The following is a 67,030-nucleotide window of genomic DNA, read 5'->3' as shown; positions in this document are numbered from 1 at the left end:
TCTCTCTTTTTTTCCTCTCTCTCTCTTTCTCTCCCTCTCTCTTTTTTTCTCTCTCTTTTTGCTCTCTCTTTTTCCTCTCTCTCTCTTTTTCTCTCTTTTTCTCTTTTTCTCTTTCTTACTCTTTCTTCCTCTTTCGTTCTCTTTCTCTCTCTCTCTTTCTCTCTCTTTCTCTCTCTTTTTTCTCTCTCTTTCTCTTGCTCTTTTTCTCTCTTTCTCTTACTCTTTCTCCCTTCTCTCTTTCTCTCTCTCTTTATCTCTTTCTCTCTCTTTTTCTCACTTTCTCTATCTTTCTTTCTCTCTCTTTTTCTCTATCTCTCTTTTTCTCTCTCTCTCTTTTCTCTCTCTCTTTTTCTCTATCTCTCTTTCTCTCTCTCTCTTTCTTTCCTCTTTCTCTCTTTTTCTCTCTCTCTTTTTTTCTCTCTCTCTTTTTTTCTCTCTCTCTTTTTGCTCTCTCTCTCTTCTCTTTCTCTTTCTCTTTCTCTCTCTCTCTCTCTCTCTCTCTTTTTCTCTTTCTTACTCTTTTTCTCTCTCTCTCTCTTTCTCTCTCTTTCTCTCTCGTTTCTCTCTCTCTCTCTCTTTCTCTCTCTCTCTTTTTTTCTCTCTCTCTCTTTCTCTCTCTCTCTTTCTCTCTCTCTCTTTCTCTCTTTCTCTCTCTCTCTCTCTCTCTTTCTCTTTCTCTCTCGTTCCGGCTTTTCTCTACACTCCCATCCTTCCCCTCCGCTTCCTTTGTTTCGGAACTCTTTCTTTTCTCCTGGTCTTACTCATCCTGCACTTTCCCTGGTGGTGACCCAGCGCCTGACTACTGAAGTTGACTTTGCTGTTAATAAAAAAACTGATGACTCTGGAGACTTTTGCGTCTTGGTATCACCACCTGAACTGCTGAATCTCTTAAAGTGAACCTGTCATCAACAAAAACTTTTTATATAATGTAGATAATACCATTATATGTATATTTGTTATATACATTGGTTAAAAAATGTGTATATTTCCACTGCAACTATTGCCTGTGCGGGGCTCTATACACCGAGGACAAGCGGGGCTGTGTACACTGAGGACAAGCGGGGCTCTATACACTGAGGACAAGCAGGGGTCTGTACACTGAGGACAAGCAGGGCTCGGTACACTGAGGACAAGCGGGGCTCTGTACACCGAGGACAAGCGGGGCTCTATACAGTGAATACAAGCGGGCTCTATACACTGAGGACAAGCGGGGCTCTGTACACTGAGGACAAGCGGGGCTCTGTACACTGAGGACAAGCGGGGCTCTGTACACTGAGGACAAGTGGGGCTCTGTACACTGAGGACAAGCGGGGCTCTGTACACTGAGGACAAGCGGGGCTCTGTACACTGAGGACAAGTGGGGCTCTGTACACTGAGGACAAGCGGGGCTCTGTACACTGAGGACAAGCGGGGCTCTGTACACTGAGGAAAAGTGGGGCTCTGTACACTGAGGAAAAGCGGGGCTCTGTACAGTGAGGACAAGCGGGGCTCTGTGAAGTCAGGCTCTGTACAGTGAGGACAAGCGGGGCTCTGTACACCGAGGACAAGCAGGGTTCTGTACACTGAGGACAAGCAGGGCTCTGTACACTGAGGACAAGCGGGGCTCTGTACACCGAGGACAAGCAGGGCTCTGTACACTGAGGACAAGCAGGGCTCTGTACACTGAGGACAAGCAGGGCTCTGTACAATGAGGACAAGCGGGGCTCTGTACACCGAGGACAAGTGGGGCTCTGTACAGTGAGGGCAAGCAGGGCTCTGAACAGTGAGGGCAAGCAGGGCTCTTTACACTGAGGACAAGCAGGGCTCTGTACACTGAGGACAAGCTGGGCTCTGTACACTGAGGACAAGTGGGGATCTGTACGCTGAGGACAAGCGGGGCTCTGTACACTGAGGACAAGCAGGGCTCTGTACACTGAGGACAAGCAGGGCTCTGTACAATGAGGACAAGCGGGGCTCTGTACACCGAGAACAAGTGGGGCTCTGTACAGTGAGGGCAAGCAGGGCTCTGTACAGTGAGGGCAAGCAGGGCTCTTTACACTGAGGACAAGCAGGGCTCTGTACACTGAGGACAAGCTGGGCTCTGTACACTGAGGACAAGCGGGGATCTGTACACTGAGGACAAGCGGGGCTCTTTACACTGAGGACAAGCGGGGCTCTGTACAGTGAGGACAAGCGGGGCTCTGTACAATGAGGACAAGCGGGGCTCTGTACAGTGAGGACAAGCGGGGCTCTGTACAGTGAGAACAAGCGGGGCTCTGTACTGTGAGGACAAGCGGGGCTCTGTACAGTGAGGACAAGCGGGGCTCTGTACACTGAGGACAAGCGGAGCTCTGTACACTGAGGACAAGCGGGGCTCTGTACACTGAGGACAAGGGGGGCTCTGTACACTGAGGACAAGTGGGGCTCTGTACACTGAGGACAAGCGGGGCTCTGTTCACTGAGGACAAGCGGGGCTCTGTACACTGAGGAAAAGCGGGGCTCTGTACACTGAGGAAAAGCGGGGCTCTGTACAGTGAGGACAAGCGGGGCTCTGTGAAGTCAGGCTCTGTACACTGAGGACAAGCGGGGCTCTACACTGAGGACAAGCAGGGCTCTGTACACTGAGGACAAGCGGGGCTCTGTACACTGAGGACAAGCGGGGCTCTGTACACTGAGGACAAGCGGGGCTCTGTACACTGAGGACAAGCGGGGCTCTGTACAATGAGGACAAGCGGGGCTCTGTACACTGAGGAAAAGTGGGGCTCTGTACACTGAGGAAAAGCGGGGCTCTGTACAGTGAGGACAAGCGGGGCTCTGTGAAGTCAGGCTCTGTACAGTGAGGACAAGCGGGGCTCTGTACACCGAGGACAAGCAGGGCTCTGTACACTGAGGACAAGCAGGGCTCTGTACACTGAGGACAAGCGGGGCTCTGTACACCGAGGACAAGCAGGGCTCTGTACACTGAGGACAAGCAGGGCTCTGTACACTGAGGACAAGCAGGGCTCTGTACAATGAGGACAAGCGGGGCTCTTTACACCGAGGACAAGTGGGGCTCTGTACACAGAGGACAAGCAGGGCTCTGTACACTGAGGACAAGCAGGGCTCTGTACACTGAGGACAAGTGGGGCTCTGTACACTGAGGACAAGCAGGGCTCTGTACACTGAGGACAAGTGGGGCTCTGTACACCGAGGACAAGCGGGGCTCTGTACACCGAGGACAAGCAGGGCTCTGTACACTGAGGACAAGCAGGGCTCTGTACACTGAGGACAAGTGGGGCTCTGTACACCGAGGACAAGCGGGGCTCTGTACACTGAGGACAAGCGGGGCTCTGTACACCGAGGACAAGCGGGGCTCTGTACACTGAGGACAAGCGGGGCTCTGTGAAGTCAGGTTCTGTACACGCCCCCGGCTAATACATCAGGATGATTGACAAGCCAGGAGTCTGCACAGAGCCCCGCTTGTCCTGTCCTCACTATAAATATACACATTTTTTAACCAATGTATATTACAAATATACATATAATATTATCTACATTATATAGAAAGTTTTTGTTGATGACAGGTTCACTTTAAAGGGGTACTCCGCCCCTAGACATCTTATCCCCTATCCTAAGAATAAAGGATAAGATGTCTGATCGTGAGGATCCCGCCGCTGGAACCCCCTGCGATCTCCGTGCTGCATCAGGTGCAGTGTCAGAGGCTCGTGATGTCACGGCCACGCCCTCTCAAAGCAAGTCTATGGGAGGGGGCGTGGCCGGGACGTTACAAGCCTCCGACGCTGCGCCTGACGCTGTGTGCAGCAGTGAGATTGTGGGGTTCCCAGCGGCGGGATCCTCATAATTAGACATCTTGTTCCCTATTCTTTGGTTAGCGGATAAATTGTCTAGGAGTGGAGTACCCCTTTAAGGGAATTAACATCTTTTTCCTGCACCTTTTACACCAGCTTTATATATATATATATATATATATATATATATATATATTTATATATATACATATATATTTATATTTATATAGAGGGCTCTGCAGTATATCAAGATGTGATGATCTTATATAGAGGTTCTGCAGTATATCAGGATGTGATAATCTTATATAGAGGGTTCTGCAGTATATCAGGATGTGATGATCTTATATAGAGGCTCTGCAGTATATCAGGATGTGATGATCTTATATAGAGGGCTCTGCAGTATATCAGGATGTGATGATCTTATGTAGAGGTTCTGCAGTATATCAGGATGTGATGATCTTATATAGAGGTTCTGCAGTATATAGGATGTGATGATCTTATATAGAGGCTCTGCACTATATCAGGATGTGATGATCTTATATAGAGGGCTCTGCAGTATATCAGGATGTGATGATCTTATATAGAGGTTCTGCAGTATATCAGGATGTGATGATCTTATATAGAGGGCTCTGTAGTATATCAGGATGTGATGATCTTATATAGAGGGCTCTGCAGTATATAGGATGTGATGATCTTATATAGAGGGCTCTGCAGTATATCAGGATGTGATGATCTTATATAGAGGTTCTGCAGTATATCAGGATGTGATGATCTTATATAGAGGTTCTGCAGTATATCAGGATGTGATGATCTTATATAGAGGGCTCTGTAGTATATCAGGATGTGATGATCTTATATAGAGGTTCTGCAGTATATTAGGATGTGATGATCTTATATAGAGGGCTCTGCAGTATATCAGGATGTGATGATCTTATATAGAGGTTCTGCAGTATATTAGGATGTGATGATCTTATATAGAGGGCTCTGTAGTATATCAGGATGTGATGATCTTATATAGAGGTTCTGCAGTATATTAGGATGTGATGATCTTATATAGAGGGCTCTGCAGTATATCAGGATGTGATGATCTTATATAGAGGTTCTGCAGTATATTAGGATGTGATGATCTTATATAGAGGCTCTGCAGTATATCAGGATGTGATGATCTTATATAGAGGTTCTGCAGTATATCAGGATGTGATGATCTTATATAGAGGTTCTGCAGTATATCAGGATGTGATGATCTTATATAGAGGCTCTGCAGTATATCAGGATGTGATGATCTTATATAGAGGGCTCTGCAGTATATCAGGATGTGATGATCTTATATAGAGGTTCTGCAGTATATCAGGATGTGAGGATCTTATATAGAGGTTCTGCAGTATATCAGGATGTGATGATCTTATATAGAGGTTCTGCAGTATATCAGGATGTGATGATCTTATATAGAGGGCTCTGCAGTATATCAGGATGTGATGATCTTATATAGAGGTTCTGCAGTATATATGGTGTGAGGATCTTATATAGAGGGCTCTGCAGTATATCAGGATGTGATGATCTTATATAGAGGTTCTGCAGTATATCAGGATATGATGATCTTATATAGAGGTTCTGCAGTATATCAGGATGTGATGATCTTATATAGAGGTTCTGCAGTATATCAGGATGTGATGATCTTATATAGAGGGCTCTGCAGTATATCAGGATGTGATGATCTTATATAGAGGTTCTGCAGTATATCAGGATGTGATGATCTTATATAGAGGGCTCTGCAGTATATCAGGATGTGATGATCTTATATAGAGGACTCTGCAGTATATCAGGATGTGATGATCTTATATAGAGGGCTCTGCAGTATATCAGGATGTGATGATCTTATATAGAGGTTCTGCAGTATATCAGGATGTGATGATCTTATATAGAGGTTCTGCAGTATATCAGGATGTGATGATCTTATATAGAGGTTCTGCAGTATATCAGGATGTGAGGATCTTATATAGAGGTTCTGCAGTATATCAGGATGTGATGATCTTATATAGAGGCTCTGCAGTATATCAGGATGTGATGATCTTATATAGAGGTTCTGCAGTATATCAGGATGTGATGATCTTATATAGAGGTTCTGCAGTATATCAGGATGTGATGATCTTATATAGAGGTTCTGCAGTATATCAGGATGTGATGATCTTATATAGAGGTTCTGCAGTATATCAGGATGTGATGATCTTATATAGAGGTTCTGCAGTATATCAGGATGTGATGATCTTATATAGAGGTTCTGCAGTATATCAGGATGTGATGATCTTATATAGGGGGCTCTGCAGTATATCAGGATGTGATGATCTTATATAGAGGTTCTGCAGTATATCAGGATGTGATGATCTTATATAGAGGGCTCTGCAGTATATCAGGATGTGATGATCTTATATAGAGGCTCTGCAGTATATCAGGATGTGATCTTATATAGAGGTTCTGCAGTATATCAGGATGTGATGATCTTATATAGAGGTTCTGCAGTATATCAGGATGTGATGATCTTATATAGAGGTTCTGCAGTACATCAGGATGTGATGATCTTATATAGAGGGCTCTGCAATATATCAGGATGTGATGATCTTATATAGAGGTTCTGCAGTATATCACGATGTGATGATATTATATAGAGGGCTCTGCAGTATATCAGGATGTGATGATCTTATATAGAGGTTCTGTAGTATATCAGGATGTGATGATCTTATATAGAGGGTTCTGCAGTATATCAGGATGTGATGATCTTATATAGAGGCTCTGCAGTATATCAGGATGTGATGATCTTATATAGAGGACTCTGCAGTATATCAGGATGTGATGATCTTATATAGAGGACTCTGCAGTATATCAGGATGTGATGATCTTATATAGAGGCTCTGCAGTATATCGGGATGTGATGATCTTATATAGAAGTTCTGCAGTATATCAGGATGTGAGGATCTTATATAGAGGTTCTGCAGTATATCAGGATGTGATGATCTTATATAGAGGGCTCTGCAGTATATCAGGATGTGATGATCTTATATAGAGGCTCTGCAGTATATCAGGATGTGATGATCTTATATAGAGGCTCTGCAGTATATCAGGATGTGATGATCTTATATAGAGGTTCTGCAGTATATCAGGATGTGATGATCTTATATAGAGGTTCTGCAGTATATCAGGATGTGATGATCTTATATAGAGGTTCTGCAGTATATCAGGATGTGATGATCTTATATAGAGGTTCTGCAGTATATCAGGATGTGATGATCTTATATAGAGGCTCTGCAGTATATCAGGATGTGATGATCTTATATAGAGGCTCTGCAGTATATCAGGATGTGATGATCTTATATAGAGGTTCTGCAGTATATCAGGATGTGATGATCTTATATAGAGGTTCTGCAGTATATCAGGATGTGATGATCTTATATAGAGGTTCTGCAGTATATCAGGATGTGAGGATCTTATATAGAGGCTCTGCAGTATATCAGGATGTGATGATCTTATATAGAGGCTCTGCAGTATATCAGGATGTGATGATCTTATATAGAGGTTCTGCAGTATATCAGGATGTGATGATCTTATATAGAGGGCTCTGCAGTATATCAGGATGTGATGATCTTATATAGAGGTTCTGCAGTATATAGGGTGTGAGGATCTTATATAGAGGGCTCTGCAGTATATCAGGATGTGATGATCTTATATAGAGGCTCTGCAGTATATCAGGATGTGATGATCTTATATAGAGGTTCTGCAGTATATCAGGATGTGATCTTATATAGAGGTTCTGCAGTATATCAGGATGTGATGATCTTATATAGAGGTTCTGCAGTATATCAGGATGTGATCTTATATAGAGGTTCTGCAGTATATCAGGATGTGATGATCTTATATAGAGGTTCTGCAGTATATCAGGATGTGATGATCTTATATAGAGGCTCTGCAGTATATCAGGATGTGATGATCTTATATAGAGGGCTCTGCAGTATATCAGGATGTGATGATCTTATATAGAGGTTCTGCAGTATATCAGGATGTGATGATCTTATATAGAGGCTCTGCAGTATATCAGGATGTGAGGATCTTATATAGAGGTTCTGCAGTATATCAGGATGTGATCTTATATAGAGGTTCTGCAGTATATCAGGATGTGATGATCTTATATAGAGGTTCTGCAGTATATCAGGATGTGATGATCTTATATAGAGGTTCTGCAGTATATCAGGATGTGAGGATCTTATATAGAGGCTCTGCAGTATATCAGGATGTGATGATCTTATATAGAGGCTCTGCAGTATATCAGGATGTGATGATCTTATATAGAGGTTCTGCAGTATATCAGGATGTGATGATCTTATATAGAGGTTCTGCAGTATATCAGGATGTGATCTTATATATTGGTTCTGCAGTATATCAGGATGTGATGATCTTATATAGAGGTTCTGCAGTATATCAGGATGTGATGATCTTATATAGAGGCTCTGCAGTATATCAGGATGTGATGATCTTATATAGAGGGCTCTGCAGTATATCAGGATGTGATGATCTTATATAGAGGTTCTGCAGTATATAGGGTGTGAGGATCTTATATAGAGGGCTCTGCAGTATATCAGGATGTGATGATCTTATATAGAGGCTCTGCAGTATATCAGGATGTGATGATCTTATATAGAGGCTCTGCAGTATATCAGGATGTGATGATCTTATATAGAGGTTCTGCAGTATATCAGGATGTGATCTTATATAGAGGTTCTGCAGTATATCAGGATGTGATGATCTTATATAGAGGTTCTGCAGTATATCAGGATGTGATCTTATATAGAGGTTCTGCAGTATATCAGGATGTGATGATCTTATATAGAGGTTCTGCAGTATATCAGGATGTGATGATCTTATATAGAGGCTCTGCAGTATATCAGGATGTGATGATCTTATATAGAGGGCTCTGCAGTATATCAGGATGTGATGATCTTATATAGAGGTTCTGCAGTATATCAGGATGTGATGATCTTATATAGAGGCTCTGCAGTATATCAGGATGTGATGATCTTATATAGAGGTTCTGCAGTATATCAGGATGTGATGATCTTATATAGAGGGTTCTGCAGTATATCAGGATGTGATGATCTTATATAGAGGGCTCTGCAGTATATCAGGATGTGATGATCTTATATAGAGGCTCTGCAGTATATCAGGATGTGATGATCTTATATAGAGGCTCTGCAGTATATCAGGATGTGATGATCTTATATAGAGGCTCTGCAGTATATCAGGATGTGATGATCTTATATAGAGGGCTCTGCAGTATATCAGGATGTGATGATCTTATATAGAGGCTCTGCAGTATATCAGGATGTGATGATCTTATATAGAGGCTCTGCAGTATATCAGGATGTGATGATCTTATATAGAGGGCTCTGCAGTATATCAGGATGTGATGATCTTATATAGAGGGCTCTGCAGTATATCAGGATGTGATGATCTTATATAGAGGCTCTGCAGTATATCAGGATGTGATGATCTTATATAGAGGCTCTGCAGTATATCAGGATGTGATGATCTTATATAGAGGCTCTGCAGTATATCAGGATGTGATGATCTTATATAGAGGGCTCTGCAGTATATCAGGATGTGATGATCTTATATAGAGGTTCTGCAGTACATCAGGATGTGATGATCTTATATAGAGGCTCTGCAGTATATCAGGATGTGATGATCTTATATAGAGGCTCTGCAGTATATCAGGATGTGATGATCTTATACAGAGGTTCTGCAGTATATATGTCAGGATCCGGATAGGTATACAGCGAGGACACTGGTGGTGGATCCTCTGTGTCAGTGGGGTGATGACGTGGGCCGTACCAGGGGAACGGAATCTAAGGTGTTACTGGTTTTCACCAGAGCCCGCCGCAAAGCGGGATGGACTTGCAGCGGCAGGTAACCCCCAGGTCGTTCCACCCGATAGCGACTCAACCCCAACTGACAGCGGAGACAGGTGCGGTACACAGGGATTAGACAAAAGCAAGGTCGGACGTAGCAGAAGGTCAGGGCAGGCAGCAGGAGTCGTAGTCAGGGACAACAGCAGAAGGTCTGGGTACACAGGCTAGGAACACAGAAATGCTTTCACTGGGCACAAGGCAACAAGATCCGGCAAGGACAGGAAGGGGAAGTGGGTTTATATTCACATGGAGCTAATTAGGAAGATTGGGCAGGCACCAATTAGCGGTGCGCTGGCAATTTAAATCTGAGAGCCCCAGCGCACGCGCCCTAGAGAGCGGGGCCGCGCGCACCGGGACTCAACAGGAGATCGGGACAGGTCCTACTAGGCGGATCGCATCCCCGCCGGGCACAACAGAGCAGCGTCTCCGGTCAGTGCTGCCGACCGGAGCGCTGCAGGGCAGGAGACGCCGCGAGCGCTCCGTAGGGGGAGGAGGAGCCGGAGCGCTCTGCGTAACAGTACCCCCCCCCCCCCCTTAGGTCTCCCACTCTTTTTAGAGCCCAGGAACCTATGGATGAGCTCCTTGTCGAGGATATTGTCCTCGGGCTCCCAAGACCTCTGACCACCTTGGAGGCGAGAAATTCTTTACCGCAAAGAGATCAGAGGAGCCAGAGACAGGAGCAGGAGCGGTGACCTTGGGGGAGAAACGGTTAAGAACGAGAGGTTTGAGGAGGGAATCATGAAAGGAGTTAGGAATACGAAGAGGAGGAGGAAGATAGAGCTTGTAGGAGACAGAGTTGATTTGACTTTTGACTTTAACCTCTTAAGGACCAATGACGTCCCCGCACCCTGGGCCTTAAGGACCAATGACGTCCCCGTACGTCCTGGCATTTTCCGGTCTCTGCCGCTCGCCGGGCAGAGATCGGAACTGGATCCCTGCTGAAATCCTTCATCAGGCACCCAGGGCAAACGCCGAGGGGGGCCATGTAGGGAAATCGCCCTTGCGATCTGCGGTGATACCGGGCTGATTGGTCTCTGGGACCCGACCGCCCGGTAATTTCGCATGATCCCGGTTGTCGCAGCCAGGACCGTGCTGGAGTATAGGAGCGAGGTGACAAGCCGGCCACCTCCTCCTATACCCTGCGATCTGTCGGTTAGTTAACCGACCAATCGCAGGAGGGGGGGCGGTTACTTCCTCCCGTCCTGCCCGGCCCCTGAAAGTCCGGAGAGGACGGGAGGAAAACCGGAGGACGCGGCGGGGGACGGGGGAGTGCTGGGGACCGGCCCCGGTACTTACCTTGCCCCTGAAGACCCGGATCCCGGCGAGGAAGATGGCGGCGGCGACAGGTGAGTAGATCTTCAGCCGCGGTCGGGCCCTTTACAGCAATGCACATCGCCGTAAAGCGACATGCATTGCTGTAATAGGACCCTGTAAACTACAACTCCCAGCATGCCCAGACAGCCCTTGGCGTCTGGGCATGCTGGGAGTTGCAGTTTTGCAACATCTGGAGGTCCACAGTTTTTGGACCACTGTGCCCTTCCAGATGTTGCAAAACTACACATCCTCAGCATGCCCTTACTGTCCAGGCATGCTGGGAGTTGTAGTGCTGTAACATCTGGCCCTTCAGATGTTGCAGAACTACAACTCCCAGCATGCCTGGACAGTTTTGGCATACTGGGAGTTGTAGTTTTGCAACATCTGGAAGGGCACAGATTGGGAACCACTGTATTAGTGGTCTGCAAACTGTAGTCCTCCAGATGTTGCCGAACTACTACTCCCAGCATGCCTGAGAATGCTGGCAACAACTGGAGGCACACTGGTTGGGAAACATTGTTTCCTAACTCAGTGTTTCCCAACCCGTGTGCCTCCAGCTGTTGCAAAACCACAACTCCCACACATTCTCAGGCATGCTGGGAGTAGTAGTTTTGCAACAGTTGGAGGTCGTCGTCCCCCCCCCCCCCTGTGAATGTACAGGGGGCTTACAGTGAGTATCGGGCTGCAAGTTTGCAATGCAGCAAATTTTGCGCGGCAGCTCAAACTCGCTGTAACCCCCCCCCCCCCCCCCGCCCGTGTGACTGTACCCTAAAAACACTGTTTCCAAAATGGAGCCTCCAGCTGTTGCAAAACAACTACTCCCAGTATTGCCAGATAGCCGTTGACTGTCCAGGCATGCTGGGAGTTTTGCAACAGCTGGAGGCACCCTGTTTGGGAATCACTGGTGTAGAATACCCCTATGTCCACCCCTATGCAAATCCCTAATTCAGGCCTCAAATGCGCATGGCGCTCTCTCACTTTGGAGCCCTGTCGTATTTCAAGGCAACAGTTTAGGGCCACATATGGGGTATCGCCGTACTCGGGAGAAATTGACTAACAAATCTTGGGGGTATTTTTCTCCTTTCACCCCTTATGAAAAGGTGAAGTTGGGGTCTACACCAGCATGTTAGTGTAAAAAAATAAACTTTTTACACTAACATGCTGGTGTTGCCCTATACTTTTCATTTTGACAAGAGGTAAAAGGGAAAAAAGCCCCCCAAAATTTATAACGCAATTTCTCCCGACTACAGAGATACCCCATATGTGGGCGCAAAGTGCTCTGGGGGCGCACAACAAGGCCCAGAAGGGAGAGTGCGCCATGTACATTTGAGGTGATTTGCACAGGGGTGGCTGATTGTTACAACGGTTTTGACAAACGCAAAAAAAACAAAACCCCACATGTGACCCCATTTCGGAAACTACACCCCTCACGGAATGTAATGAGGGGTGCAGTGAGAATTTACCCCCCACAGGTGTCTGACGGATCTTTGGAAGAGTGGGCTGCGCAAATTAAAAATGTTGTACAGCCCACTGTTCCAAAGATATGACAGACACCAGTGGGGGGTAAATGCTCACTGTACCCCTTGTTACATTCCTCAAGGAGTCTAGTTTCCAAAATGGTATGCCATGTGGGGGTTATTTTGCTGTCCTGGCACCATAGGGGCTTCCTAAATGCAACATGCCCCCCGAGCAAAATTTGCTCTAAAAAAGCCAAATATGACTCCTTCTCTTCTGAGCATTGTAGTTCGCCCGTAGTGCACTTCAGGTCAATTTATGGGGTACCTCCATACTCAGAAGAGATGTGGTTACAAATTTTGGGGGGTATTTTCTGCTATTAACCCTTGCAAAAATGTGAAATTTGGGGGGGAAACACACCTTTTAGTGATTTTTTTAAATTTTTTTTTTACGTATGCAAAAGTCGTGAAACCCCTGTGGGGTATTAAGGCTCACTTTATTTCTTGTTAAGTTCCACAAGGGGTCTAGTTTCCAAAATGGTATGCCATGTGGTTTTTTTTTTGCTGTCCTGGCACCATAGGGGCTTCCTAAATGCGACATGCCCCCGAGCAAAATTTGCTCTCAAAAAGCCAAATATGACTCCTTCTCTTCTGAGCATTGTAGTTCACCCATAGTACACCTCAGGTCAACTTATGGGGTACCTTCATACTCAGAAGAGATGGGGTTACAATGTTTGGTGGGTATTTTCTGCTATTAACCCTTGCAAAAATGTGAAATTTGGGGGGAAACACACATTTTAGTGAAATTTTATTTTTATTTTTTTACATATGCAAAAGTCGTGAAACTCCTGTGGGGTATTAAGGCTCACTTTATTCCTTGTTACGTACCTCAAGGGGTCTAGTTTCCAAAATGGTATGCCATGTGGGGATTTTTTGCTGTTCTGGCACCATAGGGGCTTCCTAAATGCAACATGCCCCCCAAAAACCATTTAAAAAAAACGTATTCTCCAAAATCCCTGTCACGATGCCGGCTGGCAGGTAGTGGATCCTCTGTGCCAGAGAGGGATTGGCGTGGACCGTGCTAGTGGATCGGTTCTAAGTCACTACTGGTTTTCACCAGAGCCCGCCGCAAAGCGGGATGGACTTGCTGCGGCGGTAGTGACCAGGTCGTATCCACTAGCAACGGCTCAACCTCTCTGACTGCTGAAGATAGGCGCGGTACAAGGGAGTAGACAGAAGCAAGGTCGGACGTAGCAGAAGGTCGGGGCAGGCAGCAAGGATCGTAGTCAGGGGCAACGGCAGGAGGTCTGGAACACAGGCTAGGAACACACAAGGAAACGCTTTCACTGGCACGATGGCAACAAGATCCGGCAAGGGAGTGCAGGGGAAGTGAGGTGATATAGGGAAGTGCACAGGTGAACACACTAATTGGAATCACTGCGCCAATCAGCGGCGCAGTGGCCCTTTAAATCGCAAAGACCCGGCGCGCGCGCGCCCTAGGGAGCGGGGCCGCGCGCGCCGGGACAGGACCGAGGAAGAGCGAGTCAGGTACGGGAGCCGGGGTGCGCATCGCGAGCGGGCGCTACCCGCATCGCGGATCGCATCCCGGCTGGAAGCGGAATCGCAGCGCCCCGGGTCAGTGGATCTGACCGGAGCGCTGCAGTGGGGAGAGTGTAGCGAGCGCTCCGGGGAGGAGCGGGGACCCGGAGCGCTCGGCGTAACAGTACCCCCCCCCTTGGGTCTCCCCCTCTTCTTAGAGCCTGAGAACCTGAGGAGCAGACTTTTGTCTAGGATGTTGTCCTCAGGTTCCCAGGATCTCTCTTCTGGACCACAACCCTCCCAATCCACTAAAAAAAAGGTTTTCCCTCTGACCTTTTTAGATGCTAGAATCTCTTTGACGGAGAAGATGTCCGAGGAGCCGGAAACAGGAGTGGGAGGAACAGATTTGGGAGAGAAACGGTTGATGATGAGTGGTTTAAGAAGAGAAACGTGAAAGGCATTAGGAATACGAAGAGAAGGAGGAAGAAGAAGTTTGTAAGAGACAGGATTAATCTGACACAAAATTTTGAAAGGACCAAGATAGCGTGGTCCCAACTTGTAGCTAGGGACACGGAAGCGGACATATTTAGCGGAGAGCCATACCTTGTCTCCAGGGGAAAAAATGGGAGGAGCTCTTCTTTTCTTATCCGCGAACTTCTTCATGCGTGATGAAGCCTGTAAGAGAGAATTTTGGGTCTCTCTCCATATGATGGAAAGGTCACGAGAAATTTCATCCACAGCGGGCAGACCAGAGGGCAAGGGGGTAGGGAGGGGGGGAAGAGGGTGACGGCCGTACACCACGAAAAATGGGGATTTGGAGGAAGATTCAGAGACTCTGAAGTTGTACGAGAATTCGGCCCATGGAAGAAGATCTGCCCAGTCATCCTGGCGGGAGGAAACAAAATGTCGTAAATAATCACCCAAGACCTGGTTAATTCTTTCTACTTGTCCATTGGATTGGGGATGATATGCAGAAGAAAAATTTAATTTAATCTTGAGTTGTTTACAGAGAGCCCTCCAGAATTTAGACACGAATTGGACGCCTCTATCCGAGACTATCTGTGTGGGCAACCCGTGAAGACGAAAAATGTGTACAAAAAATTGTTTAGCCAACTGAGGCGCTGAAGGAAGACCAGGAAGAGGGATGAAATGTGCCATTTTGGAGAATCGATCAACGACCACCCAAATAACAGTGTTGCCACGGGAAGGGGGTAAATCAGTAATAAAATCCATACCAATCAGAGACCAAGGCTGTTCGGGGACAGGCAGGGGATGAAGAAAACCAGCGGGCTTCTGGCGAGGAGTCTTATCCCGGGCACAGATAGTGCAGGCTCGTACAAAGTCCACAACATCCGTCTCCAGAGTCGGCCACCAATAGAAGCGGGAGATGAGTTGCACAGATTTCTTGATGCCCACATGACCTGCGAGATGGGAGGAGTGACCCCATTTGAGGATTCCGAGGCGTTGGCGTGGAGAAACAAAGGTCTTTCCTGGAGGAGTCTGCCTGATGGAGGCAGGAGAAGTGGAAATCAGGCAGTCAGGTGGAATGATGTGTTGCGGAGAGAGTTCAACTTCCGAGGCATCCGAGGAACGAGAGAGAGCATCGGCTCTAATGTTCTTATCGGCAGGCCGAAAGTGAATTTCAAAATTAAATCGGGCAAAGAACAGAGACCACCGGGCCTGGCCAGGATTCAGCCGTTGGGCAGACTGGAGGTAGGAGAGGTTCTTGTGATCGGTGTAAATAATAACTGGAAATCTTGATCCCTCCAGCAGATGCCTCCATTCCTCAAGTGCTAATTTGATGGCTAGAAGCTCTCGATCCCCGATGGAGTAGTTCCTCTCCGCCGGAGAGAAGGTCCTAGAAAAAAAACCACAAGTGACAGCATGCCCGGAAGAATTTTTTTGTAGAAGAACAGCTCCAGCTCCCACTGAGGAGGCATCAACCTCCAATAGGAAGGGTTTGGAAGGGTCAGGTCTGGAGAGCACGGGAGCCGAAGAAAAGGCAGACTTGAGTCGTTTAAAGGCGTCTTCCGCTTGAGGAGGCCAAGACTTGGGATCGGCATTTTTTTTGGTTAAAGCCACGATAGGAGCCACAACGGTAGAAAAATGTGGAATAAATTGCCTGTAATAATTGGCGAACCCCAAAAAGCGTTGGATAGCACGGAGTCCGGAGGGGCGTGGCCAATCTAAGACGGCAGAGAGTTTGTCTGGATCCATTTGTAGTCCCTGGCCAGAGACCAAGTATCCTAGAAAAGGAAGAGATTGGCATTCAAACAGACATTTCTCAATTTTGGCATAGAGTTGATTGTCACGAAGTCTCTGAAGAACCATACGGACATGCTGGCGGTGTTCTTCTAGATTGGCAGAAAAAATTAGGATATCGTCCAGATATACAACAACACAGGAGTATAAAAGATCACGAAAAATTTCATTAACAAAGTCTTGGAAGACGGCAGGGGCGTTGCACAGGCCAAAGGGCATGACCAGATACTCAAAGTGTCCATCTCTGGTGTTAAATGCCGTTTTCCATTCATCCCCCTCTCTGATGCGGATGAGATTATAAGCACCTCTTAAGTCCAGTTTAGTAAAGATGTGGGCACCTTGGAGGCGATCAAAGAGTTCAGAGATGAGGGGTAGGGGGTAGCGGTTCTTAACCGTGATTTTATTAAGACCGCGGTAGTCAATGCAAGGACGTAGGGAGCCATCTTTTTTGGACACAAAGAAAAATCCGGCTCCGGCAGGAGAGGAGGATTTACGGATAAAGCCCTTTTTTAAATTTTCCTGGACGTATTCAGACATGGCAAGAGTCTCTGGGGCGGACAGAGGATAAATTCTGCCCCGGGGTGGAGTAGTGCCCGGGAGGAGGTCAATAGGACAATCATAAGGCCTGTGAGGAGGTAGAGTCTCAGCTTGTTTTTTGCAGAAAACATCCGCAAAGTCCATATAGGCCTTAGGGAGACCGGTTACTGGAGGAACCACAGAGTCACGCCAAGGGTTACTGGGAACCGGTTTTAGACAGTCCTTGGAACAAGAGGGCCCCCAACTCTTGATCTCCCCAGTGGACCAATCCAGGGTTGGGGAATGAAGTTGAAGCCAGGGAAGTCCAAGGAGAATTTCAGAAGTGCAATTGGGGAGGACCAAAAGTTCAATCCTCTCGTGATGAGATCCGATACACATTAGAAGGGGCTGCGTGCGGAAACGTATGGTACAGTCCAATCTTTCATTGTTTACACAATTGATGTAAAGGGGTCTGGCGAGACTGGTCACTGGGATGTTGAACCTGTTGACGAGAGAGGCCAAAATAAAATTTCCTGCAGATCCAGAGTCCAAGAAGGCCATAGTAGAGAAGGAGAAGGCAGAGGCAGACATCCGCACAGGCACAGTAAGACGTGGAGAAGCAGAGTAGACATCAAGGACTGTCTCACCTTTGTGCGGAGTCAGCGTACGTTTTTCCAGGCGGGGAGGACGGATAGGACAATCCCTCAGGAAGTGTTCGGTACTAGCACAGTACAGGCAGAGATTCTCCATGCGGCGTCGTGTCCTCTCTTGAGGTGTCAGGCGAGACCGGTCGACCTGCATAGCCTCCACGGCGGGAGGCACAGGAACGGATTGCAGGGGACCAGAGGAGAGAGGAGCCGAGGAGAAGAAACGCCTCGTGCGAACAGAGTCCATATCTTGGCGGAGCTCCTGACGCCTTTCGGAAAAACGCATGTCAATGCGAGTGGCTAGGTGAATGAGTTCATGTAGATTAGCAGGGATTTCTCGTGCGGCCAGAACATCTTTAATGTTGCTGGATAGGCCTTTTTTAAAGGTCGCGCAGAGGGCCTCATTATTCCAGGATAATTCTGAAGCAAGAGTACGGAATTGTACGGCATACTCGCCAACGGAAGAATTACCCTGGACCAGGTTCAACAGGGCAGTCTCAGCAGAAGAGGCTCGGGCAGGTTCCTCAAAGACACTTCGGATTTCCGAGAAGAAGGAGTGTACAGAGGCAGTGACGGGGTCATTGCGGTCCCAGAGCGGTGTGGCCCATGACAGAGCTTTTCCAGACAGAAGGCTGACTACGAAAGCCACCTTAGACCTTTCAGTGGGAAACTGGTCCGACATCATCTCCAGGTGCAGGGAACATTGGGAAAGAAAGCCACGGCAAAACTTAGAGTCCCCATCAAATTTATCCGGCAAGGATAGGCGTAGACCAGAGGCGGCCACTCGCTGCGGAGGAGGTGCAGGAGCTGGCGGAGGAGATGATTGCTGAAGCTGTGGTAGTAACTGCTGTAGCATAACGGTCAGTTGAGACAGCTGTTGGCCTTGTTGTGCTATCTGTTGTGACTGCTGGGCGACCACCGTGGTGAGGTCAGCGACAACTGGCAGAGGAACTTCAGCGGGATCCATGGCCGGATCTACTGTCACGATGCCGGCTGGCAGGTAGTGGATCCTCTGTGCCAGAGAGGGATTGGCGTGGACCGTGCTAGTGGATCGGTTCTAAGTCACTACTGGTTTTCACCAGAGCCCGCCGCAAAGCGGGATGGACTTGCTGCGGCGGTAGTGACCAGGTCGTATCCACTAGCAACGGCTCAACCTCTCTGACTGCTGAAGATAGGCGCGGTACAAGGGAGTAGACAGAAGCAAGGTCGGACGTAGCAGAAGGTCGGGGCAGGCAGCAAGGATCGTAGTCAGGGGCAACGGCAGGAGGTCTGGAACACAGGCTAGGAACACACAAGGAAACGCTTTCACTGGCACGATGGCAACAAGATCCGGCAAGGGAGTGCAGGGGAAGTGAGGTGATATAGGGAAGTGCACAGGTGAACACACTAATTGGAATCACTGCGCCAATCAGCGGCGCAGTGGCCCTTTAAATCGCAAAGACCCGGCGCGCGCGCGCCCTAGGGAGCGGGGCCGCGCGCGCCGGGACAGGACCGAGGGAGAGCGAGTCAGGTACGGGAGCCGGGGTGCGCATCGCGAGCGGGCGCTACCCGCATCGCGGATCGCATCCCGGCTGGAAGCGGAATCGCAGCGCCCCGGGTCAGTGGATCTGACCGGAGCGCTGCAGTGGGGAGAGTGTAGCGAGCGCTCCGGGGAGGAGCGGGGACCCGGAGCGCTCGGCGTAACAATCCCCTTGTCGCTCCTTCGCTTCTGAGCCCTCTACTGCGCCCGCCGAACACTTTACATAGACATATGAGGTATGTGCTTACTCGAGAGAAATTGGGCTACAAATATAAGTATACATTTTCTCCTTTTTCCCCTTGTAAAAATTCAAAAATTGGGTCTACAAGAACATGCGAGTGTAAAAAATGGAGATTGTGAATTTTCTCCTTCACTTTGCTGTTATTCCTGTGAAACACCTAAAGGGTTAAAACGCGGACTGAATGTCATTTTGAATACTTTGGGGGCTGCAGTTTTTATAATGGGGTCATTTGTGGGGTATTTCTAAAATGAAGACCCTTCAAATCCACTTCAAACCTGAACTGGTCCCTGAAAAATTGTGAGTTTGGAAATTTTGTGAAAAATTGGAAAATTGCTGCTGAACTTTGAAGCCCTCTGGTGTCTTCCAAAAGTAAAAACTTGTCAATTTTATGATGCAAACATAAAGTAGACATATTTTATATGTGAATAAAAAAAAATTATTTGGAATATCCATTTTCCTTACAAGCAGAGAGCTTCAAAGTTAGAAAATTGCAAAATTTTCAAATTTTTCATAACATTTTGGGATTTTTCACCAAGAAAGGATGCAAGATACCACAAAATTTTACCACTATGTTAAAGTAGAATATGTCACGAAAAAACAATCTCGAAATCAGAATGATAACTAAAAGCATTCCAGAGTTATTAATGTTTAAAGTGACAGTGGTCAGATGTGCAAAAAATGGCCGGGTCCTGAGGTGTAAAAGGGCTGGGTCCTTAAGGGGTTAAATGGTCCAAGGTAACGTGGACCCAGCTTGTAGCTAGGAACACGAAACCGGATTTATTTGACAGAGAGCCACACTTTGTCCCCAGGAGTGAAGACAGGAGGAGTTCTTCTCTTCTTATCTGCATGTCTCTTCATACGAGACGAGGCCAGTAGGAGCGATTTTTGAGTCTCCTTCCAGATGATGGAGAAGTCCCGGGTTACTTCATCCACAGCAGGAACTCCAGAAGAAGTGGGAATGGGGAGGGGGGGGCAGAGGGTGACGGCCGTACACCACAAAGAATGGGGATTTGGCGGAGGATTCAGAATTTTTGAAATTGTACGAGAATTCAGCCCAGGGCAGAAGGTCGACCCAATCATCTTGACGGGAGGAGACAAAATGTCGCAAGTAGTCACCAAGAATCTGGTTTACGCTCTCTACTTGTCCATTGGATTGGGGGTGATAGGAGGACGAGGAATTTAATTTGATCTTTCATTGATTACAGAGAGCTCTCCAAAATTTCGACACAAATTGAACGCCTCTATCCGAGACGATATGCGTGGGAAGCTTGTGAAGGCGAAAAATATGCAGAAAAAATTGCTTCGCCAACTGTGGCGCAGAAGGAAGGCCTGGAAGCGGAATGAAGTGAGCCATTTTGGAAAAACGATCAACGACCACCCAGATGACTGTGTTGCCATGGGATACGGGAAGATCAGTAATGAAATCCATGGCAATTTGGGACCATGGTTGCTCGGGGACGGGCAAAGGAAGGAGGAGTCCAGCAGGCTTCTGGCGAGGGGTTTTATCCCGGGCACAAATAGTACAGGCCCGAACAAAATCAGTAACGTCACTCTCTAGTGTAGGCCACCAATACAGACGGGAGACGAGCTGAATGGACTTTTTAATGCCAGCATGGCCAGCCAGGTGAGAGGAATGTCCCCATTTGAGGATCTTGAGGCGAAGGCGTGGGGGATTGAAAGTCTTTCCAGGGGGGGTTTGTCCCAGTGAGGCTGGAGCAGAGGAGACCAGGCACTCAGGCGGTACGATATACTGCGGAGGGGCTTCAGATTCGGAGGCAACAGAGGAACGAGAAAGGGCGTCAGCTCTGACATTCTTGTCAGCGGGACAGAAGTGTATCTCGAAGTTAAAGTGGGCAAAAAACAACGACCATCTAGCCTGGCGAGGATTCAGACGCTGAGCGGACTGGAGGTACGAGAGATTCTTGTGGTCAGTGTAAATGACAATGGGGTGTTTGGAACCCTCCAATAAATGCCTCCATTCGAGTGCTAACTTGATGGCTAGAAGTTCACGATCTCCAATGGAGTAATTCTTTTCTGTCTGAGAGAAAGTTTTTGAGAAAAAAACCACAAGTAATGTTACGTCCAGTAGCGTTTTTTTTGAAGAAGTACGGCTCCGGCTCCGACTGAGGAAGTGTCAACTTCCAGGAAGAAAGGTTTCAACGGATCAGGTCTGGACAGCACTGGTGCAGAGGAGAAGGCAGTTTTGAGACGATTGAAGGCCTCATCCGCTTGTGGAGGCCACAACTTAGGATTAGCATTCTTCCTGGTCAGAGCCACAATAGGGGCCACTATGGTGGAAAAGTGGGGAATAAACTGTCGGTAATAGTTGGCAAATCCTAGGAAGCGTTGGATAGCGCGGAGTCCAGAAGGGCGTGGCCAATCCAAAACCGCCGACAGTTTATCTGGATCCATTTGAAGCCCTTGGCCAAAGACTAGGTAACCTAGGAAAGGAAGACTGTTGCATTCAAAGAGACATTTTTCAAATTTAGCGTACAGGTGGTTTTCACAAAGTCTTTGGAGCACTTGACGGACATGACGACGGTGTTCCTCCAGGTTAGAGGAAAAAATCAAGATGTCGTCCAGGTAAACCACAACACAGGTATACAATAAGTCCCGAAAGATCTCATTAACAAAATCCTGGAAGACTGCAGGGGCGTTGCAGAGCCCAAAGGGCATAACTAGATATTCAAAATGTCCATCTCTGGTATTGAAAGCGGTTTTCCACTCATCACCTTTACGGATGCGAATAAGATTATACGTGCCCCTTAAGTCCAGTTTGGTGAAGATTCTTGCTCCGCGAAGACAGTCAAAGAGTTCAGAGATCAAAGGCAGGGGATAGCGGTTTTTGATGGTAATTTTATTTAAACCGCAGTAGTCAATACATGGGCATAAGGATCCATCCTTTTTAGAAACAAAGAAGAACCCCGCTCCAGCAGGGGATGAGGACTTCCGTATAAAACCTCTCTAAGTTCTCTTGGATATACTCAGACATGGCTTGAGTCACTGGGGCTGACAGAGGGTAAATCCTGCCACGGGGCGGAGTGGTACCAGGAAGGAGGTCAATGGGACAATCATAAGGCCTATGAGATGGTAAGATCTCTGCTTGCTTTTTGCAGAAAATATCAGAAAAGTCCTGGTAAGCCTTGGGAAGGCCCAGTAAAGGTGGAGCCTCAGGGGTTTGACAAGTGGGAGCAGATGTGAGGCATCATTTGTGACAAGAAGGACCCCAACTTTTGATCTCCCCGGTGGTCCAGTCGAGGGTAGGAGCATGACGTTGGAGCCACGGCAGGCCGAGAAGAACTTCAGAGGTGCAGTTAGGCAGAACGAAAAATTCTATTTTTTCATGGTGCAGTCCAATGCTCATAGACAGGGGTTCAGTGCGGTAGCATACAGTGCAGTCCAATTTTTCTCTGTTAACAGAAGAGCTAAAGAGCGGTTTGACGAGACTGGTCACTGGGATGCTGAACCTATTAACAAAAGAGGCCAAAATAAAGTTTCCTGCAGAACCGGAGTCCAAGAAGGCCACTGCTGAGAAGGAGGAGTTGGCGGAAGGAGAAATCCGCACAGGCACAGTCAGACGTGGAGAGGCAGAATTCACACCTAGAGTTGTCTCACCTTTGTGAGGTAACGGAGTGCGTCTCTTCTGACGCGGAGGGCGGATAGGACAGTCTTTTAGGAAATGTTCGGTACTAGCACAGTACAGGCACAGATTCTCGTTACGGCGGCGAGTCCTCTCTTGTAGGGTCAGGCGGGACCGATCTACTTGCATAGCCTCCTCGGCAGAAGGCACAGGAACAGATTGCAAAGGACTTTGGAAGAGAGGAGCCGGGGAGAGAAATTGCCTGGTGCGAACAAGGTCCTTTTCCTGGCGGAGCTCCTGGCGTCTTTCAGAGAAACGCATGTCGATGCGGGTGGCCAAATGGATAAGTTCAGACAGGTTAGCAGGAATTTCTCGTGCGGCCAGGACATCTTTGATGTTGCTGGATAAGCCTTTCTGGAAGGTCGCGCAGAGGGCCTCATCATTCCAGGATAGCTCCACAGAAGAATTCCCTTGGACGAGGTTCAGCAAAGCCGTCTCGGCTGAGGAGGCCCGGGCTGGCTCCTCAAAGACACTACGTACTTCTGAGAAGAAGGACTGGATAGTAGCGGTGGCGGGATCGTTGCGGTCCCAAAGCGGTGTGGCCCATGACAAGGCCTTTCCAGACAGGAGACTGACCACGAAAGCCACCTTAGACCGTTCAGTAGGGAATTGGTCCGACATCATCTCCAGGTGTAGGGAACACTGGGACAGGAATCCACGGCACTGTTTTGAGTCCCCATCAAACTTGTCCGGTAGAGACAGGCGGAAGCTGGGAGCAGACACTCGCTGCGGAGGAGATGATTGCTGTAATTGCGGCAGAAGCTGTTGCAGCATGACGGTCAGTTGAGGCAGCTGCAGTACTTGTTGCGTGATCTGCTGTGATTGCTGGGCGACCACCGTGGTAAGGTCAGTGACACTAGGCAGCGGGACCTCAGCGGGATCCATGGCCGGATCTACTGTCAGGATCCGGACTGGTATGCAGCGAGGACACTGGAGGTGGATCCTCTGTGTCAGTGAGGTGATGGCGTGGGCCGTATCAGGGGAACGGAATCTAAGGGGTTACTGGTTTTCACCAGAGCCCGCCACAAAGCGGGATGGACTTGCAGCGGCAGGTCACCCCCAGATCGTTCCACCCGATAGCGACTCAACCCCACTGACAGCTGAGACAGGCGCGGTACAAGGGATAAGGCAAGAGCAAGGTCGGACGTAGCAGAAGGTCAGGGCAGGCAGCAAGAGTCGTAGTCAGGGGCAACAGCAGAAGGTCTGGGTACACAGGCTTGGGAACACACTAAACGCTTTCTCAGGGCACTAAGGCAACAAGATCCGGCAAGGACAGGAAGGGGAAGTGGGTTTTTATTCACATGGAGCATGTGGGAGCTAATTAGGAAGATTGGGCAAGGCACCAATTAGCAGTGCGCTGGCCCTTTAAATCTGAGAGCCCCGGCGTGCGCCCTAGAGTGCGGGGCCGCGCGCACCGGGACCCAGCAGGAGATCGGGACAGGTGAGTGGGACGGGGTGCGATCCGCAAGCGGGCACATCCCGCTAGGCGGATCGCATCCCCGCCGGGCACAACAGAGCAGCGTCTCCAGTCAGCGCTGCCGACCGGAGCGCTACAGGGCAGGAGACACCGCGAGCTCTCTGGAGGAGGAGCCGGAGCGCTCGGCATAACAATATCACGTTAAGACTAATAGAAATATGGAGTAAATAGAAGATACAATAATAAAATGCACTAAAGATTTATTCATCACTAAATGATATAATACACAGGATTTGGCCCCGGTCGCACCTTATTACGACTGTTACATGAAGTAATTAATTCTACACAACATTATTCTGGTGCATGTTCTGCCACAATTCTGTCCAATCAGGTATAGTTATGGGGGCGGGGTTTCTTCTCTAATAAGTTTCAAAATCAGATTTCCATGTAAAACATTTTTCGCATGTAGAACATCAAATTGGCCTCTGTCTTGTGTGAATTCTCTCATGTGCAACAAGATTTCGTTTTCCTACAAAACATTTCTCACATTCTGAACATGAATATGGCTTCTCTCTTGTGTGAATGCTTTTATGTCGAACAAGATCTGATTTCTGTCTAAAACATTTCCCACATTCTGAACATGAATACGGCTTCTCTTCTGTGTGAATGCTCTTATGTCGAACAAGATGTGATTTATTTGTAAAGCATTTTCCACATGCTGAACATGAATATGGTTTCTCTCCTGTGTGAATTATCTGATGACCAACAAGATATGATTTACTTTTAAAATATTTCCCACATTCTGAACACGAATATGGATTTTCTCCTGTGTGACTTCTCTCATGTACATTAAGATTCGATTTCTGTCCAAAACATTTCCGACATACTGAACATGAATATGGCTTCTCTCCTGTGTGAATTCTCTCATGTACATTAAGATTTGATTTCTTTATAAAACATTTCCCACATTCTGAACATGAATACGGCTTTTGTTGTGTGTGAATTTTTTCATGTATAATAAGATGTGTTTTCAGTCTAAAACATTTCCCACACTCTGAACATGAATACGGCTTCTCTTCTGTGTGAATGCTCTGATGTCGAACAAGAACTGATTTCTTTGTAAAGCATTTTCCACATTCTGAACATGAATGCGGCTTCTTTCCTGTGTGGCTTTTCTTATGTTCAATAAGATATGTTTTCTTCAAAAAACATTTTCCACATTCTGAACATGAATATGGCTTCTCTCCTGTGTGAGTTCTCTCATGTTCAATAAGATTTGTTTTCTTTATAAAACATCTTCCACATTCTGAACATGAATATGGCTTCTCTCCTGTGTGAATTCTTCTGTGTGTAACAAGACCTGATCTTCTTGTAAACCGTTTACCACATTCATCACATTGAATCCTTTTCTCCCCTTTCTTCTCTGTCCTCGTGGTGACAATGTGGGGTTGATCAGGAGAAGGTTCCCTATGATCAGGGGGATTATTATAGGATAGATCTGGGTGGACATTAGGGGTAAGGAGATCTTCTCCTGAGGAGCGCTCCATGATCTCTCCATCTTCTCCTGAGGAGCGCTCCATGATCTCTCCATCTTCTCCTGAGGAGCGCTCCATGATCTCTCCATCTTCTCCTGAGGAGCGCTCCATGATCTCTCCATCTTGTCCTGCGGAGCGCTCCATGATCTCTCCATCTTCTCCTGAGGAGCGCTCCATGATCTCTCCATCTTGTCCTGAGGAGCGCTCCATGATCCCTCCATCTTCTCCTGAGGAGCGCTCCATGATCTCTCCATCTTGTCCTGCGGAGCGCTCCATGATCTCTCCATCTTCTCCTGAGTAGCGCTCCATGATCTCTCCATCTTCTTTTCCTGTTGGGGATAAAGATACATTTTATTATTTTTTTCCACACCACAAAGTAGAGACATTTATTATATTTTTGCAGTTTTTGATACATTTTGCTCCAGCAGTAAGTAGGGGTATGAATACTTCCTTCATATTTCCTATTGATTTTAAATCCATGTCTGTTATAGCTAAAGAAAAACTGCACTAAAAACTTGTCACAAAATCTGCAGAATGTAAATAAAGCTTTATAAACACTTAACAACGTCAGTGATGGCGTCCAGGACTTTGTCCTTCATTCTATCCTCACATGTGACTGAATGAAAACATTTTAAAGGGATATTCCGCTAATACACATAATACACATAACGTACTAATATATCTCTACTGAGACATTTATGGAGAACGAGGTGTGGTTACAGCGTGCTGCAGTGTGCTGAGCAATGGTACAGGCAGAGGAGCAGACAGGGAATGAATACAGCAGGTGCTGCAAAATGTTCTGCTTCGAGTTCTAGGCAGGAAACTTGCTGTGTGAGGACTGTGATGGAGAGTAGAGGGAAAGCAATGCATTCTGGGAATTGTACTAGGGCCCAACCCGGAAGTACTAAGAGGACCTGATAGGGGAGAGGACACAGATACATAAGACAAATAATTATATGTAGGGAAAAGTTGGGAAAAATAAAATGTATTTGCGCCATTTTGTGAGGCAATAATATTTTCAAACTTCACAATCTGGTGAAACTGACATAATAACTTTATTCTATGGGTCGGTAACGATTCAGATGAAACCAAACTTGAAAACTGAAAAGACAACCGGGTTTCTTGTCGTGTTCCGAGCCCTTTAGATTTTTTTTGCGCCATGAGCTGTAGTTTTCTACGGTACCACTTTTGTGCAGTTCTGTTCTTTTTGTTCAATTTTTATGACATTTTTTCTAGGATATTATGTGATGAAAAATCAGAAATTTTGTCATTTGGGATTTTATTTAGTTTACGCCACTGACCGTGCAGGATCAGGAATGTGTTAATAAAAGTGTTCGGACAATTACGCACGTGATGACACCAAATTATTATTTTTTTTTACAGTGTTTTATTTGGATTTTTTTTTTCCATAACAACCCATTGGCACCCCGCGATTACATCATGGAGGTGCCGATGGGTCCACTAGACTCCAGGGATTACCGGCTTTTAATGGTTAATGTCACGCTTGCTGCATTTAACCATTTAAATGATGGACATCATAGCGATCTCTGACTCCCGCGCCAGATTCCCCTCACATGTAGGTCATGGGTCGGGAAGGGGTTAATGCACAATGCAGAATCCCTCTCTTCTTATTACAATGTGTTACAAACATTTTCATAGTAGCTGCTGCTGTGAGTAAAGTCCTCATTGTAACGAGTCTGACTAGAGGGGCACAGAGCATAGCCCCTCCATATTATTGGGGACATCTTTGGGGTGGGGCCTCGCTTTATAGCATCCTCTGTACTACATTTAAAGAAGCTCTCTATGGGATCACAGGATATATAGTAGTTATATACCTCCCCTCCAGCTCTATCTGTATACTGCTGCTATCTCTATGGGATCACAGGATATATAGTAGTTATATACCTCCCCTCCAGCTCTATCTGTATACTGCTATCTCTATGGGATCAGGATATATAGCAGTTATATACCTCCCCTCCAGCTCTATCTGTATACTGCTATCTCTATGGGATCAGGATATATAGTATTTATACACCTCCCCTCCAGCTTTATCTGTATACTGCTGCTATCTCTATGGGATCAGGATATATAGTAGTTATACACCTCCCCCTCCAGCTCTATCTGTATACTGCTATCTCTATGGGATCAGGATATATAGTAGTTATACACCTCCCCTCCAGCTCTATCTGTACACTGCTGCTATCTCTATGGGATCAGGATATATAGTAGTTATATACCTCCCCTCCAGCTCTATCTGTATACTGCTGCTATCTCTATGGGATCAGGATATATAGTAGTTATACACCTCCCCTCCAGCTTTATCTGTATACTGCTATCTCTATGGGATCAGGATATATAGTAGTTATACACCTCCCCTCCAGCTTTATCTGTATACTGCTATCTCTATGGGATCAGGATGTATAGTAGTTATATACCTCCCCTCCAGCTCTATCTGTATACTGCTGCTATCTCTATGGGATCAGGATATATAGTAGTTATATACCTCCTCTCCAGCTCTATCTGTATACTGCTGCTATCTCTATGGGATCAGGATACATAGTAGTTATATACCTCCCCTCCAGCTGTATCTGTATACTGCTGCTATCTCTATGGGATCAGGATATATAGTAGTTATACACCTCCCCTCCAGCTCTATCTGTATACTGCTATCTCTATGGGATCAGGATATATAGTAGTTATACACCTCCCCTCCAGCTCTATCTGTATACTGCTATCTCTATGGGATCAGGATATATAGTAGTTATACACCTCCCCTCCAGCTCTATCTGTATACTGCTGCTATCTCTATGGGATCAGGATATATAGTAGTTATACACCTCCCCTCCAGCTCTATCTGTATACTGCTATCTCTATGGGATCAGGATATATAGTAGTTATACACCTCCCCTCCAGCTCTATCTGTACACTGCTGCTATCTCTATGGGATCAGGATATATAGTAGTTATACACCTCCCCTCCAGCTTTATCTGTATACTGCTATCTCTATGGGATCAGGATGTATAGTAGTTATATACCTCCCCTCCAGCTCTATCTGTATACTGCTGCTATCTCTATGGGATCAGGATATATAGTAGTTATATACCTCCTCTCCAGCTCTATCTGTATACTGCTGCTATCTCTATGGGATCAGGATACATAGTAGTTATATACCTCCCCTCCAGCTGTATCTGTATACTGCTGCTATCTCTATGGGATCAGGATATATAGTAGTTATACACCTCCCCTCCAGCTCTGCCAAGACCTGAAATTACTGATCGTACTTCCGTAGTAAATCCATTATTACATACCTGGGGTAACACCTCCTGGAATTATTACATACCTGGGGTAACACCTCCTGGCATTATTACATACCTGGGGTAACACCTCCTGGAATCATTACATACCTGGGGTAACACCTCCTGGCATCATTACATACCTGGGGTAACACCTCCTGGCATTATTACATACCTGGGGTAACACCTCCTGGCATTATTATTTACCTGGGGTAACACCTCCTGGAATTATTACATACCTGGGGTAACACCTCCTTGAATTATTACATACCTGGGATAACACCTGCTGGAATTATTACATACCTGGGGTAACACCTCCTGGAATTTCCTCCTTCACTTCCCTCATACACGGGTGATGGCCCCTCATCCTCTCTTCTTCATCCTCCACTTTAATATTAGTCAGATCTCTCCCCTAATGTGACATATGAGTTAATTTCTATCGATAATTTGTTTTCCCTTACGTCCTACAGCAGCACACGTGAGGTATTCTGTCCCTATGGAGCTGGTAGGACAGATGGAATTTTTTATTAATTAAAATAATGCAATTAATTAGGTATCAAATAAACCTCCCCTAATAAAGAGGGGACCTCCAAAACATAAGGGGTGTAGTAAAAAGACAATTTTTTTTTTTTTTAAATCAGAAATTTTTATTGAACTTTTTGCAGTATACAAACAAACGACCAAACAAAACCACAAATCGGCAATTTGTGTGCTGCTGTAGGACTCAGGGAAAACAAATTAACGCTTCCCTTACGTCCTACTGTCAAGGTGACCAAAATGATTCTGACTGCCAATCAATATATATATATATATGTATATATATATATATATATATATATATATATATATATATACTAATACTGAGATATTTATGTCATTTCTAATGCTGAAGGAAAAAGATATTTGTTGAACTATGCACCACTTTCCTGAGTTTGCAAACTGCTAGTGACTGAATAACCTTGGATCAACACCAGACGGCCCAAGATGGAAGTCAAAACATTTGAGGAAGATGCAGATTGTATATGAAGGGCAAAGAACTGGAATTTTCCGGTATTAGAGTGAGAAGGCTGCATAAATGAACTTTGGCCAAGAAAGAAATTAATGGACACTATATATGCTAATATATACGGACACAATGTATTTAAACAACCAATCAGAATGTAATATGCTAATTGAGATGTCATAATTCACCCTCCTTCTTTGTACAATGTAAAAACCAAATTTACTTCCTGTAATAAACAGGGGCAGCTCCTTTGAGTATGCTGAGAAAGGAGATATTATACCAACATCCTGTGTCTGGTGTGAGTGCCGGCCCTCAGCGATAAGCAGCAGCGGTCACTCACATATTAATGCCTCACCTCGGCCAATCCTTAACACTACCAGCTGCACAAGGGGAGATTTAGCAAGAAGTATCCCCTATTGGGAGGGGCTTTCACTGCAATATAAATCTGGCAAATAAAGCAGTGTAGGGTTTGTGGGCTGAGAAAGATGGCGGCTCTCCAATTCTCTTGTGAATTCAAGTAGAGAAAACAGACATGGTCGCACATCCACAATATGTATTTTGATCTAATTGCTTCTCAGCATAAATTCAAAAACTAACAGGTTGTTATTATACGTTTTGATCAAAAAGTACAAGCCCACTCGCCACGTCAAGGCCACCTATTTAGAGTGGGTCCCTAACGTCCCTAACATAAAATGGCGTAGCTTTGGGCAGCGACCACCACCGCCGCAACACCAGTGCCCACAGGGGGAGCGACCCTCTGGCAGAGCAGCCCCAATGCTACTCAAACCAGTCCCAGGGCCACACCTCCCCATAGGCATGGCAGCAATGGACAGCATTTTGGCAGAGTGCAGACCAAGTAAAAACAATTCTCTTGGCTGACATGGTTGAAAGCAGGAAGGACAACTTCAGAGACAGAAATCTGAAGACTACTTCTTCCAAAGGCTCAAAGGGGGATCAGTTAACCCCCTGGGCATGAAGAACAGATTCCCATTGTGGAATAGGAGCTGAGATTGTAGGCTTCGTTCTCGAGGCTCACTTCAGGAACCTAATCAGAGGGTCTTAAAAGGATCTTCCCAGGAAGGCTGTCATGGCTGCCACCTTTACCTTTAAAGTATAGAAACTTAGCCCTGTAGACTCTAAGGGGAGCTGATCAACCTCCAGGCTGTCATGTGTAATCTGTGCAAATCTGGGCATAGTTAAGTGTCCTGATACACTAGGTCCTGCTGAGTGCACCAAGACCTCTTTGGGCAGAATGGACTGATGGCGATCACGGAGGTCTGGTGTTTCCTGATTTTCATCAATACCCTCGGTATCAAGGAAATTGGAGGGAATATGCAGACCAGCCTGGACCTCCACGCTATGGACAGAACATCTACCGCCACAGGATTGCCATGAGATCCACCTCTACCGCCATGAGATCCACCTCTACCGCCATGAGATCCACCTCTACCGCCATGAGATCCACCTCTACCGCCAAGAGATCCACCTCTAGCGCCAAGAGATCCACCTCTAGCGCCAAGAGATCCACCTCTAGCGCCAAGAGATCCACCTCTAGCGCCAAGAGATCCACCTCTAGCGCCAAGAGATCCACCTCTAGCGCCAAGAGATCCACCTCTAGCGCCAAGAGATCCACCTCTAGCGCCAAGAGATCCACCTCTACCGCCAAGAGATCCACCTCTAGCGCCAAGAGATCCACCTCTAGCGCCAAGAGATCCACCTCTAGCGCCAAGAGATCCACCTCTAACGCCAAGAGATCCACCTCTAGCGCCAAGAGATCCACCTCTAGCGCCAAGAGATCCACCTCTAGCGCCAAGAGATCCACCTCTAGCGCCAAGAGATCCACCTCTGGCATTCCTCACCACTGGCAGTGGGACAACAGCCATGAGTTCTGATGGGACAACAGCCATGAGCTCTCAGATATAAAGAAAGGCTCCGCTCTTAAGAGGGCCACATCCCCTGTACTGGAAGATCTTCTAGATGAGCTCCTCAGCCTACTAGGGATGAATCTGTGGTCAACAAGACCCAACAAGGTTGAATCAAGGACCTTCCATCTCTCTGTCTCCTCTCTTGGTGATAGGGAGAACATTCTCTTCAGCCCGGAAGGGCTGTGATTCCATTTGCCTTAGACCTCTGCTTAAAGGGGAACTCCTCCCCTAGACATCTTATCCCCTATCCAAAGGATAAGGTATAAGATGTCTGATTGCGGGGGTCCTGCTGCTGGGGACACTCGTGATCTCTGCTCCGGCACCCCAGACATCCGGTGCACAGAGCAAATTTCGCACCATGCCGAATGACTGGCGATGCGAGGGGGAGACTCATGACGTCACGGCCAAGAGGCCTCAATGTAAGTCTATGGGAAGGGGCGGACGCTAGGAGCGGGAGACAGAGTGGAGCCCCACAGCACCAGCACCCAACAATAAAGTGACAACAACTAAAAGGGAGGTAATAAAATATTAAAATCTCCAGTCAGCGCAGCACACGGGAACTAGAAGAACTGCAGAACTTTATATAAAAAAAGAAAAGGAGAAAACAAGACTTAAAGAATGAGCCCCTAATATACAGAAAAGGGGCCGAGACCACCTGTGCAAGTGTCCTCCGGAGGACAGAAAAAAACATGTATAGTGAGGAGGTCCCCCCTTTATTGGGAAAGGTTTATTGGTTTATTAATTGATTACATTATTTTTATTGCAAACATTTCTATCTGTCCTACCAGCTCCACAAGGAAAGAATACTGCACGTGTGCTGCTGTAGGACGTAATGGAAATAACAATCCACTAAAATACAGCAGGAAACATCTAACACATCAACATAAGACCCCCAAAATATATTCCCACATCTATGACTGCAGGACCCCCCTATAGAGATATAGGATCAGCCTCATCTACCTGATGCTTCTCTGGGACATTTCCCTCTGGACAGTCCTGGGAATACAGAGGGCGGGGACACCTCTCGGGTGGATTTCTATCAATGACTCCATCTGTAGGGAACACACAGGAAATGAATACATCAGTGCTGGATAGATTTCTATGTTACTAGGTAGTGAGAGTGATATCTATATATATGTCTCTTCTTACCTTGTGATGTGAGGGGCCGGTGATCCTCCATCATGACTATGTCCTGGTACAGATCCTTGTGTCCTTCTACATACTCCCACTCCTCCATGGAGAAATAGACCGCCACATCCTGACACCTTATAGGAACCTGACACACAATGATACCATCATCACCAGACCCCTCCATTACTGTATAATGTCCCAGCAGTGTCACCTCTCCAGTCATCACCAGACCCCTCCTTTACTGTATAATGTCCCAGCAGTGTCACCTCTCTAATAATCACCAGCCTCTCCATTACTGTATAATGTCCCAGCAGTGTCACCTCTCTAATCATCACCAGACCCCTCCATTACTATATAATGTCCAAGCAGTGTCACCTCTCTAATCATCACCAGACCCCTCCATTACTGTATAATGTCCCAGCAGTGTCACCTCTCCAGTCATCACCAGACCCCTCCATTACTGTATAATGTCCCAGCAGGGTTACCTCTCCAGTCATCACCAGACCCCTCCATTACTGTATAATGTCCCAGCAGTGTCACCTCTCTAATCATCACCAGACCCCTCCATTACTGTATAATGTCCCAGCAGTGTCACCTCTCCAGTCATCACCAGACCCCTCCATTACTGTATAATGTCCCAGCAGTGTCACCTCTCTAATCATCACCAGACCCCTCCATTACTGTATAATGTCCCAGCAATGTCACCTCTCTAATCAACACCAGACCCCTCCATTACTGTATAATGTCCCAGCAGTGTCACCTCTCCAGTCATCACCAGACCCCTCCATTACTGTATAATGTCCCAGAAGTGTCACCTCTCCAGTCATCACCAGACCCCTCCATTACTGTATAATATCCCAGCAGAGTCACCTCTCTAATCATCACCAGACCCCTCCATTACTGTATAATGTCCCAGCAGTGTCACCTCTCTAATCATCACCAGACCCCTCCATTACTGTATAATGTCCCAGCAATGTCACCTCTCCAGTCATCACCAGACCCCTCCATTACTGTATAATGTCCAGCAGTGTCACCTCTCCAGTCATCACCAGACCCCCTCCATTACTGTATAATGTCCCAGCAGTGTCACCTCTCCAGTCATCACCAGACCCCTCCATTACTGTATAATGTCCCAGCAGTGTCACCTCTCTAATCATCACCAGACCCCTCCATTACTGTATAATATCCCAGCAGTGTCACCTCTCTAATCATCACCAGACCCCTCCATTACTATATAATGTCCCAGCAGTGTCACCTCTCCAGTCATCACCAGACCCTCCATTACTATGTAATGTCCCAGCAGGGTCACCTCTCCAGTCATCACCAGACCCCTTCATTACTGTATAATGTCCCAGCAGGGTCACCTCTCCAGTCATCACTAGACCCCTCCATTACTGTATAATGTCCCAGCAGGGTCACCTCTCAAGTCATCACCAGACCCCTCCATTACTGTATAATGTCCCAGCAGGGTCACCTCTCTAGTCAGCAGCTCAGTGATCCTGTGGGTGAGTTCTAGGATCTTCTTCTCATGTATCAGTGAGTGAAGTGGAGGCTCCATGATGGGGCCCCGGGCCCTGCTCCCTCCTCCTGACTCATAGAGATGGCTGCTGGGGGCCACACACTCCCCCCATGTCTTCTTCACTATGGTGTAATCCTGTGTATGGAGAGAGACAATGAGGGGACTGACCCCAGTATTCCTCCCTCACTACAAAGAGGAGATTGTGCCCCCTGTATAGAGCTCTAGTGAGCACATCTGGAATACTGGGGTCAGTTCTGGAGACCTCACCTACAAAGAGACATCCAGAAGATAGAGCGGGGCCAAAGATGGGGGCCAACAATGGTGGAAATGTAGATGGGGGCCAACAATGGTGGAAATGTAGATGGGGGCCAACAATGGTGGAAATGTAGATGGGGGCCAACAATGGTGGAAATGTAGATGGGGGCCAACAATGATGGAAATGTAGATGGGGGCCAACAATGATGGAAATGTAGATGGGGGCCAACAATAGTGGAAATGTAGATGGGGGCCAACAATGGTGGAAATGTAGATGGGGACAACAATGGTGGAAATGTAGATGGGGGACAACAATGGTGGAAATGTAGATGGGGGGCCAACAATGGTGGAAATGTAGATGGGGGGCCAACAATGGGGGAAATGTAGATGGGGACAACAATGGTGGAAATGTAGATGGAGACAACAATGGTGGAAATGTAGATGGGGGACAACAATGGTGGAAATGTAAACGGGGACAACAATGGTGGAAATGTAGATGAGGGCCAACAATGGTGGAAATGTAGATGAGGGCCAACAATGGTGGAAATGTAGATGAGGGCCAACAATGGTGGAAATGTAGATGGGGGACAACAATGGTGGAAATGTAGATGGAGACAACAATGGTGGAAATGTAGATGGAGACAACAATGGTGGAAATGTAGATAGGGGACAACAATGGTGGAAATGTAAATGGGGACAACAATGGTGGAAATGTAGATGGGGACAACAATGGGGGAAATGTAGATGGGGGACAAAAATGGTGGAAATGTAGATGGGGCCAACAATGGTGGAAATGTAGATGGGGGCCAACAATGGTGGAAATGTAGATGGGGGACAACAATGGTGGAAATGTAGATGGGGACAACACTGGTGGAAATGTAGATGGGGGGACAACAAAGGTGGAAATGTAGATGGGGGACAACAATGGTGGTAATGTAGATGGGTCACCTCACCTCTCCGGTCAGCAGGTGGAGGATCTCCAAGGTGAAGTGTAATATTCTCTTAGTCATCTCATTCCTGTCCTTGTCCATCCTTGGGGGTCATTCAGGAGAAGAGGAGACAACCGGATGAGCTGGAGGGGAAGAGGAGACAACCGGATGAGCTGGAGGGGGAAGAGGAGACAACCGGATCAGCTGGAGGGGGAAGAGGAGACAACCGGATCAGCTGGAGGGGGAAGAGGAGACAACCGGATCAGCTGGAGGGGAAGAGGAGACAACCGGATCAGCTGGAGGGGAAGAGGAGACAACCGGATCAGCTGGAGGGGAAGAGGAGACAACCGGATCAGCTGGAGGGGAGGAGGAGACAACCGGATCAGCTGGAGGGGAAGAGGAGACAACCGGATCAGCTGGAGGGGGAAGAGGAGACAACCGGATCAGCTGGAGGGGGAAGAGGAGACAACCGGATCAGCTGGAGGGGGAAGAGGAGACAACCGGATCAGCTGGAGGGGGAAGAGGAGACAACCGGATCAGCTGGAGGGGGAAGAGGAGACAACCGGATCAGCTGGAGGGGGAAGAGGAGACAACCGGATCAGCTGGAGGGGGAAGAGGAGACAACCGGATCAGCTGGAGGGGGAAGAGGAGACAACCGGATCAGCTGGAGGGGGAAGAGGAGACAACCGGATCAGCTGGAGGGGGAAGAGGAGACAACCGGATCAGCTGGAGGGGGAAGAGGAGACAACCGGATCAGCTGGAGGGGGAAGAGGAGACAACCGGATCAGCTGGAGGGGGAAGAGGAGACAACCGGATCAGCTGGAGGGGGAAGAGGAGACAACCGGATCAGCTGGAGGGGGAAGAGGAGACAACCGGATCAGCTGGAGGGGGAAGAGGAGACAACCGGATCAGCTGGAGGGGGAAGAGGAGACAACCGGATCAGCTGGAGGGGGAAGAGGAGACAACCGGATCAGCTGGAGGGGGAAGAGGAGACAACCGGATCAGCTGGAGGGGGAAGAGGAGACAACCGGATCAGCTGGAGGGGGAAGAGGAGACAACCGGATCAGCTGGAGGGGGAAGAGGAGACAACCGGATCAGCTGGAGGGGGAAGAGGAGACAACCGGATCAGCTGGAGGGGGAAGAGGAGACAACCGGATCAGCTGGAGGGGGAAGAGGAGACAACCGGATCAGCTGGAGGGGGAAGAGGAGACAACCGGATCAGCTGGAGGGGGAAGAGGAGACAACCGGATCAGCTGGAGGGGGAAGAGGAGACAACCGGATCAGCTGGAGGGGGAAGAGGAGACAACCGGATCAGCTGGAGGGGGAAGAGGAGACAACCGGATCAGCTGGAGGGGGAAGAGGAGACAACCGGATCAGCTGGAGGGGGAAGAGGAGACAACCGGATCAGCTGGAGGGGGAAGAGGAGACAACCGGATCAGCTGGAGGGGGAAGAGGAGACAACCGGATCAGCTGGAGGGGGAAGAGGAGACAACCGGATCAGCTGGAGGGGGAAGAGGAGACAACCGGATCAGCTGGAGGGGGAAGAGGAGACAACCGGATCAGCTGGAGGGGGAAGAGGAGACAACCGGATCAGCTGGAGGGGGAAGAGGAGACAACCGGATCAGCTGGAGGGGGAAGAGGAGACAACCGGATCAGCTGGAGGGGGAAGAGGAGACAACCGGATCAGCTGGAGGGGGAAGAGGAGACAACCGGATCAGCTGGAGGGGGAAGAGGAGACAACCGGATCAGCTGGAGGGGGAAGAGGAGACAACCGGATCAGCTGGAGGGGGAAGAGGAGACAACCGGATCAGCTGGAGGGGGAAGAGGAGACAACCGGATCAGCTGGAGGGGGAAGAGGAGACAACCGGATCAGCTGGAGGGGGAAGAGGAGACAACCGGATCAGCTGGAGGGGGAAGAGGAGACAACCGGATCAGCTGGAGGGGGAAGAGGAGACAACCGGATCAGCTGGAGGGGGAAGAGGAGACAACCGGATCAGCTGGAGGGGGAAGAGGAGACAACCGGATCAGCTGGAGGGGAAGAGGAGACAACCGGATCAGCTGGAGGGGAAGAGGAGACAACCGGATCAGCTGGAGGGGAAGAGGAGACAACTGGATCAGCTGGAGGGGAAGAGGAGACAACTGGATCAGCTGGAGGGGAAGAGGAGACAACTGGATCAGCTGGAGGGGGAAGAGGAGACAACTGGATCAGCTGGAGGGGAATAGTCCTGTAGAAGGAGATGATGATCGCACCTATAAAGCTGAAACCTCACATATTATTACCTTCCGCCTTCTCTTCACACAGCTGAGCCCCGCCCACTCCTGTCACATGACCATCCTCACAGGTCCTTCACCACAATCTCTTCTCTCCAGCTGAACTCCGCCCCCACACGTAATGGTCACATGATTGTGACATCATCACAGGTCCTACTCCTCCCCCATATAGCAGATACAGATAAGGTCCTGGTCGGGCAGTAAGGAATTTACATGAGGAGGAGGTTTGTTACAGTGTGTCACCCCAGTAGTAAGGAGATTACATGAGGAGGAGGTTTGTTACAGTGTGTCACCCCAGTAGTAAGGAGATTACATGAGGAGGAGGTTTGTTACAGTGTGTCACCCCAGTAGTAAGGAGATTACATGAGGAGGAGGTTTGTTACAGTGTGTCATCCCAGTAGTGAGGAGATTACATGAGGAGGAGGTTTGTTACAGTGTGTCACCCCAGTAGTAAGGAGATTATATGAGGAGGAGGAGGTTTGTTACAGTGTGTCACCCCAGTAGTAAGGAGATTACATGAGGAGGAGGTTTGTTACAGTGTGTCACCCCAGTAGTAAGGAGATTACATGAGGAGGAGGTTTGTTACAGTGTGTCATCCCAGTAGTGAGGAGATTACATGAGGAGGAGGTTTGTTACAGTGTGTCACCCCAGTAGTAAGGAGATTATATGAGGAGGAGGAGGTTTGTTACAGTGTGTCACCCCAGTAGTAAGGAGATTACATGAGGAGGAGGTTTGTTGCAGTGTGTCACCCCAGTAGTAAGGAGATTACATGAGGAGGAGGTTTGTTACAGTGTGTCACCCCAATAGTAAGGAGATTACATGAGGAGGAGGATTGTTACAGTGTGTCACCCCAGTAGTAAGGAGATTACATGAGGAGGAGGTTTGTTACAGTGTGTCACCCCAGTAGTAAGGAGATTACATGATGAGGAGGTTTGTTACAGTGTGTCACCCCAGTAGTAAGGAGATTACATGAGGAGGTGGTTTGTTACAGTGTGTCACCCCAGTAGTAAGGAGATTACATGAGGAGGAGGTTTGTTACAGTGTGTCATCCCAGTAGTGAGGAGATTACATGAGGAGGTTTGTTACAGTGTGTCATCCCAGTAGTGAGGAGATTACATGAGGAGGAGGTTTGTTACAGTGTGTCACCCCAGTAGTAAGGAGATTACATGAGGAGGAGGTTTGTTACAGTGTGTCACCCCAATAGTAAGGAGATTACATGAGGAGGAGGATTGTTACAGTGTGTCACCCCAGTAGTAAGGAGATTACATGAGGAGGAGGTTTGTTACAGTGTGTCACCCCAGTAGTAAGGAGATTACATGAGGAGGTGGTTTGTTACAGTGTGTCACCCCAGTAGTAAGGAGATTACATGAGGAGGAGGTTTGTTACAGTGTGTCATCCCAGTAGTGAGGAGATTACATGAGGAGGTTTGTTACAGTGTGTCACCCCAATAGTAAGGAGATTACATGAGGAGGTGGTTTGTTACAGTGTCTCACCCCAGTAGTAAGGAGATTACATGAGGAGGAGGTTTGTTACAGTGTGTCACCCCAGTAGTAAAGAGATTACATAGGAGGAGGTTTGTTACAGTGTGTCACCCCAGTAGTAAGGAGATTACATGAGGAGGAGGTTTGTTACAGTGTGTCACCCCAGTAGTAAGGAGATTACATGAGGAGGTTTGTTACAGTGTGTCACCCCAGTAGTAAGGAGATTACATGAGGAGGAGGTTTGTTACAGTGTGTCATCCCAGTAGTGAGGAGATTACATGAGGAGGAGGTTTGTTACAGTGTGTCACCCCAGTAGTAAGGAGATTATATGAGGAGGAGGAGGTTTGTTACAGTGTGTCACCCCAGTAGTAAGGAGATTACATGAGGAGGAGGTTTGTTACAGTGTGTCATCCCAGTAGTGAGGAGATTACATGAGGAGGAGGTTTGTTACAGTGTGTCACCCCAGTAGTAAGGAGATTACATGAGGAGGAGGTTTGTTACAGTGTGTCATCCCAGTAGTGAGGAGATTACATGAGGAGGAGGTTTGTTACAGTGTGTCACCCCAGTAGTAAGGAGATTATATGAGGAGGAGGAGGTTTGTTACAGTGTGTCACCCCAGTAGTAAGGAGATTACATGAGGAGGAGGTTTGTTACAGTGTGTCACCCCAGTAGTAAGGAGATTACATGAGGAGGAGGTTTGTTACAGTGTGTCACCCCAATAGTAAGGAGATTACATGAGGAGGAGGATTGTTACAGTGTGTCACCCCAGTAGTAAGGAGATTACATGATGAGGAGGTTTGTTACAGTGTGTCACCCCCAGTAGTAAGGAGATTACATGAGGAGGAGGTTTGTTACAGTGTGTCACCCCAGTAGTAAGGAGATTACATGAGGAGGAGGTTTGTTACAGTGTGTCACCCCAATAGTAAGGAGATTACATGAGGAGGAGGATTGTTACAGTGTGTCACCCCAGTAGTAAGGAGATTACATGATGAGGAGGTTTGTTACAGTGTGTCACCCCAGTAGTAAGGAGATTACATGAGGAGGTGGTTTGTTACAGTGTGTCACCCCAGTAGTAAGGAGATTACATGAGGAGGAAGTTTGTTACAGTGTCTCACCCCAGTAGTAAGGAGATTACATGAGGAGGAGGTTTGTTACAGTGTGTCACCCCAGTAGTAAGGAGATTACATGAGGAGGAGGACTGTTACAGTGTGTCACCCCAGTAGTAAAGAGATTACATAGGAGGAGGTTTGTTACAGTGTGTCACCCCAGTAGTAAGGAGATTACATGAGGAGGAGGTTTGTTACAGTGTGTCACCCCAGTAGTAAGGAGATTACATGAGGAGGTTTGTTACAGTGTGTCACCCCAGTAGTAAGGAGATTACATGAGGAGGAGGTTTGTTACAGTGTGTCATCCCAGTAGTGAGGAGATTACATGAGGAGGAGGTTTGTTACAGTGTGTCACCCCAGTAGTGAGGAGATTACATGAGGAGGAGGTTTGTTACAGTGTGTCATCCCAGTAGTGAGGAGATTACATGAGGAGGAGGTTTGTTACAGTGTGTCACCCCAGTAGTAAGGAGATTACATGAGGAGGAGGTTTGTTACAGTGTGTCATCCAGTAGTGAGGAGATTACATGAGGAGGAGGTTTGTTACAGTGTGTCACCCCAGTAGTAAGGAGATTATATGAGGAGGAGGAGGTTTGTTACAGTGTGTCACCCCAGTAGTAAGGAGATTACATGAGGAGGAGGTTTGTTACAGTGTGTCACCCCAGTAGTAAGGAGATTACATGAGGAGGAGGTTTGTTACAGTGTGTCACCCCAATAGTAAGGAGATTACATGAGGAGGAGGATTGTTACAGTGTGTCACCCCAGTAGTAAGGAGATTACATGAGGAGGAGGTTTGTTACAGTGTGTCACCCCAGTAGTAAGGAGATTACATGAGGAGGAGGTTTGTTACAGTGTCTCACCCCAGTAGTAAGGAGATTACATGAGGAGGAGGTTTGTTACAGTGTGTCACCCCAGTAGTAAGGAGATTACATGAGGAGGAGGTTTGTTACAGTGTGTCATCCCAGTAGTGAGGAGATTACATGAGGAGGTTTGTTACAGTGTGTCACCCCAGTAGTGAGGAGATTACATGAGGAGGAGGTTTGTTACAGTGTGTCACCCCAGTAGTAAGGAGATTATATGAGGAGGAGGAGGTTTGTTACAGTGTGTCACCCCAGTAGTAAGGAGATTACATGAGGAGGAGGTTTGTTACAGTGTGTCACCCCAGTAGTAAGGAGATTACATGAGGAGGAGGTTTGTTACAGTGTGTCACCCCAATAGTAAGGAGATTACATGAGGAGGAGGATTGTTACAGTGTGTCACCCCAGTAGTAAGGAGATTACATGATGAGGAGGTTTGTTACAGTGTGTCACCCCAGTAGTAAGGAGATTACATGAGGAGGTGGTTTGTTACAGTGTGTCACCCCAGTAGTAAGGAGATTACATGAGGAGGAGGTTTGTTACAGTGTCTCACCCCAGTAGTAAGGAGATTACATGAGGAGGAGGTTTGTTACAGTGTGTCACCCCAGTAGTAAGGAGATTACATGAGGAGGAGGACTGTTACAGTGTGTCACCCCAGTAGTAAAGAGATTACATAGGAGGAGGTTTGTTACAGTGTGTCACCCCAGTAGTAAGGAGATTACATGAGGAGGAGGTTTGTTACAGTGTGTCACCCCAGTAGTAAGGAGATTACATGAGGAGGTTTGTTTACAGTGTGTCACCTCAGTAGTAAGGAGATTACATGAGGAGGAGGTTTGTTACAGTGTGTCACCCCAGTAGTAAGGAGATTACATGAGGAGGAGGTTTGTTACAGTGTGTCACCCCAGTAGTGAGGAGATTACATGAGGAGGAGGTTTGTGACAGTGTGTCACCCCAGTAGTAAGGAGATTACATGAGGAGGAGGTTTGTTACAGTGTGTCACCCCAGTAGTAAGGAGATTACATGAGGAGGAGGTTTGTTACAGTGTGTCACCCCAGTAGTAAGGAGATTACATGAGGAGGAGGTTTGTTACAGTGTGTCACCCTAGTAGTAAGGAGATTACATGAGGAGGAGGTTTGTGACAGTGTGTCACCCCAGTAGTAAGGAGATTACATGAGGAGGAGGTTTGTTACAGTGAGTCACCCCAGTAGTAAGGAGATTACATGAGGAGGAGGTTTGTTACATTGTGTCACCCCAGTAGTAAGGAGATTACATGAGGAGGAGGTTTGTTACAGTGTGTCACCCCAGTAGTAAGGAGATTACATGGGGAGGAGGTTTGTTACAGTGTGTCACCCCAGTAGTAAGGAGATTATACGAGGAGGAGGTTTGTTACAGTGTGTCACCCCAGTAGTGAGATTACATGAGGAGGAGGTTTGTTACAGTGTGTCACCCCAGTAGTAAGGTAATTACATGAGGAGGAGGTTTGTTACAGTGTGTCACCCCAGTAGTAAGGAGATTACATGAGGAGGAGGTTTGTTACAGTGTGTCATCCCAGTAGTGAGGAGATTACATAAGGAGGAGGTTTGTTACAGTGTGTCACCCCAGTAGTGAGGAGATTACATGAGGAGGAGGTTTGTTACAGTGTGTCACCCCAGTAGTAAGGAGATTATATGAGGAGGAGGAGGTTTGTTACAGTGTGTCACCCCAGTAGTAAGGAGATTACATGAGGAGGAGGTTTGTTACAGTGTGTCACCCCAGTAGTAAGGAGATTACATGAGGAAGAGGTTTGTTACAGTGTGTCACCCCAATAGTAAGGAGATTACATGAGGAGGAGGATTGTTACAGTGTGTCACCCCAGTAGTAAGGAGATTACATGATGAGGAGGTTTGTTACAGTGTGTCACCCCAGTAGTAAGGAGATTACATGAGGAGGTGGTTTGTTACAGTGTGTCACCCCAGTAGTAAGGAGATTACATGAGGAGGAGGTTTGTTACAGTGTCTCACCCCAGTAGTAAGGAGATTACATGAGGAGGAGGTTTGTTACAGTGTGTCACCCCAGTAGTAAGGAGATTACATGAGGAGGAGGACTGTTACAGTGTGTCACCCCAGTAGTAAAGAGATTACATAGGAGGAGGTTTGTTACAGTGTGTCACCCCAGTAGTAAGGAGATTACATGAGGAGGAGGTTTGTTACAGTGTGTCACCCCAGTAGTAAGGAGATTACATGAGGAGGTTTGTTACAGTGTGTCACCCCAGTAGTAAGGAGATTACATGAGGAGGAGCTTTGTTACAGTGTGTCACCCCAGTAGTAAGGAGATTACATGGGAGGAGGTTTGTTACAGTGTGTCACCCCCAGTAGTAAGGAGATTATACGAGGAGGAGGTTTGTTACAGTGTGTCACCCCAGTAGTGAGATTACATGAGGAGGAGGTTTGTTACAGTGTGTCACCCCAGTAGTAAGGTGATTACATGAGGAGGAGGTTTGTTACAGTGTGTCACCCCAGTAGTAAGGAGATTACATGAGGAGGTTTGTTACAGTGTGTCACCCCAGTAGTAAGGAGATTACATGAGGAGGTTTGTTACAGTGTGTCATCCCAGTAGTAAGGAGATTACATGAGGAGGAGGTTTGTTACAGTGTGTCACCCCAGTAGTAAGGAGATTACATGAGGAGGAGGTTTGTTACAGTGTGTCACCCCAGTAGTAAGGAGATTACATGAGGAGGAGGATTGATACAGTGTGTCACCCCAGTAGTAAGGAGATTACATGAGGAGGTTTGTTACAGTGTGTCACCCCAGTAGTAAAGAGATTACATGAGGAGGGGGTTTGTTACAGTGTGTCACCCCAGTAGTAAGGAGATTACATGAGGAGGAGGTTTGTTACAGTGTGTCACCCCAGTAGTAAGGAGATTACATGAGGAGGAGGTTTGTTACAGTGTGTCACCCCAGTAGTAAGGAGATTACATGAGGAGGTTTGTTACAGTGTGTCACCCCAGTAGTAAGGAGATTACATGAGGAGGTTTGTTACAGTGTGTCACCCCAGTAGTAAAGAGATTACATGAGGAGGGGGTTTGTTACAGTGTGTCACCCCAGTAGTAAGGAGATTACATGAGGAGGAGGTTTGTTACAGTGTGTCACCCCAGTAGTAAGGAGATTACATGAGGAGGAGGCTTGTTACAGTGTGTCACCCCAGTAGTAACGAGATTACATGAGGAGGGGGTTTGTTACAGTGTGTCACCCCAGTAGTAAGGAGATTACATGAGGAGGAGGTTTGTGACAGTGTGTCACCCCAGTAGTAAGGAGATTACATGAGGAGGAGGTTTGTTACAGTGTGTCACCCCAGTAGTAAGGAGATTACATGAGGAGGTTTGTTACAGTGTGTCACCCCAGTAGTAAGGAGATTACATGAGGAAGGGGTTTGTTACAGTGTGTCACCCCAGTAGTAAGGAGATTACATGAGGAGGAGGTTTGTTACAGTGTGTCACCTCAGTAGTAAGGAGATTACATGAGGAGGAGGTTTGTTACAGTGTGTCACCCCAGTAGTAAGAAGATTACATGAGGAGGGGGTTTGTTACAGTGTGTCACCCCAGTAGTAAGGAGATTACATGAGGAGGAGTTTTGTTACAGTGTGTCACCCCAGTAGTGAGGAGATTACACGAGGAGGGGGTTTGTTACAGTGTGTCACCTCAGTAGTAAGGAGATTACACGAGGAGGAGGTTTGTTACAGTGTGTCACCCCAGTAGTAAGAAGATTACATGAGGAGGGGGTTTGTTACAGTGTGTCACCCCAGTAGTAAGGAGATTACATGAGGAGGAGGTTTGTTACAGTGTGTCACCCCAGTAGTGAGATTACATGAGGAGGGGGTTTGTTACAGTGTGTCACCTCAGTAGTAAGGAGATTACATGAGGAGGAGGTTTGTTACAGTGTGTCACCCCAGTAGTAAGGAGATTACATGAGGAGGGGGTTTGTTACAGTGTGTCACCCCAGTAGTAAGGAGATTACATGAGGAGGAGGTTTGTTACAGTGTGTCACCCCAGTAGTAAGGAGATTACACGAGGAGGAGGTTTGTTACAGTGTGTCACCCCAGTAGTAAGGAGATTACATGAGGAGGAGGTTTGTTACAATGGGTCACCCCAGTAGTAAGGAGATTACATGAGGAGGGGGTTTGTTGCAGTGTGTCACCTCAGTAGTAAGGAGATTACATGAGGAGGAGGTTTGTTACAGTGTGTCACCCCAGTAGTAAGAAGATTACATGAGGAGGGGGTTTGTTACAGTGTGTCACCCCAGTAGTAAGGAGATTACATGAGGAGGAGGTTTGTTACAGTGTGTCACCCCAGTAGTGAGGAGATTACATGAGGAGGGGGTTTGTTACAGTGTGTCACCTCATTAGTAAGGAGATTACATGAGGAGGAGGTTTGTTACAGTGTGTCACCCCAGTAGTAAGGAGATTACATGAGGAGGGGGTTTGTTACAGTGTGTCACCTCAGTAGTAAGGAGATTACATGAGGAGGAGGTTTGTTACAGTGTGTCACCCCAGTAGTAAGGAGATTACATGAGGAGGAGGTTTGTTACAATGGGTCACCCCAGTAGTAAGGAGATTACATGAGGAGGGGGTTTGTTACAGTGTGTCACCTCAGTAGTAAGGAGATTACATGAGGAGGGGGTTTGTTACAGTGTGTCACCCCAGTAGTAAGGAGATTACATGAGGAGGGGGTTTGTTACAGTGTGTCACCTCAGTAGTAAGGAGATTACACGAGGAGGAGGTTTGTTACAGTGTGTCACCCCAGTAGTAAGGAGATTACACGTGGAGGAGGTTTGTTACAGTGTGTCACCCCAGTAGTAAGGAGATTACATGAGGAGGAGGTTTGTTACAATGGGTCACCCCAGTAGTAAGGAGATTACATGAGGAGGGGGTTTGTTACAGTGTGTCACCTCAGTAGTAAGGAGATTACATGAGGAGGAGGTTTGTTACAGTGTGTCACCCCAGTAGTAAGAAGATTACATGAGGAGGGGGGTTTGTTACAGTGTGTCACCCCAGTAGTAAGGAGATTACATGAGGAGGAGGTTTGTTACAGTGTGTCACCTCAGTAGTAAGGAGATTACACGAGGAGGAGGTTTGTTACAGTGTGTCACCCCAGTAGTAAGGAGATTACACGAGGAGGAGGTTTGTTACAGTGTGTCACCCCAGTAGTAAGGAGATTACATGAGGAGGAGGTTTGTTACAATGGGTCACTCCAGTAGTAAAGAGATTACATGAGGAGGGGGTTTGTTACAGTGTGTCACCTCAGTAGTAAGGAGATTACATGAGGAGGAGGTTTGTTACAGTGTGTCACCCCAGCAGTAAGGAGATTACATGAGGAGGATTGTTACAGTGTGTCACCCCAGTAGTAAGGAGATTACATGAGGAGGAGGTTTGTTACAGTGTGTCACCCCAGTAGTAAGGAGATTACACGAGGAGGAGGTTTGTTACAGTGTGTCACCCCAGTAGTAAGGAGATTACATGAGGAGGAGGTTTGTTACAATGGGTCACCCCAGTAGTAAGGAGATTACATGAGGAGGGGGTTTGTTACAGTGTGTCACCTCAGTAGTAAGGAGATTACATGAGGAGGAGGTTTGTTACAGTGTGTCACCCCAGTAGTAAGAAGATTACATGAGGAGGGGGTTTGTTACAGTGTGTCACCTCAGTAGTAAGGAGATTACATGAGGAGGAGGTTTGTTACAGTGTGTCACCCCAGTAGTAAGAAGATTACATGAGGAGGGGGTTTGTTACAGTGTGTCACCTCAGTAGTAAGGAGATTACATGAGGAGGAGGTTTGTTACAGTGTGTCACCCCAGTAGTAAGGAGATTACACGAGGAGGAGGTTTGTTACAGTGTGTCACCCCAGTAGTAAGGAGATTACATGAGGAGGAGGTTTGTTACAATGGGTCACCCCAGTAGTAAGGAGATTACATGAGGAGGGGGTTTGTTACAGTGTGTCACCTCAGTAGTAAGGAGATTACACGAGGAGGAGGTTTGTTACAGTGTGTCACCCCAGTAGTAAGGAGATTACACGAGGAGGAGGTTTGTTACAGTGTGTCACCCTAGTAGTAAGGAGATTACATGAGGAGGAGGTTTGTTACAATGGGTCACCCCAGTAGTAAGGAGATTACATGAGGAGGGGGTTTGTTACAGTGTGTCACCTCAGTAGTAAGGAGATTACATAAGGAGGAGGTTTGTTACAGTGTGTCACCCCAGTAGTAAGAAGATTACATGAGGAGGGGGTTTGTTACAGTGTGTCACCCCAGTAGTAAGGAGATTACATGAGGAGGAGGTTTGTTACAGTGTGTCACCCCAGTAGTGAGGAGATTACATGAGGAGGGGGTTTGTTACAGTGTGTCACCTCAGTAGTGAGGAGATTACATGAGGAGGAGGTTTGTTACAGTGTGTCACCTCAGTAGTAAGGAGATTACATGAGGAGGAGGAGGAGGAGGTTTGTTACAGTGTGTCATCCCAGTAGTAAGGAGATTACATGAGGAGGAGGTTTGTTACAGTGTGTCACCCCAGTAGTAAGGAGATTACATGAGGAGGGGGTTTATTACAGTGTGTCACCTCAGTAGTAAGGAGATTACATGAGGAGGAGGTTTGTTACAGTGTGTCACCCCAGTAGTAAGGAGATTACACGAGGAGGAGGTTTGTTACAGTGTGTCACCCCAGTAGTAAGGAGATTACATGAGGAGGAGGTTTGTTACAATGGGTCACCCCAGTAGTAAAGAGATTACATGAGGAGGGGGTTTGTTACAGTGTGTCACCTCAGCAGTAAGGAGATTACATGAGGAGGAGGTTTGTTACAGTGTGTCACCCCAGCAGTAAGGAGATTACATGAGGAGGATTGTTACAGTGTGTCACCCCAGTAGTAAGGAGATTACACGAGGAGGAGGTTTGTAACAGTGTGTCACCCCAGTAGTAAGGAGATTACACGAGGAGGAGGTTTGTTACAGTGTGTCACCCCAGTAGTAAGGAGATTACATGAGGAGGAGGTTTGTTACAATGGGTCACCCCAGTAGTAAGGAGATTACATGAGGAGGGGGTTTGTTACAGTGTGTCACCTCAGTAGCAAGGAGATTACATGAGGAGGAGGTTTGTTACAGTGTGTCACCCCAGTAGTAAGAAGATTACATGAGGAGGGGGTTTGTTACAGTGTGTCACCCCAGTAGTAAGGAGATTACATGAGGAGGAGGTTTGTGACAGTGTGTCACCCCAGTAGTGAGGAGATTACATGAGGAGGGGGTTTGTTACAGTGTGTCACCTCAGTAGTAAGGAGATTACATGAGGAGGAGGTTTGTTACAGTGTGTCACCCCAGTAGTAATGAGATTACATGAGGAGGGGGGTTTGTTACAGTGTGTCACCTCAGTAGTAAGGAGATTACATGAGGAGGAGGTTTGTTACAGTGTGTCACCCCAGTAGTAAGGAGATTAGACGAGGAGGAGGTTTGTTACAGTGTGTCACCCCAGTAGTAAGGAGATTACATGAGGAGGAGGTTTGTTACAATGGGTCACCCCAGTAGTAAGGAGATTACATGAGGAGGGGGTTTGTTACAGTGTGTCACCTCAGTAGTAAGGAGATTACATGAGGAGGAGGTTTGTTACAGTGTGTCACCCCAGCAGTAAGGAGATTACATGAGGAGGATTGTTACAGTGTGTCACCCCAGTAGTAAGGAGATTACATGAGGAGGAGGTTTGTTGCAGTGTGTCACCCCAGTAGTAAGGAGATTACATGAGGAGGTGGTTTGTTACAGTGTGTCACCCCAGTAGTAAGGAGATTACATGAGGAGGAGGTTTGTTACAGTGTCTCACCCCAGTAGTAAGGAGATTACATGAGGAGGAGGTTTGTTACAGTGTGTCACCCCAGTAGTAAGGAGATTACATGAGGAGGAGGTTTGTTACAGTGTGTCATCCCAGTAGTGAGGAGATTACATGAGGAGGTTTGTTACAGTGTGTCACCCCAGTAGTGAGGAGATTACATGAGGAGGAGGTTTGTTACAGTGTGTCACCCCAGTAGTAAGGAGATTATATGAGGAGGAGGAGGTTTGTTACAGTGTGTCACCCCAGTAGTAAGGAGATTACATGAGGAGGAGGTTTGTTACAGTGTGTCACCCCAGTAGTAAGGAGATTACATGAGGAGGAGGTTTGTTACAGTGTGTCACCCCAATAGTAAGGAGATTACATGAGGAGGAGGATTGTTACAGTGTGTCACCCCAGTAGTAAGGAGATTACATGATGAGGAGGTTTGTTACAGTGTGTCACCCCAGTAGTAAGGAGATTACATGAGGAGGTGGTTTGTTACAGTGTGTCACCCCAGTAGTAAGGAGATTACATTAGGAGGAGGTTTGTTACAGTGTCTCACCCCAGTAGTAAGGAGATTACATGAGGAGGAGGTTTGTTACAGTGTGTCACCCCAGTAGTAAGGAGATTACATGAGGAGGAGGACTGTTACAGTGTGTCACCCCAGTAGTAAAGAGATTACATAGGAGGAGGTTTGTTACAGTGTGTCACCCCAGTAGTAAGGAGATTACATGAGGAGGAGGTTTGTTACAGTGTGTCACCCCAGTAGTAAGGAGATTACATGAGGAGGTTTGTTACAGTGTGTCACCCCAGTAGTAAGAAGATTACATGAGGAGGAGGGTTTGTGACAGTGTGTCACCCCAGTAGTAAGGAGATTACATGAGGAGGAGGTTTGTTACAGTGTGTCACCCCAGTAGTAAGGAGATTACATGAGGAGGAGGTTTGTTTACAGTGTGTCACCCCAGTAGTAAGGAGATTACATGAGGAGGAGGTTTGTTACAGTGTGTCACCCTAGTAGTAAGGAGATTACATGAGGAGGAGGTTTGTGACAGTGTGTCACCCCAGTAGTGAGGAGATTACATGAGGAGGAGGTTTGTTACAGTGTGTCACCCCAGTAGTAAGGAGATTACATGAGGAGGAGGTTTGTTACAGTGAGTCACCCCAGTAGTAAGGAGATTACATGAGGAGGAGGTTTGTTACATTGTGTCACCCCAGTAGTAAGGAGATTACATGAGGAGGAGGTTTGTTACAGTGTGTCACCCCAGTAGTAAGGAGATTACATGGGGAGGAGGTTTGTTACAGTGTGTCACCCCAGTAGTAAGGAGATTATACGAGGAGGAGGTTTGTTACAGTGTGTCACCCCAGTAGTGAGATTACATGAGGAGGAGGTTTGTTACAGTGTGTCACCCCAGTAGTAAGGTAATTACATGAGGAGGAGGTTTGTTACAGTGTGTCACCCCAGTAGTAAGGAGATTACATGAGGAGGAGGTTTGTTACAGTGTGTCATCCCAGTAGTGAGGAGATTACATAAGGAGGAGGTTTGTTACAGTGTGTCACCCCAGTAGTGAGGAGATTACATGAGGAGGAGGTTTGTTACAGTGTGTCACCCCAGTAGTAAGGAGATTATATGAGGAGGAGGAGGTTTGTTACAGTGTGTCACCCCAGTAGTAAGGAGATTACATGAGGAGGAGGTTTGTTACAGTGTGTCACCCCAGTAGTAAGGAGATTACATGAGGAAGAGGTTTGTTACAGTGTGTCACCCCAATAGTAAGGAGATTACATGAGGAGGAGGATTGTTACAGTGTGTCACCCCAGTAGTAAGGAGATTACATGATGAGGAGGTTTGTTACAGTGTGTCACCCCAGTAGTAAGGAGATTACATGAGGAGGTGGTTTGTTACAGTGTGTCACCCCAGTAGTAAGGAGATTACATGAGGAGGAGGTTTGTTACAGTGTCTCACCCCCAGTAGTAAGGAGATTACATGAGGAGGAGGTTTGTTACAGTGTGTCACCCCAGTAGTAAGGAGATTACATGAGGAGGAGGACTGTTACAGTGTGTCACCCCAGTAGTAAAGAGATTACATAGGAGGAGATTTGTTACAGTGTGTCACCCCCAGTAGTAAGGAGATTACATGAGGAGGGAGGTTTGTTACAGTGTGTCACCCCAGTAGTAAGGAGATTACATGAGGAGGTTTGTTACAGTGTGTCACCCCAGTAGTAAGGAGATTACATGAGGAGGAGGTTTGTGACAGTGTGTCACCCCAGTAGTAAGGAGATTACATGGGGAGGAGGTTTGTTACAGTGTGTCACCCCAGTAGTAAGGAGATTATACGAGGAGGAGGTTTGTTACAGTGTGTCACCCCAGTAGTGAGATTACATGAGGAGGAGGTTTGTTACAGTGTGTCACCCCAGTAGTAAGGTGATTACATGAGGAGGAGGTTGTTACAGTGTGTCACCCCAGTAGTAAGGAGATTACATGAGGAGGTTTGTTACAGTGTGTCACCCCAGTAGTAAGGAGATTACATGAGGAGGTTTGTTACAGTGTGTCATCCCAGTAGTAAGGAGATTACATGAGGAGGAGGTTTGTTACAGTGTGCCACCCCAGTAGTAAGGAGATTATATGAGGAGGAGGGTTTTTTACAGTGTGTCATCCCAGTAGTAAGGAGATTACATGAGGAGGAGGTTTGTTACAGTGTGTCACCCCAGTAGTAAGGAGATTACATGAGGAGGAGGTTTGTTACAGTGTGTCACCCCAGTAGTAAGGAGATTACATGAGGAGGAGGTTTGTTACAGTGTGTCACCCCAGTAGTAAGGAGATTACATGAGGAGGAGGATTGATACAGTGTGTCACCCCAGTAGTAAGGAGATTACATGAGGAGGTTTGTTACAGTGTGTCACCCAGTAGTAAAGAGATTACATGAGGAGGGGGTTTGTTACAGTGTGTCACCCCAGTTAGTAAGGAGATTACATGAGGAGGAGGTTTGTTACAGTGTGTCACCCCAGTAGTAAGGAGATTACATGAGGAGGAGGCTTGTTACAGTGTGTCACCCCAGTAGTAAGGAGATTACATGAGGAGGAGGTTTGTTACAGTGTGTCACCCCAGTAGTAAGGAGATTACATGAGGAGGTTGTTACAGTGTGTCACCCCAGTAGTAAGGAGATTACATGAGGAAGGGGTTTGTTACAGTGTGTCACCCCAGTAGTAAGGAGATTACATGAGGAGGAGGTTTGTTACAGTGTGTCACCTCAGTAGTAAGGAGATTACATGAGGAGGAGGTTTGTTACAGTGTGTCACCCAGTAGTAAGAAGATTACATGAGGAGGGGGTTTGTTACAGTGTGTCACCCCAGTAGTAAGGAGATTACATGAGGAGGAGTTTTGTTACAGTGTGTCACCCCAGTAGTGAGGAGATTACACGAGGAGGGGTTTTGTTACAGTGTGTCACCTCAGTAGTAAGGAGATTACACGAGGAGGAGGTTTGTTACAGTGTGTCACCCCAGTAGTAAGAAGATTACATGAGGAGGGGGTTTGTTACAGTGTGTCACCCCAGTAGTAAGGAGATTACATGAGGAGGAGGTTTGTTACAGTGTGTCACCCCAGTAGTGAGATTACATGAGGAGGGGGTTTGTTACAGTGTGTCACCTCAGTAGTAAGGAGATTACATGAGGAGGAGGTTTGTTACAGTGTGTCACCCCAGTAGTAAGGAGATTACATGAGGAGGGGGTTTGTTACAGTGTGTCACCTCAGTAGTAAGGAGATTACATGAGGAGGAGGTTTGTTACAGTGTGTCACCCCAGTAGTAAGGAGATTACACGAGGAGGAGGTTTGTTACAGTGTGTCACCCCAGTAGTAAGGAGATTACATGAGGAGGAGGTTTGTTACAATGGGTCACCCCAGTAGTAAGGAGATTACATGAGGAGGGGGTTTGTTGCAGTGTGTCACCTCAGTAGTAAGGAGATTACATGAGGAGGAGGTTTGTTACAGTGTGTCACCCCAGTAGTAAGAAGATTACATGAGGAGGGGGTTTGTTACAGTGTGTCACCCCAGTAGTAAGGAGATTACATGAGGAGGAGGTTTGTTACAGTGTGTCACCCCAGTAGTGAGGAGATTACATGAGGAGGGGGTTTGTTACAGTGTGTCACCTCATTAGTAAGGAGATTACATGAGGAGGAGGTTTGTTACAGTGTGTCACCCCAGTAGTAAGGAGATTACATGAGGAGGGGGTTTGTTACAGTGTGTCACCCCAGTAGTAAGGAGATTACACGAGGAGGAGGTTTGTTACAGTGTGTCACCCCAGTAGTAAGGAGATTACATGAGGAGGAGGTTTGTTACAATGGGTCACCCCAGTAGTAAGGAGATTACATGAGGAGGGGGTTTGTTGCAGTGTGTCACCTCAGTAGTAAGGAGATTACATGAGGAGGAGGTTTGTTACAGTGTGTCACCCCAGTAGTAAGAAGATTACATGAGGAGGGGGTTTGTTACAGTGTGTCACCCCAGTAGTAAGGAGATTACATGAGGAGGAGGTTTGTTACAGTGTGTCACCCCAGTAGTGAGGAGATTACATGAGGAGGGGGTTTGTTACAGTGTGTCACCTCATTAGTAAGGAGATTACATGAGGAGGAGGTTTGTTACAGTGTGTCACCCCAGTAGTAAGGAGATTACATGAGGAGGGGGTTTGTTACAGTGTGTCACCTCAGTAGTAAGGAGATTACATGAGGAGGAGGTTTGTTACAGTGTGTCACCCCAGTAGTAAGGAGATTACATGAGGAGGAGGTTTGTTACAATGGGTCACCCCAGTAGTAAGGAGATTACATGAGGAGGGGGTTTGTTACAGTGTGTCACCTCAGTAGTAAGGAGATTACATGAGGAGGGGGTTTGTTACAGTGTGTCACCTCAGTAGTAAGGAGATTACACGAGGAGGAGGTTTGTTACAGTGTGTCACCCCAGTAGTAAGGAGATCACACGTGGAGGAGGTTTGTTACAGTGTGTCACCCCAGTAGTAAGGAGATTACATGAGGAGGAGGTTTGTTACAATGGGTCACCCCAGTAGTAAGGAGATTACATGAGGAGGGGGTTTGTTACAGTGTGTCACCTCAGTAGTAAGGAGATTACATGAGGAGGAGGTTTGTTACAGTGTGTCACCCCAGTAGTAAGAAGATTACATGAGGAGGGGGTTTGTTACAGTGTGTCACCCCAGTAGTAAGGAGATTACATGAGGAGGAGGTTTGTTACAGTGTGTCACCTCAGTAGTAAGGAGATTACACGAGGAGGAGGTTTGTTACAGTGTGTCACCCCAGTAGTAAGGAGATTACACGAGGAGGAGGTTTGTTACAGTGTGTCACCCCAGTAGTAAGGAGATTACATGAGGAGGAGGTTTGTTACAATGGGTCACCCCAGTAGTAAAGAGATTACATGAGGAGGGGGTTTGTTACAGTGTGTCACCTCAGTAGTAAGGAGATTACATGAGGAGGAGGTTTGTTACAGTGTGTCACCCCAGCAGTAAGGAGATTACATGAGGAGGATTGTTACAGTGTGTCACCCCAGTAGTAAGGAGATTACATGAGGAGGAGGTTTGTTACAGTGTGTCACCCCAGTAGTAAGAAGATTACATGAGGAGGGGGTTTGTTACAGTGTGTCACCTCAGTAGTAAGGAGATTACATGAGGAGGAGGTTTGTTACAGTGTGTCACCCCAGTAGTAAGGAGATTACACGAGGAGGAGGTTTGTTACAGTGTGTCACCCCAGTAGTAAGGAGATTACATGAGGAGGAGGTTTGTTACAATGGGTCACCCCAGTAGTAAGGAGATTACATGAGGAGGGGGTTTGTTACAGTGTGTCACCTCAGTAGTAAGGAGATTACACGAGGAGGAGGTTTGTTACAGTGTGTCACCCCAGTAGTAATGAGATTACACGAGGAGGAGGTTTGTTACATTGTGTCACCCTAGTAGTAAGGAGATTACATGAGGAGGAGGTTTGTTACAATGGGTCACCCCAGTAGTAAGGAGATTACATGAGGAGGGGGTTTGTTACAGTGTGTCACCTCAGTAGTAAGGAGATTACATAAGGAGGAGGTTTGTTACAGTGTGTCACCCCAGTAGTAAGAAGATTACATGAGGAGGGGGTTTGTTACAGTGTGTCACCCCAGTAGTAAGGAGATTACATGAGGAGGAGGTTTGTTACAGTGTGTCACCCCAGTAGTGAGGAGATTACATGAGGAGGGGGTTTGTTACAGTGTGTCACCTCAGTAGTGAGGAGATTACATGAGGAGGAGGTTTGTTACAGTGTGTCACCTCAGTAGTAAGGAGATTACATGAGGAGGAGGAGGAGGAGGTTTGTTACAGTGTGTCATCCCAGTAGTAAGGAGATTACATGAGGAGGAGGTTTGTTACAGTGTGTCACCCCAGTAGTAAGGAGATTACATGAGGAGGGGGTTTGTTACAGTGTGTCATCTCAGTAGTAAGGAGATTACATGAGGAGGAGGTTTGTTACAGTGTGTCACCCCAGTAGTAAGGAGATTACACGAGGAGGAGGTTTGTTACAGTGTGTCACCCCAGTAGTAAGGAGATTACATGAGGAGGAGGTTTGTTACAATGGGTCACCCCAGTAGTAAAGAGATTACATGAGGAGGGGGTTTGTTACAGTGTGTCACCTCAGCAGTAAGGAGATTACATGAGGAGGAGGTTTGTTACAGTGTGTCACCCCAGCAGTAAGGAGATTACATGAGGAGGATTGTTACAGTGTGTCACCCCAGTAGTAAGGAGATTACACGAGGAGGAGGTTTGTAACAGTGTGTCACCCCAGTAGTAAGGAGATTACACGAGGAGGAGGTTTGTTACAGTGTGTCACCCCAGTAGTAAGGAGATTACATGAGGAGGAGGTTTGTTACAGTGTGTCACCTCAGTAGCAAGGAGATTACATGAGGAGGAGGTTTGTTACAGTGTGTCACCCCAGTAGTAAGAAGATTACATGAGGAGGGGGTTTGTTACAGTGTGTCACCCCAGTAGTAAGGAGATTACATGAGGAGGAGGTTTGTGACAGTGTGTCACCCCAGTAGTGAGGAGATTACATGAGGAGGGGGTTTGTTACAGTGTGTCACCTCAGTAGTAAGGAGATTACATGAGGAGGAGGTTTGTTACAGTGTGTCACCCCAGTAGTAAGGAGATTACATGAGGAGGGGGTTTGTTACAGTGTGTCACCTCAGTAGTAAGGAGATTACATGAGGAGGAGGTTTGTTACAGTGTGTCACCCCAGTAGTAAGGAGATTAGACGAGGAGGAGGTTTGTTACAGTGTGTCACCCCAGTAGTAAGGAGATTACATGAGGAGGAGGTTTGTTACAATGGGTCACCCCAGTAGTAAGGAGATTACATGAGGAGGGGGTTTGTTACAGTGTGTCACTCCAGTAGTAAGGAGATTACATGAGGAGGAGGTTTGTTACAGTGTGTCACCTCAGTAGTAAGGAGATTACATGAGGAGGAGGTTTGTTACAGTGTGTCACCCCAGTAGTAAGGAGATTACATGAGGAGGAGGTTTGTTACAGTGTGTCACCCCTGTAGTAAGGAGATTACATGAAGAGGAGGTTTGTTACAGTGTGTCACCCCAGCAGTAAGGAGATTACATGAGGAGGATTGTTACAGTGTGTCACCCCAGTAGTAAGGAGATTACATGAGGAGGAGGTTTGTTACAGTGTGTCACCCCAGTAGTAAGGAGATTACATGAGGAGGAGGTTTGTTACAGTGTGTCACCCCTGTAGTAAGGAGATTACATGAAGAGGAGGTTTGTTACAGTGTGTCACCCCAGCAGTAAGGAGATTACATGAGGAGGATTGTTACAGTGTGTCACCCCAGTAGTAAGGAGATTACATGAGGAGGAGGTTTGTTACAGTGTGTCACCCCAGTAGTGAGGAGATTACATGAGGAGGGGGTTTGTTACAGTGTGTCACCTCAGTAGTGAGGAGATTACATGAGGAGGAGGTTTGTTACAGTGTGTCACCTCAGTAGTAAGGAGATTACATGAGGAGGAGGAGGAGGAGGTTTGTTACAGTGTGTCATCCCAGTAGTAAGGAGATTACATGAGGAGGAGGTTTGTTACAGTGTGTCACCCCAGTAGTAAGGAGATTACATGAGGAGGGGGTTTGTTACAGTGTGTCACCTCAGTAGTAAGGAGATTACATGAGGAGGAGGTTTGTTACAGTGTGTCACCCCAGTAGTAAGGAGATTACACGAGGAGGAGGTTTGTTACAGTGTGTCACCCCAGTAGTAAGGAGATTACATGAGGAGGAGGTTTGTTACAATGGGTCACCCCAGTAGTAAAGAGATTACATGAGGAGGGGGTTTGTTACAGTGTGTCACCTCAGCAGTAAGGAGATTACATGAGGAGGAGGTTTGTTACAGTGTGTCACCCCAGCAGTAAGGAGATTACATGAGGAGGATTGTTACAGTGTGTCACCCCAGTAGTAAGGAGATTACACGAGGAGGAGGTTTGTAACAGTGTGTCACCCCAGTAGTAAGGAGATTACACGAGGAGGAGGTTTGTTACAGTGTGTCACCCCAGTAGTAAGGAGATTACATGAGGAGGAGGTTTGTTACAATGGGTCACCCCAGTAGTAAGGAGATTACATGAGGAGGGGGTTTGTTACAGTGTGTCACCTCAGTAGCAAGGAGATTACATGAGGAGGAGGTTTGTTACAGTGTGTCACCCCAGTAGTAAGAAGATTACATGAGGAGGGGGTTTGTTACAGTGTGTCACCCCAGTAGTAAGGAGATTACATGAGGAGGAGGTTTGTGACAGTGTGTCACCCCAGTAGTGAGGAGATTACATGAGGAGGGGGTTTGTTACAGTGTGTCACCTCAGTAGTAAGGAGATTACATGAGGAGGAGGTTTGTTACAGTGTGTCACCCCAGTAGTAAGGAGATTACATGAGGAGGGGGTTTGTTACAGTGTGTCACCTCAGTAGTAAGGAGATTACATGAGGAGGAGGATTGTTACAGTGTGTCACCCCAGTAGTAAGGAGATTAGACGAGGAGGAGGTTTGTTACAGTGTGTCACCCCAGTAGTAAGGAGATTACATGAGGAGGAGGTTTGTTACAATGGGTCACCCCAGTAGTAAGGAGATTACATGAGGAGGGGGTTTGTTACAGTGTGTCACCTCAGTAGTAAGGAGATTACATGAGGAGGAGGTTTGTTACAGTGTGTCACCCCAGTAGTAAGGAGATTACATGAGGAGGAGGTTTGTTACAATGGGTCACCCCAGTAGTAAGGAGATTACATGAGGAGGGGGTTTGTTACAGTGTGTCACCTCAGTAGTAAGGAGATTACACGAGGAGGAGGTTTGTTACAGTGTGTCACCCCAGTAGTAAGGAGATTACACGAGGAGGAGGTTTGTTACATTGTGTCACCCTAGTAGTAAGGAGATTACATGAGGAGGAGGTTTGTTACAATGGGTCACCCCAGTAGTAAGGAGATTACATGAGGAGGGGGTTTGTTACAGTGTGTCACCTCAGTAGTAAGGAGATTACATAAGGAGGAGGTTTGTTACAGTGTGTCACCCCAGTAGTAAGAAGATTACATGAGGAGGGGGTTTGTTACAGTGTGTCACCCCAGTAGTAAGGAGATTACATGAGGAGGAGGTTTGTTACAGTGTGTCACCCCAGTAGTGAGGAGATTACATGAGGAGGGGGTTTGTTACAGTGTGTCACCTCAGTAGTGAGGAGATTACATGAGGAGGAGGTTTGTTACAGTGTGTCACCTCAGTAGTAAGGAGATTACATGAGGAGGAGGAGGAGGAGGAGGTTTGTTACAGTGTGTCATCCCAGTAGTAAGGAGATTACATGAGGAGGAGGTTTGTTACAGTGTGTCACCCCAGTAGTAAGGAGATTACATGAGGAGGGGGTTTGTTACAGTGTGTCATCTCAGTAGTAAGGAGATTACATGAGGAGGAGGTTTGTTACAGTGTGTCACCCCAGTAGTAAGGAGATTACACGAGGAGGAGGTTTGTTACAGTGTGTCACCCCAGTAGTAAGGAGATTACATGAGGAGGAGGTTTGTTACAATGGGTCACCCCAGTAGTAAAGAGATTACATGAGGAGGGGGTTTGTTACAGTGTGTCACCTCAGCAGTAAGGAGATTACATGAGGAGGAGGTTTGTTACAGTGTGTCACCCCAGCAGTAAGGAGATTACATGAGGAGGATTGTTACAGTGTGTCACCCCAGTAGTAAGGAGATTACACGAGGAGGAGGTTTGTAACAGTGTGTCACCCCAGTAGTAAGGAGATTACACGAGGAGGAGGTTTGTTACAGTGTGTCACCCCAGTAGTAAGGAGATTACATGAGGAGGAGGTTTGTTACAGTGTGTCACCTCAGTAGCAAGGAGATTACATGAGGAGGAGGTTTGTTACAGTGTGTCACCCCAGTAGTAAAAGATTACATGAGGAGGGGGTTTGTTACAGTGTGTCACCCCAGTAGTAAGGAGATTACATGAGGAGGAGGTTTGTGACAGTGTGTCACCCCAGTAGTGAGGAGATTACATGAGGAGGGGGTTTGTTACAGTGTGTCACCTCAGTAGTAAGGAGATTACATGAGGAGGAGGTTTGTTACAGTGTGTCACCCCAGTAGTAAGGAGATTACATGAGGAGGGGGTTTGTTACAGTGTGTCACCTCAGTAGTAAGGAGATTACATGAGGAGGAGGTTTGTTACAGTGTGTCACCCCAGTAGTAAGGAGATTAGACGAGGAGGAGGTTTGTTACAGTGTGTCACCCCAGTAGTAAGGAGATTACATGAGGAGGAGGTTTGTTACAATGGGTCACCCCAGTAGTAAGGAGATTACATGAGGAGGGGGTTTGTTACAGTGTGTCACCTCAGTAGTAAGGAGATTACATGAGGAGGAGGTTTGTTACAGTGTGTCACCCCAGTAGTAAGGAGATTACATGAGGAGGAGGTTTGTTACAGTGTGTCACCCCTGTAGTAAGGAGATTACATGAAGAGGAGGTTTGTTACAGTGTGTCACCCCAGCAGTAAGGAGATTACATGAGGAGGATTGTTACAGTGTGTCACCCCAGTAGTAAGGAGATTACATGAGGAGGAGGTTTGTTACAGTGTGTCACCCCAGTAGTAAGGAGATTACATGAGGAGGAGGTTTGTTACAGTGTGTCACCCCTGTAGTAAGGAGATTACATGAAGAGGAGGTTTGTTACAGTGTGTCACCCCAGCAGTAAGGAGATTACATGAGGAGGATTGTTACAGTGTGTCACCCCAGTAGTAAGGAGATTACATGAGGAGGAGGTTTGTTACAGTGTGTCACCCCAGTAGTGAGGAGATTACATGAGGAGGGGGTTTGTTACAGTGTGTCACCTCAGTAGTGAGGAGATTACATGAGGAGGAGGTTTGTTACAGTGTGTCACCTCAGTAGTAAGGAGATTACATGAGGAGGAGGAGGAGGAGGTTTGTTACAGTGTGTCATCCCAGTAGTAAGGAGATTACATGAGGAGGAGGTTTGTTACAGTGTGTCACCCCAGTAGTAAGGAGATTACATGAGGAGGGGGTTTGTTACAGTGTGTCACCTCAGTAGTAAGGAGATTACATGAGGAGGAGGTTTGTTACAGTGTGTCACCCCAGTAGTAAGGAGATTACACGAGGAGGAGGTTTGTTACAGTGTGTCACCCCAGTAGTAAGGAGATTACATGAGGAGGAGGTTTGTTACAATGGGTCACCCCAGTAGTAAAGAGATTACATGAGGAGGGGGTTTGTTACAGTGTGTCACCTCAGCAGTAAGGAGATTACATGAGGAGGAGGTTTGTTACAGTGTGTCACCCCAGCAGTAAGGAGATTACATGAGGAGGATTGTTACAGTGTGTCACCCCAGTAGTAAGGAGATTACACGAGGAGGAGGTTTGTAACAGTGTGTCACCCCAGTAGTAAGGAGATTACACGAGGAGGAGGTTTGTTACAGTGTGTCACCCCAGTAGTAAGGAGATTACATGAGGAGGAGGTTTGTTACAATGGGTCACCCCAGTAGTAAGGAGATTACATGAGGAGGGGGTTTGTTACAGTGTGTCACCTCAGTAGCAAGGAGATTACATGAGGAGGAGGTTTGTTACAGTGTGTCACCCCAGTAGTAAGAAGATTACATGAGGAGGGGGTTTGTTACAGTGTGTCACCCCAGTAGTAAGGAGATTACATGAGGAGGAGGTTTGTGACAGTGTGTCACCCCAGTAGTGAGGAGATTACATGAGGAGGGGGTTTGTTACAGTGTGTCACCTCAGTAGTAAGGAGATTACATGAGGAGGAGGTTTGTTACAGTGTGTCACCCCAGTAGTAAGGAGATTACATGAGGAGGGGGTTTGTTACAGTGTGTCACCTCAGTAGTAAGGAGATTACATGAGGAGGAGGATTGTTACAGTGTGTCACCCCAGTAGTAAGGAGATTAGACGAGGAGGAGGTTTGTTACAGTGTGTCACCCCAGTAGTAAGGAGATTACATGAGGAGGAGGTTTGTTACAATGGGTCACCCCAGTAGTAAGGAGATTACATGAGGAGGGGGTTTGTTACAGTGTGTCACCTCAGTAGTAAGGAGATTACATGAGGAGGAGGTTTGTTACAGTGTGTCACCCCAGTAGTAAGGAGATTACATGAGGAGGAGGTTTGTTACAATGGGTCACCCCAGTAGTAAGGAGATTACATGAGGAGGGGGTTTGTTACAGTGTGTCACCTCAGTAGTAAGGAGATTACACGAGGAGGAGGTTTGTTACAGTGTGTCACCCCAGTAGTAAGGAGATTACACGAGGAGGAGGTTTGTTACATTGTGTCACCCTAGTAGTAAGGAGATTACATGAGGAGGAGGTTTGTTACAATGGGTCACCCCAGTAGTAAGGAGATTACATGAGGAGGGGGTTTGTTACAGTGTGTCACCTCAGTAGTAAGGAGATTACATAAGGAGGAGGTTTGTTACAGTGTGTCACCCCAGTAGTAAGAAGATTACATGAGGAGGGGGTTTGTTACAGTGTGTCACCCCAGTAGTAAGGAGATTACATGAGGAGGAGGTTTGTTACAGTGTGTCACCCCAGTAGTGAGGAGATTACATGAGGAGGGGGTTTGTTACAGTGTGTCACCTCAGTAGTGAGGAGATTACATGAGGAGGAGGTTTGTTACAGTGTGTCACCTCAGTAGTAAGGAGATTACATGAGGAGGAGGAGGAGGAGGTTTGTTACAGTGTGTCATCCCAGTAGTAAGGAGATTACATGAGGAGGAGGTTTGTTACAGTGTGTCACCCCAGTAGTAAGGAGATTACATGAGGAGGGGGTTTGTTACAGTGTGTCATCTCAGTAGTAAGGAGATTACATGAGGAGGAGGTTTGTTACAGTGTGTCACCCCAGTAGTAAGGAGATTACACGAGGAGGAGGTTTGTTACAGTGTGTCACCCCAGTAGTAAGGAGATTACATGAGGAGGAGGTTTGTTACAATGGGTCACCCCAGTAGTAAAGAGATTACATGAGGAGGGGGTTTGTTACAGTGTGTCACCTCAGCAGTAAGGAGATTACATGAGGAGGAGGTTTGTTACAGTGTGTCACCCCAGCAGTAAGGAGATTACATGAGGAGGATTGTTACAGTGTGTCACCCCAGTAGTAAGGAGATTACACGAGGAGGAGGTTTGTAACAGTGTGTCACCCCAGTAGTAAGGAGATTACACGAGGAGGAGGTTTGTTACAGTGTGTCACCCCAGTAGTAAGGAGATTACATGAGGAGGAGGTTTGTTACAGTGTGTCACCTCAGTAGCAAGGAGATTACATGAGGAGGAGGTTTGTTACAGTGTGTCACCCCAGTAGTAAGAAGATTACATGAGGAGGGGGTTTGTTACAGTGTGTCACCCCAGTAGTAAGGAGATTACATGAGGAGGAGGTTTGTGACAGTGTGTCACCCCAGTAGTGAGGAGATTACATGAGGAGGGGGTTTGTTACAGTGTGTCACCTCAGTAGTAAGGAGATTACATGAGGAGGAGGTTTGTTACAGTGTGTCACCCCAGTAGTAAGGAGATTACATGAGGAGGGGGTTTGTTACAGTGTGTCACCTCAGTAGTAAGGAGATTACATGAGGAGGAGGTTTGTTACAGTGTGTCACCCCAGTAGTAAGGAGATTAGACGAGGAGGAGGTTTGTTACAGTGTGTCACCCCAGTAGTAAGGAGATTACATGAGGAGGAGGTTTGTTACAATGGGTCACCCCAGTAGTAAGGAGATTACATGAGAAGGGGGTTTGTTACAGTGTGTCACCTCAGTAGTAAGGAGATTACATGAGGAGGAGGTTTGTTACAGTGTGTCACCCCAGTAGTAAGGAGATTACATGAGGAGGAGGTTTGTTACAGTGTGTCACCCCTGTAGTAAGGAGATTACATGAAGAGGAGGTTTGTTACAGTGTGTCACCCCAGCAGTAAGGAGATTACATCAGGAGGATTGTTACAGTGTGTCACCCCAGTAGTAAGGAGATTACATGAGGAGGAGGTTTGTTACAGTGTGTCACCCCAGTAGTAAGGAGATTACATGAGGAGGAGGTTTGTTACAGTGTGTCACCCCTGTAGTAAGGAGATTACATGAAGAGGAGGTTTGTTACAGTGTGTCACCCCAGCAGTAAGGAGATTACATGAGGAGGATTGTTACAATGTGTCACCCCAGTAGTAAGGAGATTACATGAGGAGGAGGTTTGTTACAGTGTGTCACCCCAGTAGTGAGGAGATTACATGAGGAGGGGGTTTGTTACAGTGTGTCACCTCAGTAGTGAGGAGATTACATGAGGAGGAGGTTTGTTACAGTGTGTCACCTCAGTAGTAAGGAGATTACATGAGGAGGAGGAGGAGGAGGTTTGTTACAGTGTGTCATCCCAGTAGTAAGGAGATTACATGAGGAGGAGGTTTGTTACAGTGTGTCACCCCAGTAGTAAGGAGATTACATGAGGAGGGGGTTTGTTACAGTGTGTCACCTCAGTAGTAAGGAGATTACATGAGGAGGAGGTTTGTTACAGTGTGTCACCCCAGTAGTAAGAAGATTACACGAGGAGGAGGTTTGTTACAGTGTGTCACCTCAGTAGTAAGGAGATTACACGAGGAGGAGGTTTGTTACAGTGTGTCACCTCAGTAGTAAGGAGATTACATGAGGAGGAGGTTTGTTACAGTGTGTCACCCCAGTAGTAAGAAGATTACATGAGGAGGGGGTTTGTTACAGTGTGTCACCCCAGTAGTAAGGAGATTACATGAGGAGGAGTTTTGTTACAGTGTGTCACCCCAGTAGTGAGGAGATTACACGAGGAGGGGTTTTGTTACAGTGTGTCACCTCAGTAGTAAGGAGATTACACGAGGAGGAGGTTTGTTACAGTGTGTCACCCCAGTAGTAAGAAGATTACATGAGGAGGGGGTTTGTTACAGTGTGTCACCCCAGTAGTAAGGAGATTACATGAGGAGGAGGTTTGTTACAGTGTGTCACCCCAGTAGTGAGATTACATGAGGAGGGGGTTTGTTACAGTGTGTCACCTCAGTAGTAAGGAGATTACATGAGGAGGAGGTTTGTTACAGTGTGTCACCCCAGTAGTAAGGAGATTACATGAGGAGGGGGTTTGTTACAGTGTGTCACCTCAGTAGTAAGGAGATTACATGAGGAGGAGGTTTGTTACAGTGTGTCACCCCAGTAGTAAGGAGATTACACGAGGAGGAGGTTTGTTACAGTGTGTCACCCCAGTAGTAAGGAGATTACATGAGGAGGAGGTTTGTTACAATGGGTCACCCCAGTAGTAAGGAGATTACATGAGGAGGGGGTTTGTTGCAGTGTGTCACCTCAGTAGTAAGGAGATTACATGAGGAGGAGGTTTGTTACAGTGTGTCACCCCAGTAGTAAGAAGATTACATGAGGAGGGGGTTTGTTACAGTGTGTCACCCCAGTAGTAAGGAGATTACATGAGGAGGAGGTTTGTTACAGTGTGTCACCCCAGTAGTGAGGAGATTACATGAGGAGGGGGTTTGTTACAGTGTGTCACCTCATTAGTAAGGAGATTACATGAGGAGGAGGTTTGTTACAGTGTGTCACCCCAGTAGTAAGGAGATTACATGAGGAGGGGGTTTGTTACAGTGTGTCACCCCAGTAGTAAGGAGATTACACGAGGAGGAGGTTTGTTACAGTGTGTCACCCCAGTAGTAAGGAGATTACATGAGGAGGAGGTTTGTTACAATGGGTCACCCCAGTAGTAAGGAGATTACATGAGGAGGGGGTTTGTTGCAGTGTGTCACCTCAGTAGTAAGGAGATTACATGAGGAGGAGGTTTGTTACAGTGTGTCACCCCAGTAGTAAGAAGATTACATGAGGAGGGGGTTTGTTACAGTGTGTCACCCCAGTAGTAAGGAGATTACATGAGGAGGAGGTTTGTTACAGTGTGTCACCCCAGTAGTGAGGAGATTACATGAGGAGGGGGTTTGTTACAGTGTGTCACCTCATTAGTAAGGAGATTACATGAGGAGGAGGTTTGTTACAGTGTGTCACCCCAGTAGTAAGGAGATTACATGAGGAGGGGGTTTGTTACAGTGTGTCACCTCAGTAGTAAGGAGATTACATGAGGAGGAGGTTTGTTACAGTGTGTCACCCCAGTAGTAAGGAGATTACATGAGGAGGAGGTTTGTTACAATGGGTCACCCCAGTAGTAAGGAGATTACATGAGGAGGGGGTTTGTTACAGTGTGTCACCTCAGTAGTAAGGAGATTACATGAGGAGGGGGTTTGTTACAGTGTGTCACCTCAGTAGTAAGGAGATTACACGAGGAGGAGGTTTGTTACAGTGTGTCACCCCAGTAGTAAGGAGATCACACGTGGAGGAGGTTTGTTACAGTGTGTCACCCCAGTAGTAAGGAGATTACATGAGGAGGAGGTTTGTTACAATGGGTCACCCCAGTAGTAAGGAGATTACATGAGGAGGGGGTTTGTTACAGTGTGTCACCTCAGTAGTAAGGAGATTACATGAGGAGGAGGTTTGTTACAGTGTGTCACCCCAGTAGTAAGAAGATTACATGAGGAGGGGGTTTGTTACAGTGTGTCACCCCAGTAGTAAGGAGATTACATGAGGAGGAGGTTTGTTACAGTGTGTCACCTCAGTAGTAAGGAGATTACACGAGGAGGAGGTTTGTTACAGTGTGTCACCCCAGTAGTAAGGAGATTACACGAGGAGGAGGTTTGTTACAGTGTGTCACCCCAGTAGTAAGGAGATTACATGAGGAGGAGGTTTGTTACAATGGGTCACCCCAGTAGTAAAGAGATTACATGAGGAGGGGGTTTGTTACAGTGTGTCACCTCAGTAGTAAGGAGATTACATGAGGAGGAGGTTTGTTACAGTGTGTCACCCCAGCAGTAAGGAGATTACATGAGGAGGATTGTTACAGTGTGTCACCCCAGTAGTAAGGAGATTACATGAGGAGGAGGTTTGTTACAGTGTGTCACCCCAGTAGTAAGAAGATTACATGAGGAGGGGGTTTGTTACAGTGTGTCACCTCAGTAGTAAGGAGATTACATGAGGAGGAGGTTTGTTACAGTGTGTCACCCCAGTAGTAAGGAGATTACACGAGGAGGAGGTTTGTTACAGTGTGTCACCCCAGTAGTAAGGAGATTACATGAGGAGGAGGTTTGTTACAAT

The 67,030-nt window shown here is 47.0% G+C and overlaps 1 protein-coding gene across 1 annotated transcript; it reads right to left on the bottom strand.

The window, feature by feature from the left end:
* Positions 1 to 24,496: 24,496 nt before the first annotated feature.
* Positions 24,497 to 38,137, bottom strand: LOC130343258 (zinc finger protein ZFP2-like). Its single transcript, XM_056554340.1, has 7 exons — positions 38,111 to 38,137; positions 35,885 to 36,033; positions 34,632 to 34,811; positions 33,176 to 33,302; positions 32,987 to 33,078; positions 29,402 to 29,510; positions 24,497 to 26,134 (listed from the first exon to the last, which is right to left on the bottom strand). Exons 2-7 carry the CDS (start codon positions 35,960 to 35,962, stop codon positions 24,744 to 24,746), a joined length of 1,977 nt encoding a protein of 658 aa, XP_056410315.1. The 5' UTR covers positions 35,963 to 36,033; positions 38,111 to 38,137; the 3' UTR covers positions 24,497 to 24,743.
* Between the last annotated feature and the right edge of the window lie 28,893 nt (positions 38,138 to 67,030).

Source organism: Hyla sarda, unplaced genomic scaffold (assembly GCF_029499605.1).
Source record: "Hyla sarda isolate aHylSar1 unplaced genomic scaffold, aHylSar1.hap1 scaffold_676, whole genome shotgun sequence".
Taxonomy (NCBI): Eukaryota; Metazoa; Chordata; class Amphibia; order Anura; family Hylidae; genus Hyla; species Hyla sarda.
Note: the sequence above shows the minus strand (reverse complement) of the source record. Positions and strands in the feature narration are given on the sequence as shown.

Coding starts and splice junctions, on each gene's coding strand:
- LOC130343258 (XM_056554340.1), bottom strand. CDS start 35,962: ATGGACAAGGACAGGAATGAGATGACTAAGAGAATATTACACTTCACC. Junction 33,303..34,631: donor CTGAGCTGCTGACTAGAGAG/GTGACCCTGCTG, acceptor ATTGTGTGTCAG/GTTCCTATAAGGTGTCAGGA. Junction 29,511..32,986: donor ATGTCCCAGAGAAGCATCAG/GTAGATGAGGCT, acceptor ATGTCACATTAG/GGGAGAGATCTGACTAATAT.